General features: G+C 42.7%; 1 protein-coding gene and 1 non-coding gene across 2 annotated transcripts; one reads left to right on the top strand and one right to left on the bottom strand.

The window, feature by feature from the left end:
* Window positions 1–2,959: 2,959 nt before the first annotated feature.
* tpi1b (triosephosphate isomerase 1b) lies at window positions 2,960–33,078 on the bottom strand. Its single transcript, XM_060921620.1, has 7 exons — window positions 32,825–33,078; window positions 11,361–11,484; window positions 11,174–11,258; window positions 10,937–11,069; window positions 3,859–3,944; window positions 3,694–3,781; window positions 2,960–3,597 (listed from the first exon to the last, which is right to left on the bottom strand). The coding sequence occupies exons 1-7, from the start codon at window positions 32,934–32,936 to the stop codon at window positions 3,479–3,481; spliced, it is 747 nt and encodes a 248-aa protein (XP_060777603.1). The 5' UTR covers window positions 32,937–33,078; the 3' UTR covers window positions 2,960–3,478.
* Window positions 33,079–48,925: 15,847 nt separating this feature from the next.
* LOC132887267 (U7 small nuclear RNA) lies at window positions 48,926–48,981 on the top strand. The gene has a single exon (XR_009654803.1). It is a non-coding gene; the product is annotated as a U7 small nuclear RNA (small nuclear RNA).
* Window positions 48,982–60,948: the final 11,967 nt, after the last annotated feature.

Genomic DNA, 60,948 nt, shown 5'->3' with positions numbered 1-60,948 from the left:
TCAAGAGAAGGTGGGTCATGCAACAAGACAACAACCCTAAGCACACAAGTCGTTCTCCCAAAGAATGGTTAAAGAAGAATAAAGTTAATGTTTTGGAATGGCCAAGTCAAAGTCCTGACCTTAATCCAATCGAAATGTTGTGGAAGGACCTGAAGCGAGCAGTTCATGTGAGGTAACCCACCAACATCCCAGAGTTGAAGCTGTTCTGTATGGAGGAATGGGCTAAAATTCCTCCAAGCCGGTGTGCAGGACTGATCAACAGTTACCGGAAACGTTTAGTTGCAGTTATTGCTGCATAAGGGGGTCACACCAGATACTGAAAGCAAGGTTCACATACTTTTGCCACTCACAGATGTCATTTTGGATCATTTTCCTCAAATAAATAAATGACCAAGTATAATATTTTTGTCTCATTTGTTTAACTGGGTTCTCTTTATCTACTTTTAGGACTTGTGTGAAAATCTGATGTTTTAGGTCATATTTATACAGAAATATAGAAAATTCTAAAGGGTTCACAAACTTTCAAGCACCACTGTACATGACTAGATTTCATGCAGGTGTAAGCCTGAACGAAGTAGCTTTGGGTCACTTAACATTACTGAGTTGTACCATTTTAGGAGAGGTGGACAATAATGAAGTGCATTTACTTGAGTACTGTACTTTATTTTTTTGGAAACTTATGACTAACTTCACTACATTTGAAAGACAAATATTGTACTTTCCACGATATTTCTTTCAAAGTCCTTGTTACTATGAAGCATCTCATTATCTCTAGCCGCTTTATCCTGTCCTACAGGGTCGCAGGCAAGCTGGAGCCTATCCCAGCTGACTACGGGCGAAAGGCGGGGTACACCCTGGACAAGTCGCCAGGTCATCACAGGGCTGACACATAGACACAGACAACCATTCACACCTACGGTCAATTTAGAGCAGGGGTGTTCAAACTGATCCATAAAGGGCCGTGTGGCTGCAGGTTTTCATTCCAGCCATGCAGCAGCACACCTGACTTGGCTCATTCAATCAACTGAACTGTCTTCACACAGTCAAATACTTGCAGCCACACCCACCCTTGATTAAAGGGTGGGTGTGTCAGTTGATTGAATAAGCCAAATCAGGGTGCTGCTGCATGGCTGGAATGAAAACCTGCAGCCACACGGCCCTTTATGGATCAATTTGAACACCCCTGATTTAGAGTCACCAGTTAACCTAACCTGCATGTCTTTGGACTGTGGGGGAAACCGGAGCACCCGGAGGAAACCCACGCGGACACGGGGAGAACATGCAAACTCCGCACAGAAAGGCCCTCGCCAGCCCCGGGGCTCGAACCCGGACCTTCTTGCTGTGAGGCGACAGCGCTAACCACTACACTTGAAAGTGGATGTCTCGCTTTTTTTTTTTCTAAAACATGATTTGGTTTTATCGCAGTCGACACAGACAGCCTTTCGGTAATCACTAGGATCACTTCATATCTATAAGACTGTATAAAATCAAGTTCAATGATTTCTCAGCAGCATTATTTAAACACGATCAGTTGATGGCAGAATGGAAGGAGGCGGTTCTTCTGGGGAACGCTCTGGGGAAAGGATTAAAAGATTCGTTTTAAACGTTTGCTTGGTTTCCCTAAAACGAACCACATCATGGTCTCCAAAAACTCGCCAGCCAACCTGCAGAAGCATATTGAGGGATGTAAATGTTTTATCCCAAGAGAAAGCTTGCAATGAAGTTGTCCATGCTGTTAGAGCTTTTTTTTTTTTTTTTTTAAACTTTATTCATCACACACTTGTGAAATTCCTCTCTGCATTTAACCCATCTGAAGCACTGAACACACATGAGCAATGAGCACCCAGAGCAGCGGGCAGCCATGCGAACAGCGCCTGGGGAGCAGTTGGGAGTCAGGTGCCTCGCTCAAGGCCGTCCCATATTAACCTAACCGCATGTCTTTGGACTGTGAGGGAAACCGGAGCACCCGGAGGAAACCCACGCAGACACGGGGAGAACATGCAAACTCCACACAGAAAGGCCCTCGCCGGCCACTGGGTTCGAACCCAGAACCTTCTTGCTGTGAGGCGACAGTGCCGCCAAGCTTGCGATAACGTTGCAATAACTATGCAGTCTGGTTAGTCAAATGACTTTCAATGGATTTGCCCGCCAAGTTGTTCACGGCTAACGTTTACACATAGCTAGTTAACTTGGACACTGTTAGTTAGCATGTAAAAACGGAGTTACGCGAACATGAATAACGTTAACTTATCTGAAGTGCTTTCAGAAATACGTTTTAGCATAATCTTGCCAAATAAACAGAACGTAGAAATGTTTATTTTCTAGTCGCGTTAGCTGCCCAATAGGATTTCGAGTTTGAAAAGCGTTTGCTAGCATGTCAGGTGGCGCCTCACTGACTAGCTAGCTTAACGTTAAACCACCATGATGGCACAGCATGCGTTCGTTTTCTGAATTCACATTTCTGTCTTTGGTAACATTAACATTACAGCTTTTGTGACCTTGCGTAATTACTATAGCTACTACGTTTTTTTTTTTTTAAACCAGTAGCGAAAAAGAAAAACTAGTGAGCATCTTCTTGATGATTCTGCTTGGTTGTAAGTTGTGTTTAATCTTGTAACATTCTACCAGGAGTTTATTCTACAGGTTCTACAAGTTAGTCAGTAAATCCAGGCGGTTGCTTCAGAGGCATTAGGTTTTGTAAGCGTTGTGGCAATAATACAATGATGCATTGACAGAAAACGTACTTAAGTGTTTTTAAAAGCAAGAACTTCAGTACTTCAAGTAAAAATTTGACTGGACAACTTTCACTTGTATTGAAGTAACATTTGACCAGTGCGATCTGCACTTTGACTTAAGTTATGAAGTTGGGTACTTTGCCCACCTCTGGATTTTAGTGATTCGATGATGCACCCCAAAAAAATAAATAAATAAAATTTTAAAAAAATACAAGGTGACAGGGTTTGTTCTACTCAAACATTTATTACAAGGCTCTTACTTGCTTTAACCTTTTAGTGCCTGGTTATGGCACATCGTGAACAGCCTCTAGATACAGTGACCAGAGAACAGTTGATGCATTATTGACTGAAGTCACAGAACGTACAGTAAGGGGAAATCCTATTGCCTCCTAAATCGCCGTTATTAGCTCTTTGCCGTAAACTTGACGGTGTATGCGCGCGCACACAAAAAAAAAGCTGGTAAACATGGTTATGTAAAGGCATGGCGTAAAAGCCCAGTGCCAATTCCTCTAATCCAGGTAGTTTTATCTTTAGTGTGGAAAGTCAACATCAAGCCTAAATCATCTCCCAGGACAACAGAGAAATGCACAAATTAAAAGGAAATTACAGCAGCACAAATACTCAGAGGAGGGGAATAAAGATTTACTTCGAATGGGGCAGAAGTGCTTTACGTTAAGACTAGGATGGTGGTGAAATGGGCCAGGTTGGTGCTGGTTGTTCCTCAGCTACTGTTCAGGTTTCTTCTATGCTTTGGCATTGATTATGTCAACAAACTCTGGCTTCAGTGAAGCCCCACCCACCAAGAAGCCATCCACATCTTTCTGGGCTGCCAGCTCCTTGCAGGTTGCCCCAGTAACCGAGCCTGAAAGCGAAGGAAAAGGGCTTCAATGGTCCTTGCCTGAACCCAACATCAGTAAATCAATGAAGTTTCTATGGAAGTCATGAAGTGGCTCCTTACCTCCGTAGATGATCCGAACAGACTTGGCGACAGCCTCAGAAATGTTGGTGCTCATCCACTGCCTGAGTTTATCGTGCACTTCCTGAGCCTACACAAAAAAGGTGAAAGTGAGCACACTGAACCACACTTGTAGGAGTCTGCTTATCTAATGACTCACTGCTGTACCTGTTGTGGCGATGCGGTTTTGCCAGTGCCGATGGCCCAGACAGGCTCATAAGCAAGCACCACCTTACTCCAGTCCTTAACGTTATCTATAACACAACAGGGAGCTTTCAGAACCTGGAATTACACTTAAGGTGTCCACAGACAGTATTATACAGTATAGCCACGAGTGTTTTACTGGGAAATACACCACTTATTTTTTCCGCGGTCCAAATCCTGCGCTCTGACTGGCTGGCGAGCGGGTCCGTATCCTACGGTACAGACCCCGGTTACGGACCTCTGGCGACTCGCTCGTTCACAACAACATAGTAGAATTTTGTGTCAACATTTATCTTTTTTTAATAAGACTATCAAAAATCTTAAATTTTTACCAGCATTTCTCAGGAGAATAGCATTAATTTTACAGCATGGATGGCGATAACGACAGGGTTCACAGCGAAAGCGAGTTTTACTACCCTGAGGAAGAAGAAATAGAAGAAAACATTTCAGGAGAAAGCTAAAAACCTCTAACTTGCTAACACTGAGCAAAAACATGGCTGAATCCTGAATGACTCCTATTTGTATAAATAGGGGACTACATAGGTGGCAAAATGTATTTTTTTCCTGCCATGGAAGTGCACTTGTACACCGAGGAGGAAGCAATTTGCATTACAGCCATGAATGAGGATTCAAAATGGTGGCTTGCTTCGGCTTAGTTTTCCCTTTCGGGCGCTCTCGTTTTCCGTTAGAATATAGTTATTTAACAGCTTAAGGTCGGTCCGTATGGTGAAATACCGTGACCCTGGCCTTGAATACTGACCTCAGCCCAGAGGACCTCGCTCAGTACTTTCAAGACCTCGGTCATGGTATTTCACGATACGGACCTCCCAGCTGGTAAATAACATTTATATTTTCCCTATGAACAGCACCCAGGACATGGAGAACCAAAACCGTGACATTTCTCAGGTCACTCAGGAGTAAATCGATGAATTTTGATAAATTTGGGTACTTTGTGAATGTGTCTATATAGTTTATTTAAAAAAAAAAAAAAAAACGCCCACAACACCCACCCACACATACATCACAGCTCTGAGGGACATTTAAATAATATTGGCTGGTGCTGAGTGGTAGATATATTCCATTCAGCTAGCACGATACTGAACGAGCCGAAGACGAGCTCAATATCACGCTAGCTGAAGAATATATCCGATACCACGCAAAAAATAAAAGCCGATATTATTCATACACATTTCATGGAACAGTTAGAGTTTACAGGGGCGTCGTGGCTCCGTTGGATAGGGTGCCATGCCATAGATCCGGGGACCCAGGTTCGGTTCCGACCCGAGGCCATTTCCCGATCCCTCCCCGTCTCTCTCTCTCACTCATTTTCTGTCTCTACACTGTCCTATCCAATAAAAAAGGTGAAAAAAAGCCCCAAAAAATATCTTTTTAAAAAAAAAAAAAGTTTACAAACTGTCAATCACTCGCTAGCACAGACATTTTACATCTAACACGCAACTTATGGTATTTTCCATTCACTGTGACCGTTTGCTGCGGGTACTGACGGAAAACGAAGAAATGGTTTCCTGCTGCTCACATGCAGAACTCTCATCGGATATTCGCATCAGCTCGGATGCGTGAGGTCACGTCTTGACAACTATGCAATATCCTAAACCATATTCAACACTTATTCTCCGTTGGGTAGAGTGACGTAATACACGTAGGATAAGCGATACGCTAACAATATCGCATGCTGTCAAACCAAATGAATGAAACCCGCTAGAAGGGAATAGAACACGTTTTTGTTCCATCGAGAGCGTTTCCTGCATGTAGAATAATTCCTGATATTTCACTCCGATGACGTCGCTTTCCCACTGATTAGAGGTGCATTGTGAAAATGGTGAACTGGCTCAAAATTAAAAATTTGATTGACTTGCGGATTTTTTGTGCGGATGTGTCCATATAATATAAAGAACATTACACTGTGGTGCGAAGATATGAAGTTTATCTTCTCGTACTGAAAAATACTCGTTCACAGTTGTGGTCAGAAGTTTACATACAGTAACGTGTGTCATGGCAATATTTGGGCTTTCAGTAATTTTTTTTTGAACTGTTCTTTTTCTGTGGCAGAATGTACAGCATACAGCTTTAATTTAAAATAAATTTAAAAAAAAGCCATTAGAATTTGGTGCACAAGTTTATTTTCTTTGGGTTTTCTGAAATCAACACTAGGTCAAAAATATACATACAGCACACCTAATATTTGGGTAAAATGTCTCTTTGCAAGATTCACTTTGGCCAAACATTTTTGTTGACCATGAACAATGAACAAGCTTCTGGCAGAATTCTGGTTGGATATTTCACGACTCTTCATGGTAGAATTCAATTACATTTTTTATTTCTTGGCATGGACTCCACTTATAAAGCACGGTCCATATATTTTCAATAGGGCTGAAGTCAGGGCTTGTTTTAAGGACCATAAGGACCCAGTGTTACATGGGTGTAACATGACATTTGATGGTCTAGAATTTTCCATGTAAACGGCTATCTGTAATTTTTTTTCATTAAGTCCCAGTGTGGCACCTGTATAACGTCCTGGGTGGTCATGTGTCTAGTCATGTGACTTATTTGGTGAAAAAAAACATTCCAATAATGGCTGACAGTAAGGGGAGACATGCTGGTCAGAGCAGCTCATGCTAAAAAGTATTTTTTTTCATTTTTAAGGTAAGTTTAGAGTCATTTAACAGTTGTAATGAAAATATAAGACATGCTCTTGTAAATATTTGGTGTCAATTATGTTTACTGTGTGTTTTCATATAGAACAGGTAATAAAAATATCGTTGTGACATATGTAACATAGGGACTTCAGCCTCAAAACCGCTGTGAAAAAAAACAAAACGATGTGACGTATGTGTCACATTTAGGCAAATATAGTATTTTCAGTTAATATGTTAAAGTAAACTATTTTGTCTTAACATATTTAAACAAAAATATTACAATCATGTTTTACTCAAGAAGAATTAGCATGTAATGCTAACACAAATACCAATAAAATGCACGAGGAATACTTTTCAACCATCAGCACATACAATTAACAATACAATAGTAATAGATCAATATCAATTAATTAATAACCATCAATAACAATACTGTTTTCTTCAGTACCACTGGTACCTGAGCTTCTTCAACGACAGATCTTCTACACAGGTACACTTCGCAACAATCGGTTGGCTGGTTGGGAGCTTGAGGATGAGAAAAGTCTTGCCAAGAGAGGCAGAGGGTCCTTTGACATGATGGTGGAGAGAGAAGACCGGGTGGCCATTGTCAGGTGGCATGACAACAAGTCTGTCACTATGATTTCATCTTGCTGCGGAGCTCTACCTGAAGACACAGCTCGCCGGTGGAGTAAAACAGCAAAAGCATTTGTTGAAGTCCCCAGACCTTGCATAATCAAAGAGTACAACACATTCATGGGGGTATAGACCTTCTTGATGCATGTGTTGCAAGGTACAAGTACAACATGCGGTCACGGAGGTGGTACTTGTATCTCTTCTGGCAAACCCTAATGCTTGGCCTTGTTAATGCATGGTTGATTCATCGCCGTGATTGCAAACTACTGGGGGTAGAAAAGCCACTCAAACAAAAGTTTTCAGGCAGAAGTTGCAACCAGCCTTATGGACCGTTTTCACGTGACGTCATGACAAACGCGGCCGCCATTTTGGACGTGTACTACCAGTAGTTTACCACAGCCAACATTGAGGAACGGCAGCAAAGAAAGTTTTTATTTTCAGCAAGACTTCCATCATGCCACTATATTGTTGTGCACCTGGATGTAGTAACCATCAACAAACAAGGCAAGGGTTATTTTATCGGATCCCAACGGAGAAGATGGATAGCGGCCAGTAACAGATTGGCAGCCCTCAGCATACCAACACTTGTGTAGTGACCACTTTGTTGGAGGTAAGACAAATAAAATTAGCCAGAAAAGGCATTACATTGCTGTTAACATTCTGTGGCGGCGAGTGTGTAACCAAATAGGCTAAAATAACCCATTGTAACCTCTTTGTTCTTCTGTAGTAGCTATTAGCTAACGACATTAGCTAGCGTTGTGTTCCTTTGTTGTTGGTAGACTGTAGGACAGATCAGAGGCAGTGTCCTACAAACAGCGCTTAATTTGAGGGGGAGCAAGCCGGAGCGCGCTCCGGAACCTCGGGCGTTGGCTCCGGCAGCTATTTACACTGGATCCGGTGATCCGACACCTCTTTTGACTATGTAACAAAAAATAATAATAATAATTAAAAAATGCAAGTTTATTTAGTGTTAATGTCTGATTTTGATATCTGTCTTGTTGGTGATTTCTCTCATGAAACGACATCCACAAAATATCTGCAGATGAACTTAATTTGCAGTGTTATTACAAAACATGCCCAGAAGCGCAGCGCCGCACCCCCCTCCCCTCTCCTCTTTTTTTCCGCACCGGAGCCGCTCATCCTCTGCGCTCCGGGACCTCCCACTTTACAAATTAAGCACTGCCTACAAATAAGTGTTCAAAACGAGAGGAACATGTATTTGTCTCTTAAATCCAGGCCATCCCTGTAATCTGTAACAACGGTTGGAGAAAGCAATGGCAAATAGCGAGTGCACAAACCATAGAAGGGAAACTGTACACAGCGCCAGGGCAGTGTGATGGTATGTCTACTTTTAGATTGTGTTAGCTTATCAATGAACACACTCGTCACTCGACGAGTTTCACGTCTTTACGACGGATACTTAAATGTGTGTTAGGTATTATTGTTGCAGTCTAAGCAGTCATTGTAGCAGCTAGATGAGCGAGAACCGAAAGGGTCTGTGCCATAAACCATTATTTCTGTACGGCGTTGCTAATGTGTCGTTACTGTTATTTCTCCCTCTGCTCGCCCTGTAAATGCCCTACGTCGCTGGATAGCGAAGGTGTTTTCTGCATCTCGCTCCTTTTTCTTTTATGTTCTCCGTTTGTCGCCTTCCTCGCATTCAAACCAATTCGAGCCGAAGTCCGCTACATGTCCAAAATGGTGGTCGCGTTTACGAAGGTCACGTGACTGAAAAGGGTCTATACTTGTGCAAACACAAAAGGGGCCGCCCATCAAGCTCATCTCCACCACCACCAAACCCCTACAGAATCCATCCTGGGCTTCCATGTGATGTTCGCCTAGACCAGGTTGGTCACTGGCCAGTGAAATGTAAGAAGCGTGGCCGTTGCAAAATCTGCAAGAAGAATGTGACCTCCACCTTGTGTGAGAAATGTGATGTGCGTCTGTGCTTCACTGAAGGCAGAAATTGTTTCAGACAGTATCACATGCCGTAGTCTAAAAGAGCAATGATATGGGTTAAACGTAGTGCTCCGTTATAACAAGCGTTTTGCACTTTTTGTTAAGCAACTGTGTTTTGGATTTGAAAACTGGATTCTGTTCATTAGTATTCCAGAGTTACACTCAGTTTTTTCAAAAGACCTCTAACATGAGGTACCGTTTGTGTTCAGTTTACATTTTTGTGCAATTATACAAGAAAAATGCAAATATATGCAAGGTATACAAGTCTACATTTTTGTTTATTACTGAAGTGAAGATGTACAATTATAAATGTTATGTTGATGCAAATAAAAAGGCAGCTTATTTGGTTTCAGCTATCAGTTGCATTCATTCACATTAGTAAAATAAATGTGACATATGTCACATTTCAGATCTACATGAAGGAAGGGTGCCATTGAGAAAAAAAAAAAAAGCGCTAGAATTGTGTTCTACAGGGTCTATTTAGTCTGTGTTACGTCCCCCATAATTTTCCTTAAAGGGGTTATGGGTCTGGGTCTTTATGGGTTAATGTTAGCCTGCTTTATCCTCCACAACCAGCTCTGATTCGTATTTGGGTTCATTATCCTGTTGTAAGTCCCAAGTCGTGTTGAAGTTTCTGATGGTTTATGCTGAAGAATTCTGAGGTAGTCCTCCTCCTTCATTATTCCATCCACTTTGTGCAATGAACCAGTTCCACTGGTAGCAAAACAGCCTCAGAGCATGATGATCCTACTACCACCACCACCAGCTGGTACAGTGTCCCTCTGTACATGGTGGTCATTGTGGCCAAACAACTCAATCTTTGTCTCATCTGACCATACAGCTCTCCTCCAGAAGGCTTTTTCTTTGTCCATGTGGTCAGCTTCAAGCTTTAGTTCAGCTTGAAGGTGTCAATTTCTTGGATAGCAGCCTCATAGTCCATGGTGATCTGAACTGTAGACAGTGATCCATCTGCTTCCAGTTCATGGCAGGGCTGTGCCATGGTGGTTCCCAGGTTGTTCCTGACCATCCAAACCAATTTCCTTTCAGCTGAGGGTGACAGTTTGGGTTTTCTTGAAGCAAAGTGGCTACACCTCACAATAACTTGCATACAATTGTTTGAACTTATCTTGGAATTTGCAGCTGTTTAGAAATGGCTCCAAGAGACATTTCGGAGTTGTGTATATCTGAGACCCTCTTTCTCAGATCTGCACTGAGCTCCTTGGACTTTCCCCATTTTACTGGGTGTTGGCTAATCCAATGAATGCTGTAAATAAACCCTTTTTATGAAGGCACAGAGAAGCTACCAGCTGTAGTCAATCATGACCACTAACAGGAAGTTAAGAGGCCTCGGCAAGATAAGAGACATTTTGGAAGTTTCAGCAGCTCTGAATTAATAAGCTAAATGAGCGTATGTAAATTTTGACCCTGTGCTGATTTCAGAAAACCCAAAGAAAATTAAAACTTGTGCACCAAATTCTAGTGTTTTTTTTTTTTTATTAAAAACGTATGCTGTACAATCATTCTACCACAGAAAAAGAACAGTTCAAAGAAATGACCGAAAGCCCAAATATTGCCATGACATTCATATCCAAGATGACATTCATGCCACTGGATGTAAACTTCTGACCACAACTGTACATTCACCACTCGAAGATAAACTCCATATCTACACGCCACCATGCAATATCCTCTCTGGATCAACTAGAACAGAATAGTTAAGCCTATTCTTTTGAAACGTTGAAACTTAACAGAATATACACTTTACAATTTTAAATAAATCCATATTTATTTACCTGCGATGGCTTTGGTCTGGGCGAAGACGACCTTCTCAGTGATGCCAGCCTCTCTCTCGTCCAACTTCTCCCCGATACAAGCGATCACACCGAGGCCACTCTCGAGAGCATGAGCTACCTTCTGGCCAATCAGCTGCAAGGGTCAGTGCCACAACACACATTAGGTATTGAACTGAACAGTCCTCACTGCAGCCACATCAAGCCTAAAACCTCCTAGCACAATTTCATACGTTTTACCTCATCACTCTCTCCAAACACATGACGCCGCTCAGAGTGTCCCAGAATCACCCACTCCACGCCACAGTCCTTAATCATCGCAGGGCTTGGGGACGGAGAAAAGGGGAGCGTGAACGAAAATGCACAGAGTGTACGTTTAGCAACATGTTAAACCTAAAACCTGAATCCTTCATGTGTGGCCTTGTACCTGATCTCTCCAGTGAAGGCACCCTTGGCAACCTTGTAGCAGTTCTGTGCAGCCACACCAATTTTAGCGTCGAGCTTGGACCTGGCAAAGTCGAGGTAAATGGACGGCGCACCACACACCACATCTGCAGGAACAGTTTAAGGAACACTGTTCAAAAGTTGTACGAGTCAGATTTACATTGTCAAAACAGGTGAAATGGCCAAGGCATAAGAAAACCATACTGGTACGATACTTAACCCACAGTACTTACACCATCTAACTAGCATTAACTGCTTTCTTTGTACAACGGTTCAGATTTTTAGCACTTCTAGCTTTCTAAATATTCAGATGCTCTCAAAATCGCTGCGTTTTCATAAACAAGTGTTGCCAGGCAAAACAAACCTCGCCCGGCAGTCTGGCCTAATCCGTGACCTTCAGTTTGACATTTCAAGGTCAACATTCATGGTGCTAAATGAAAGCCCATATGGGACTACCTACAAGTTGATAATGATAATATTTCTCAATCATCAGCTGTCAGGTTATCATCTGATGAAAATCCATTAAGGCTGAACGATACATCATTATCGTATCCATATCTAGATATGAACATTCAAGATATTAATATCGAAAAGCAACGATATAGATTTCCCCTCCCCGCGCTCGCCCTGCATGTACAGCTCTGGCAGTCACAACAAACATCATTTTTACGATTGCCCTCGAATGCACCGCTAAGGCCAGCCAACCACAAACCTTATTTCATGCTTGCTGTGGATCGACAGCTGAAGCCAACCAATGACAAAACATATGAGGGCGATGGAGACCGACGCACACGCGCGCACACTACAGACACAGCAAAGAAAGAAAGAAAGAAAAAGAAAGAAAGAAAGAAAAGAGAGAGGAGAAAGAAAGAAAGGAAAGAAAGAAAGGAGAAAAGGAGAGAAAAAGAAAGAAAGGAAAGAAAGAAAGGAGAAAAGGAGAGAAAAGAAAGGAGAGAAAGAAAGAAAAAAGGAAGGAAAGAAAGAAGGAAAGAAAGAAAGAAGGAAAGAAAAAAGAGAAAAAAGAGAAAGAAAGAGGAGAGAAAGAAAAAAGAAAGGAGAGAGAGAAAAGGAGAGAAAAGAAAGGAGAGAAAGAAAAAGAAAGGAGAGAAAGAAAGAAAGAAAGAAAGAAAGAAAGAAAGAAAAGGAGAGAAAAGAAAGGAGAGAAAAGAAAGAAAGAAAAAAGGAAGGAAAGAAAGAAGGAAAGAAAAGAGAAAAAGAGAGGAAAGAAAGAAAAAGAGAAGGAAAGAAAAGAGAAAAAGAAAGAGGAGAGAAAGAAAAAAGAGAAAAGAAAGAAAGAAAGAAAGAAAGAAGAGAAAAGGAGAGAGAGAAAGAAAGGAGAGAGAAAGAAAGGAAGAAGTGTGGAAGATTATGCGGCCGGTAGCAGTGCAGAATCTGACTTGGTGCCAAAACATAAATCATCCTCCATTATTTGGAGATATTTTGGATTCGAAAAGGACGTTGTTAACCAGAGTGAGGTGTTGTGCAGGTCGTGCTTAGCAAAAATTGCGATGAAGCAGGGTAGCACAACAAACATGTTTCACCACCTGAAACACCATCGCGTGCTGCAGGAAGAGTGTATGACAATGAGAGAAACACCGGGGACTTCTCAGTCAGCCCAAAATAAGCCAAAGCAAAGTTTGATTGCTGATGTGTTCAGTAGCGTTACACTGTACGAGTCGACGTCCACCAGACAGACAGAAATTACAGACGCTATAACATACCACATTGCAAAAGACATGGTACCTGTGTACACAGTCTCAAAAGAGGGCTTTAAAAAAATGGTTCAGACGCTGGACAAGCGTTATAAAATACCATCCCAAACACATTTTAATCAAGTGGCCATTCCGAAACTCTATAATGAGTGTAAAATGAATGTTGAATCCGAGCTCCGTGAAATCCATCATTTCACCACAACCACGGACCTGTGGTCGAGCCGGACAACCGAACCTTACATCAGTTTAACGGCCCGTTTTATTACAACAAACTTTGAATTCAAGACCCGCTGTCTGCAGGCGCCCGTCTTCCCCAGGGAGCATACAGTACAATAAATAACATACAGATGCGTTTGTTATTTATTGTTAAAGCAGAGCTGCAGTAAAATGTTTGATTTGTAATTTATTTATTCGTAAATTTATGTTGATGACTGGCACTGAGTTCTTAAAAATAAAACTGCACTTTCCACATTTTTTTTGTATTATGATGTTTTTATTTTTCTGAAAAATGCTTGGTTTTCACCGAACCCGTAGTCATATCGTATCGATATCGAGATATCTGGCATGAATATGGAGATATGAAATTTTGTCCATATCGTTCAGCCCTGAAATCCATGACCTTGAGTTTGACATTTCAAAAGTAATCAAAGGTCATGGTGGCAACTGAAAGCCCATATGGGACTTCTGATATATTGATAATGATAAACATCTGTCTATCATTAACCATTTAAAAAAAAAAAAAAAAAAAAAAAAAAATTATGAACCTCTGAAAACCTATGAACTTGAGTTTGACCTTTCAAGGTGCCAAATGAAAGCCCATATATGATTTCCTATATGTCAATAATATTTTTTTTCACGGTCCAAATCCCGCGCTCTGATTGCTGGCGAGCGGGTCCGTTTCCTACGGTACGGTAGGGCTTTGACTTCGAACTTCGATATTCGAATACAATTCGAATGTTGTGAAAAAAAGTGATGTTCGAACGAATATTAGGCAGCTCTAAATATTCGAACCTGTATATGGTATAATTAGGCATAATTCTTTTATTTTTGTGAATGTGGTTGTAAACGTTTTCAGTTCAGGTCGCAGGGTTTTTTTTTTTTAACGTCTGTGGAATTTATGTGAATCGCGAAGGTCATTGTCTTTTGTCTTATCTGGGCACCTGTAGACGTTAGCGTCAAGCTGGCACGCATTGAACAATGGAGTCAGATGCTAGCATGTTGGAGATTTGCACTCCGGAGAATTTAAAAAGTGATGCGTGGTGCTATTTTGGATTCGAAAAAAAAAAAAAGATGGAGAATGCGATAAAAAAAAAAAAAAAAAAGGTTACCTGTAAAATATGTGGAAACAAATTGGCCGATCAATCAACAACTTCAAACTTGAGGGCCCACTTGAAGACATTGCACGCGGGAGCGCTAGAAGGTGAGGGGGGCTGCGAGAGGGGTCTGTGATACGCCGGCAGGTGAAGATAGACGCTCTAATTCCTAATATTAACTCTAATATTTTTCATTTCCTCATCAGAAGTCAGTCATTTTTGCGAGATTGGACAGAGTCTGACTTTATTAAGTACAACATAGGCCTACAATAAATGAAGTGTAATGTAACTGCTGATGTGATTAAATGCAATATAAAATGTGACTTTTTCTTCTGAAAATATCGGTGTTTGTTTTTTTTTCTGCAGATATTTGGTTGGTTTTTGTACACCTGATGTTATAACATAAGAAATGAAATTACTAACGTAGACTATGCGACACTGCGCAGTAGAGCTGTGCAATATATCGTATTTTTATCACGATATCGATATTGGTGTCAAACGATATCAAAATTCATAATATCGATATGAAACGATTTTTTGTCATTTGTAAGGTAAAACGAACCCTTCTGTCCCCTAAGGCACACCGTAGCCTTGTATACGTCATCCATTCTACTCCCGCGATATCTCCGCAACAGTAAAAAATCAGTTCTTCTGTTTTCATACGTGTCGGGTGATTTGATATATTGATTTGTTAATATGTTGTTTGATTTGCTTGCTAATAGTTATAATAATACAATTAACATTTACGTCATATTTTTGGATGTGGGACTGGGTAATGTAAAAATGGCATCTACGGAAGAAAACAAGCACAACAATATTAGCACATATCCAGCTTGCTAGCTGTGTTAGATGTGTTAAACCGTGTGGATTTAAGTGGAATAATTGCGAGTCGTCCTGTGGTCAAGGCAGCGTTTTAAGGTAAGGCAATTTGGTTATTAATGTTGCCCGCCGCGGCATGTTTACTTGGGTTCATTTGATTTTGACTTGTGCATCTGCAGCTAGCATCATGCTTTGAAGTAGGTTCTGCTAAGGACGGGTTTATTGCGCGATGTAGACGGACTCAGATGTAATTACATTGTTTTTAAAATTCCGTGCGCTTAAAACGGTATCCCCCTGCTAATCATGTAGCCCTAATCATGTGTTGCTTTTACTTTTCGAGTGAAATATCTCTGCAAATGGTATTTCAATGCTGACATGCCAAAAAGATAGCGGAGTCCACATTTGGAAGATGAAGGAAGAGAAGCCTGATGCTTGAAAATAGATCGCTTAATCCACAACGCATATCTGTATTTGAGACATAACCTGCAACTAGTGGGGATGTTTTGGAATGACTGTGCATGGGGTGTTTTTGGCCACAGAACACTAACCCACAGTAGTAGGAGGACTACTGGGTTCGTGGATTTTGTCTGTTGACTGAGCGACGCATGGTGTTTGCCTTGTGCCATTTCACGTAGCATCTAGCCGCAGTGCCACCTACACTTTCAGGGAATGTTTACATGCCGCTGAACTATTTTCATGTATAATTCTTAAGGACTTGTCTCTATATTGTGCGTGTTCACACATGGACTGGCCATCGGGAGTAGCGGGAGTTTTCCCGGTGGGCTGGTGGTTCAGTGTGGGCCGGCGGAGAAAAAAAAGAAAACAGTTGCGTGCTGGCCTTTAATATGATAAGCAATGTTAACAGTTTCTTAAAGAAACAGTTAACATTGTTTATTACAGTTGCGCGCTGACCTTTAATATAAGCAATGTTAACAGTTTCTTTAAGAAACTGTTAACATTGCTTATCATATTAAAGGCCAGCGCGCAACTGTTTTTTTTTTTTTTTTTTCTCCGCCGGCCCACGCTGAACCACCGGCCCACCGGGAAAACTCCCGCTACTCCCGATGGCCAGTCCGTGTGTGTGCGTGCGTGCGTGTTTAATGTTGGTGTCTTAACAACACACAAGCTTACGTTGTAGTGTGTGTGTGTGTGTGTGTGTGTGTGTGTGTGTGTGTGTGTGTGTGTGTGAGAGAGAGAGATTTTATCCTTGGCTGGCTACGAGCCAGTGTGGACGTTACGCAGTAATCACTGGTAATACCAGCGCTGGCTCCATCCTCTGTGATCGGAAATGTTGAGTGAGGAGAGCGTGAGCCTTGTGCAGGCTATAGGACCTATGCAAAGTACGCGCTTGCACAGTAAATAGTTTAAGTAAAAGGCGTTTCAGGGTACAACGGGAAGGGTTGACAGGTAGCCTATGAGGCCTGTACTATAAAAATGTGGCCCGGTGCCTCAGGTGTTGATGATCAGGGCTTTAAAAAAAAAAAAAAAAAAAAAGGTGTATAAATATCGTTTTAAAAATCGCGATATCAATATTTACTGGAAAAATCGTGATATTGATTTTTTCCAATATCGAGCAGCCCTACTGCGCAGTAATGCTTTCATGTGCTGTTATTTTTGTCAACTTTGGATAGTTGCTAAAAAAAAAAAAGAAATTATTAGCTTACTTGCGCAAGTAGCCTATAGGCCTAAATTAATTTAGCCTACACATGGTGGAATTTACATACCATGAAGTTCACAAGTTAACGAAGTGAGCACGTAAAACTAATGTGTGATCTTATAACATATCGTGTCCATGTTTGTTTGAATTGTGAATCAGAGACGCGAGCAGGAAGCAGTGACATGACAGCTGACACCGGTCTCATTCAAAACAAACATTCTCAAAAGCCAACACGAATGGGCTCGGAACGGCAGTGTTATAAACTCACAGATTAGGTTTTTGCCTAGCAGTACCTGCTCATTTTGTAAACGTTCCCCTTTGATCGTCAGTGAGGCTACAGTTTAAAGGCTTTCATCAGTACAAGCAACCAGGAAACCGAAGGAACAGCGTTTCACACAAAAAAGGCAACGGACAAACGACGAAGTTTGTGGATTATGTAATGTTAAGTGTCAGCCAGTATAATGCCAATTACTACGACACTGCACGTTTCATTAGTAGTGGTTGTAAAAACACGCCTGAATATTTCATATTTCCTGCACGTAATCTTATTGACATTGACTGAACACTGCCCCCTGGTGGACTGAATATCATTTAATTTTGATGCCGAGGTGTTAGTGAGGCATTTAAGAATAATATAATTAATAAAAGTTCGAATACTATTCGAATGTCTAGATTAATTTCCAAACGAACTTCGAATATGATTTTTGGGCCAAGGTCAAAGCCCTATGGTACGGACCCCGGTTATGGACTGATGACAACTCGCTCATTCACAACAACAAACATAGTAGCATTTTTTTGTCAACATTTATAAGATTATCAAAAATCTTAAACAGGGATGAGAATGGGACATTTTAAAAAAAAAAAAAAAAAAAAAAAAAAATCACACCTCTGAAAATGTCTGCCAAGGGCAGACATAACACACGCAAAGCATGTATGGGGGGGTTCAAAGGGGGGTGCGCCTTATATATATATATATATATATATATATATATATATATATATATATATATATATATATATATATATATATATATATATATATATATATATATAAAAAAAAATGTTTTCAAATTCAATGATGGTTTAAAACGTTTATAAACCAAGATAAATATATTGTGAGCGATAATGGAGGTAACCGTAACGATATTAGATTCCTCCTGACTCTATCTTTGACAATTTAAGTAAAATGTACCTTTGTGCTTTTTTGTTTTGATGTGCTCCTGGATGTTTCTAGCTCCTCTGTTTCCATAATTGATGATATCTGAGCACAGAATACACAGAACCTTTCATAAGGTTCTGTAAAGGCTTTGTAAATAATATTAATGTAGAACTTTTTTCTAGATCTATTTTTTTCCATTGTCCCGGGATTGTCCCAGATATGATAATTTTGTGTCCCGATGACATTTTTTATGGTCCCCGGGACGTCGGGACACCGTTAGTTTCGAGCGCTGCTCCAATGTACGGGCATCAGGGAGCCACTATCAATATGCGGGAGACTCCCGGAACTTCCGGGAGACTCAGGATGTCTGCGTTATAAGGTGACCACAGATCGTTAACCATACACACACCCTGAAATTTTCTCAACAGATTTACACGTTTCACAAAAATGACATTTTCAGCAGGAAAAACTCGAATTCCGCGGAAAATTCTCATCCCTGTATAAGTTTTTTACCAGCATTTCTCAGTAGAATAGCATTAATTTTACAGCATGGATAGCGATAACGACAGTGTTCACAGCGAAAGCGAGTTTTACTACCCTGAGGAAGAAATAGAAGAAAACATTTCAGGAGAAAGCTAAAAACCTCTAACTTGCTAACAGTTTGATTTCATCAGTTAATGAGGCCCATTTTGGACCATGTTATCCTCATACATATTACGTTAGGTAAAAACATTAAACCAGTACAATCTCTTCTTCAAAAGTTTCACCAAATGGCTTTATTTCTCATCTCATTATCTCTAGCCGCTTTATCCTGTTCTACAGGGTCGCAGGCAAGCTGGAGCCTATCCCAGCTGACTACGGGCGAAAGGCGGGGTACACCCTGGACAAGTCGCCAGGTCATCACAGGGCTGACACATAGACACAGACAACCATTCACACTCACATTCACACCTACGCTCAATTTAGAGTCACCAGTTAACCTAACCTGCATGTCTTTGGACTGTGGGGGAAACCGGAGCACCCAGAGGAAACCCACGCGGACACGGGGAGAACATGCAAACTCCGCACAGAAAGGCCCTCGCCGGCCACGGGGCTCGAACCCAGACCTTCCTGCTGTGAGGCGGCAGCGCTAACCACTACACCACTGTGCCGCCCCACACACTCTCTCTGAGAGTTGGCATTCGAGCTGAGCCAGCCAGCCCAAAGCGCGTGACGTCAAAGCGGTAACCGGTTTTAAGGCCAAGGCCTTTTACAGCTACAGACCAAAGTCATATAAATAAAGATTTACGGTGAAAGTAAGAAATACTGTTACCGACTTGCTCAACTAAGACTGATTTGACCTAATTGATTGTGGGTTGACGCTCATTAAAACAGGATAATAGGTGTTATAACTTGCACAACATACAGTACATGCATGCGTTTTCACTGATAAAACGTAAAAGGCTAATTAAATAATCAGATGAACTGAGACCATCACATTCTGAAGCAGATTAAATCTTATACCAGTAACTTAAACACACAATACAAGTTACATGTATTAATCTAAATGCAGGTAAACAAGTAGTGTTGTTTTGGATCCAAAGGAGAGTCGGAGCTTACCCGTCTGCGTTCTCACTTCTTGAAGGTCGATCTTGTGGCCGATTGTTTCAAAAACAAACAATATGACTTTCAGTTGTTCATTCAGTTCCCAGTTCATTCGCTTCTTCCACACAAGGGCGAGATGGCAGCGATATCCAGTGGAGAAATCAGGCGGCTGCTCCACTTAGTCTCCATTTTCTGGTGCAACTGAACTCATTTTCCTTTTCTTGTAGTTTTCTTTAATTGTTGGTACTGCACCCTCTTTCAATACGGGCTTATCGCCAACGCTCCTCAACAGATCAGAGGTCTCGTACGAGTCTTCAGTAAAATGTGCAGAGCAGAGGAGAGACCACTTCGTAGGCGCCCAACGTGCCCGTGAACTTCTCACGAAACGCGTCCAAATCTTTGCAGTTTGAACATTCTTGGGCCATGAATGCAACGTAAATCCACCTTCTGTCATGTTGCTGGCTCATCTACGTGGCACGGCAATAAGTTAGCTCAAAATGGAGGATCAGAGTTGCAGTCAGCTCTGTGTTTTAGGCCCTGTCCACACGGCAACGGATTCAGGTGAATCTGATAAAATTGTTTATCGTTTCGGCCTGGCGTCCACACAGCACCGGCGTTCTGGGTGCCCCAAAATGAAATCTTTTGAGAACAGGTTCCAGAGTGAAAAAAATCTGGCAACGGCGCCGTTGCGAAGTCGTCTGGATGAGTAGAACGGATTTGTTTACGATGACGTCACAACCACATGACTGTCAGTGCTTCACACCGGGTAGAAGCGTAACGAACTCGATGCGAGTTGTCAACAAATCCTATAACTTGGTTCATGAAACGCGCTTACAAAATATTTTCACTGTGAATATTTATTGTCTAATGGTGCAAAGTGAGAGAGAGAGAGAGAGAGAGAGAGAGAGAGAGAGAGAGAGAGAGAGAGAGAGAAAGAAAAAAAGAGAATAGCCCTTAGGGCAGAGTCTTTAGTCCAAACACTGCGGAAGCAGTACCAAACTGCGCACTGCCCGTGCGCTTTCCAAAAACAATCCCACCAGCAAACATAGGGGGGGGAAAAAAAAAAAAAGCGATCTCACCTCTTCAGATGTTGGTTTAAGTCCTACAATACATTCCTCAAAAAGGGTGTAGAAGAACAAAGTAATCCATCAACGTGTAGCATTCAATTTATTCCGGACCATTAAAGAATTCTGGAGGATATCAGAATGTTGGCGTACGGGCTTCCATCTACCCCCATTCATTCCTCTTTCCGCGTCTTTCGTTTTACGCTACTGATTAATAATCAAAACTTTATGTGGCTGATGCTACAGAAGAAGGGGTTTATGCGCATGCGTCTACTTCTATTGTTCTGGTGTCTCCGATGGGACCGTCTTACAGCGCATGTAGAGGTGTGGCATGTGTATTGCATCGTTTTCAGCAAGCGTTGCATTGCCATATGAACCTGAAATTTTACTGATCCGTTGCCCATATGGACACGATATTTAAAAAAAAAAAAAAAAAAAAAAAAAAAAAAAAAAACACCCTCGTTACCGTTGTCGTGTGGATGTAGCCTCAGTATAGCGGAAATGGCGAGGAGACCGATAGACTTCCTCCTGTGACGTTACAGACATCAAGGTCATTCACTCAGACCGCTACCTATACAAATCAGTTTAATCGTAAAAATGACTATATTAGATTTATTGTTAGCGCTTAAAACTGTTCCTGTGCCATTCTTGAGGTCTCAAGGCGTTTATAAACGAAAGTGAGGCCATGGCTCTGCGTATCTGCTTTAAGAAGGCAAGAAATTGCACCAATTATCTTCTGACGAGGCACAGCTGTTAATCTCAGGTGACTACCTCATGAAGCTGGTTAAGATAATGTAAAGTGTATCAAGTGTCAAGGTAAACGCTGGCTACTTTGAAAGTGTATGTAATGCCTTATTGCAATGCTTTAAAATGAATATCATTAGTAACGACCAAAATAAATTAAAGTGTGGTGGTGGTGGTGGTGGTGGTGGGGGGGGGGGGGGGGGGGGGGGGGTGTCAATAAATTGCGGCGTCCGGATCCTGGAAAAAGGCAGCTCGCATGGCGTCACATGTGGAACCCCGGTTATCTGGGTCATTTCCATTCATCTGACTCTGTGCTTGTTTACTTGCTGAAATTGGATATTGTTGTTGAAATATTATAAAAATAACGATGTGAAAGCGCTGCGCTGTGTTTGGATGTTCAAATCCATATACAGGGCGGCACGGTGGTGTAGTGGTTAGCGCTGTTGCCTCACAGCAAGAAGGTCCTGGGTTCGAGCCCCGTGGCCGGCGAGGGCCTTTCTGTGTGGAGTTTGCATGTTCTCCCCGTGTCCGCGTGGGTTTCCTCCGGGTGCTCCGGTTTCCCCCACAGTCCAAAGACATGCAGGTTAGGTTAACTGGTGACTCTAAATTGACCGTAGGTGTGAATGTGAGTGTGAATGGTTGTCTGTGTCTATGTGTCAGCCCTGTGATGACCTGGCGACTTGTCCAGGGTGTACCCCGCCTTTCGCCCGTAGTCAGCTGGGATAGGCTCCAGCTTGCCTGCGACCCTGTAGAAGGATAAAGCGGCTAGAGATAATGAGATGAGAGATGAGATGAAATCCATATACAACAGGACATTCAGTTCACCAATTTCCAAGAAACGACACTAATCTAAAGCAACAGTGGGAAAGGTTTGTGCAAACGAAGCGGGCAGATTTCGTGTCCCCTACTAATAATAAATCTGATTCATCAAGTGTTCACCACCACCAGAACGACCACATGGGAATTACTGGAGCAAAAAGAAACCCATTTATTTAATGACAGTTCATCGATTCCCTGATTCTCTCTCTTTCTCTCTCACACGATTACGAGCAACATTTACACACTCGCAACATCCGATCTCATCATATCTGATGTACTTTAACAGGAAGAAAAATGCGCGCGCACAATCATTAACTGAAACATGTTACATGCTTTCAGATTGCAAGACTCGATTTCTTCAGGAAAACATGATGAAAGGTAATCGCCATGTTCTGCACACATCTATCTCTCCATCTCGTACGCGCTACAGAGGAAGACTGTTGTGAACTGGTAGTTTCTCGTCTTGGGGGCTCGAAAAGAACCATTTACTCCAGAACATCCTTTATAAATCATCTGCCCCTTCATCCGATATACAAGAATCCCAGTCACTATCAGAATTCTCTCCAAAATGTGTGATTCCATATCGAGACTGCTCTAACCACTGCTACGCACGGGAATGAAATTGATACCCGAATTGATACACCTGTGACGTCACGCACCCCTTCGGGATCTTCCAGTTCAGTCTCGGCGGATTCAGTGAAAATCGGCTGATCTTATTGATTTTCCATCAATTTATGGCCTTTTTGGATCAGCTATGGTTCGGAAACACATGGTCCATCAACATAATGAATGTTTTGTGCAAGGAAAAAAAAAAAAAAAAAAAAAAAAGTGTGGTTTACAGTTACTTGAATCTAAAATATGAAACATTATGGGCTTTTTAACACCAGCTTACCACAATTCCATGCATTTCATAGTTTTGGTGTCTTTACTATTGTTCCACAATGTAGAAAATGGTCAAAATACAGAAGAAAAAAAAAAAAAAAAATGAGTAGGGGTCAGGTTTTACTGGTACTGTACCTACACACCATTGCATGTAATCCAAATTTAATCAAATCAGTGTCAGTTCCAGGTTGCAACATTACAAATTGTGGAAAAGTTCAATGAGGGTGAACCCTTATGTAAGGCACTGTACCGAGCAAACAAGCTTGGTCAAGAGAAGGGTTCAGCTTAGGGCTGTGCAATTAATCGAATTTTGATCACGAGTTCGATTTTTGTGTCAAACGATCTCAAAGTTCATATAATCGAGTTGAAACGATTATTTTGCCATTTGTCGGGGACGCGCACACGCAATACGTTTCCTTCCCGCGGGCCCATATGCAGACTTGCCGACAACACTCACGCGGCGGAAGCAGTGTGTGTTTCTATGGCTCTCCACTCACGCAGCTGAAAGGAGGAGAGATTGTGAATTGTTTGGCGCGAGGCAGGCTCGCAAGAGGACAGAAGCAGGGCAGAATCGGTTGGTCGACAAAAAGGGACGAAAAATGTCTGTAATTTCGAAGAATCCAACGTGGAACAGAAGCGCATCGTGTGTAAGATTTGCAATAAGGTCGTATCTGCGCCTCTTGGCAACACTACAAACCTCTTCAACCACCTGAAACTGAGCCATAAAGTTATTCACGACGAAACAAACAAACAAAAAGATAAAGCCGATGCCGCCACAACCAGCAAGACAATGCAGCCATCCATTTCAGCCACTCTCTACAATGCCACTCCGTCTGCCACGAGTTCGGAGAGGCACAACGCACTCACAGCATCCATCGGATATTATTTAGCCAAAGACATGCAGCCTATCAATGCAGTAGAGGGTGGGGGTTTTAAGAAAATGATAAACGAGTTTGACAAACGTTATGCACTGCCCTCTCGAGATTGTGGACAACTGGATAGAATGTACATGTTTTTCTCGGTCTTCTGTCAAAAGAATATTATTTTGTTTTATACATTGCAAACTTCAGTTTTTCTAGACTATATTTTCAGTTTGAAAGAAAGGTGAACGTAAATGATCAATAACAAAAGAGGTTGGTTTTTAAAGAGAAATGCTGAATAAATGCATCGTTTCAAAAAATCGTTTGAATAGTCGTGATTTCAATATTGACTGAAATAATTGTGATTATTTTTTCCATAATCGAGCAGCCCTAGTTCAGTTTTACATTTGGCACCATATTGGTGGTATTAATGAGCGGGATTCACCAACCGTTGTGACCAGAATGTAATGTAGGCCATGACTCAATGCGTGTTGGCCTGGGGAAACCAGAGACATGATGCAACTTTGTAAGTTTTACACAGTTCTGAAAACTACAGACCTGAACTGAAATCTCTCTTTTGCATGCATCTTAACTACAAGACAAGTTCTAACGTTCTGAAGTCTGCTTACCTCAGAAGTGAAAAGGGAGGAATTCCAACTGCACTACTGAAGCATCACGGACATTTTGGAAGCTAGAATCTGATTACAAATTGATTGGACATGTGCCTGTTTCGCCAAATCTGTACAACATGATCACTGAGGAAAATCACACTTGAGTAGACGGACTTGACTGTTTGTTAGGCCATCCTTAAAAAAAAAAAAAAAATCAGTTTCCTGTCCACCGGGTGAGCAAAAAAATTCAGTCGGGATGGAGGGATTTTTTTTTTTTTAATGGATGGATAAGAAATCGCAATGCTGTGTTTGCTTTTTCTTTCAGTACTTTATTACAAAAGCAGACACATTTAATAAAATATGACGGTTTAATCAACTGAAACTTGTACAAAAACTTTAAGTTAGCATTTTAAATACTGACTGCAACATTTGCAAAACTTTTACAAAGGTACTTAAAATGTCTGACACACAGACTTTTTGTAGTTCTAAATCGAGCGTTAGGCCTAGTTCGGATGAAATTACACTATTAAAATGATCACTGAATGATTTGTTTTTCTGAATCTTTACTATTTTGTTGTCGCTAGAATACCATTTTGCGATTTCACACTTAAGCAAATGTTTGAAAACTCCGGATCTGCTTCCTTCATGGTGGCTGCCATTTTTTTGTGCCGCACGGCGCATGCGCAGAGCTGATTCGGTTCAGAGTGCGCGCGCACTCGGAGGAGGTAGTAGTGTGTCGGAGGGAACAGAAGCAGAGATGACGCTTATTTTGTCTCCGGTAAACCAGTCTTCTCTCGTTCAATTACGTGCTGGCATCAAAAGACACCGTTGGTTGTAAATGAAACCAAACTGAGTGGTTGGAGTGTATTTTCATACACAAATGGAGAAATGTTGGCTGAGTGTGTAATTGTGTCGCCCCACTGCAGACCGTTGTCGTTGTTACTTCATAGCATGCTCAGTTGCGTGAATGTGTCATGGACCGAAAATAAGAGATTTACAAGCCAGGAACGCCTCATGATGCAATACGCAAGAAAAGAAAGAAGATTTACTGCCATTTTACTTTGTATTTGAGTAAAGTGAATAAATAAATGGTCTGTGGAAAATGCATTTAATCCTGGGAACTGCGTGCACAGGAGTTTCTTTTGTGTTTCCTCCCCCCCGGCTGGCTACTTATTTGTCATGGCTGGCTAGTATGAGCCTTAGTGGAAAGCCCTGGGAATGCGGAAATGTCAAGTTCGATTTTAGATTTACGAACCCGAAAAAAAAAAATGTCGAAAAACCGGCGTTAAAAAAAATAAATAAATATTCAACCACACAAACGGCAAACACCCGGCCAGCGGACCAGAAACGGAACATTTTTTAATAATGGCCTTAGGACAGTCTCCTTCTCCAACATAATTAAACAAACAAGTGCTCGGAGGGTGGCACGGTGGTGTAGTGGTTAGCGCTGTCGCCTCACAGCAAGAAGGTCCTGGGTTCGAGCCCCGGGGCCGGCGAGGGCCTTTCTGTGTGGAGTTTGCATGTTCTCCCCATGTCCGCATGGGTTTCCTCCGGGTGCTCCGGTTTCCCCCACAGTCCAAAGACATGCAGGTTAGGTTAACTGGTGACTCTAAATTGACCGTAGGTGTGAATGTGAGTGTGAATGGTTGTCTGTGTCTATGTGTCAGCCCTGTGATGACCTGGCGACTTGTCCAGGGTGTACCCCGCCTTTCGCCCGTAGTCAGCTGGGATAGGCTCCAGCTTGCCTGCGACCCTGTAGAACAGGATAAAGCAGCTACAGATAATGAGAATGAGAAGTGCTCGGAGAGCACAATATCCCCCACTGGCAACTAGATCTATGCTAACGTCATGATGTCACACCATCCATGCATCCCACCAGAGCTCTTGAAAGAAGACCATGCTAGTTCAAGTTATGGATACAGTAAGCAAAAAAACCCCAAGATATCCTCCTGTTTCATGCTTAATCAGAAGGCCATCTGCAGTGTATGGTGGCACGGTGGTGTAGTGGTTAGCACTGTCGCCTCACAGCAAGAAGGTCCGGGTTCGAGCCCCGTGGCCGGCGAGGGCCTTTCTGTGTGGAGTTTGCATGTTCTCCCCGTGTCCGCGTGGGTTTCCTCCGGGTGCTCCGGTTTCCCCCACAGTCCAAAGACATGCAGGTTAGGCTAATCGGTGGCTCCAAATTGACCGTAGGTGTGAATGAGAGTGTGAATGGTTGTCTGTGTCTATGCGTCAGCCCTGCGACGACCTGGTGACTTGTCCAGGGTGTACCCCGCCTTTCGCCCGTAGTCAGCTGGGATGGGCTCCAGCTTGCCTGCGACCCTGTAGGACAGGATAAGCGGTTACAGATAATGGCTGGATGGATCTGCAGCGCATTTGTGCCTTTATGCCACCACAAGAGATGAAACAAACCATCATGATCTTCAAATGTGCGCTTGCATCAGTGCAACATCACAATTTCCCAGTTCAGCTGTTATAAAGCAGACGACTGGTGTTTTGGAAGGAGGGGAAGGATGTGCATACATCTTTGGCATTACAGACTTGACCCAGATTTCTATTCAGGATACTTCAAGTGGTTTGTCACCTCCCTTAGAACATTCCTGGTGAAAATGATGTTCGGTTCAGCTAGTTGGGAATGGTTAGTTACGCATCTAAAAAAAAAAAAAAAAAAAAAAAAAAAAGGTACACTGCCTTTCAAAAGGCTGGTATACCAATTAAAGATGTCAAGAACAGAACCAGCAGCAAAGTTTATTAATAGAAAGTGAATTTTTTTTTCCCCCCCACAAACAAGCATAACCATAATCAACTTGTCCTCAATGCACAGTACAGTTTGGAGACAGGGATCAGCAGGTGGTATTCACACGACTATCTTGGGTAAAGTCAAATCTAAATTAAACCCCAGCAGTGACTGACTTAAAGGTCAGACATCCCAATCTCCCCCGCCAAAAGGTCAGAGGTCATCAGCCAAAAGGTTGCTTAGCATTTTACAAGGATCAGGGGTCAAAGAGAAACTGGAAGATAAAGGTCAGGCAGGTCATAGGATTAAAATAAATATACATTATTTACCAGCTGGGAGGCCCATATCGTGAAATACCGTGACCAAGGTCTTGAAAATACTGACCTCAGCCCAGAGGCCTCAGTCAGTATTTTCAAGACCTCGGTCACGGTATTTCACAATACGGACCGACCTTAAGCTGGTAAATTATACATTTATTTTTTTCTTTCCCAAATTCAAACATAAAATGAGAGTGCCTGAAAGGGAAACCATATTTAGGACAAACCTGCTACAAGCTCATTTCCGGCTTTCTCCTGAAATGTTCTTTCATTTCGCCTTCATCAGGGTAGTAAAACTCGCTTTCGCTGTGAACTGTCGTTATCGCCATCCATGCTGTAAAATTAATGCTATTATACTGAGAAATGCGAAAATAAATGTTGCCAAAAAAAAAAAAATTGCTACCATGTTTGTTGTTGCGAACAAGCGAGTCGCCAAAGGTCTGTAACCAGGGTCTGGATCGTAGGATTCCGGACCGCTCGCAAGCCAATCAGAGCGCACGATTTGATGGAAATCGGACAGCGAACTTTTTTTTTTTTTAAACCCTACAGGGAAGATGAAATCTCAAGCCATATTTGACTTCATAGCTGTTGAGCTTCAGTGATGTAAGAGAGCAGAGTGTGAGGGAAATGAAGACATGTTGAACTTCGGCTAGTTGAAGTCCACAGCTGTGTGTGGGGTACAGAATCAGAATCACTTTTATTGCCAGGTATGTGGACACACATGAGGAATTTGACTCCGGTTTCACTTATGCCGCTTTTCCACTACAAACGCGGCTGAGTCGGGCTGAGCCGTGCCGTGCTGAGTCGAGCTGAGCGGGGCTATTGAAGTTGCATTTCGACTACAACCGCGCTGAACCGTGCTGGCTGGAAGTGGGTGGACACATTGGGTGGAGTTAGCGAAAGTGGGTGGACGTCAGGTGATGTCGTTAAGCAGCGCAAACAGTGACATCAGTGAGCTTTTAAGCGGTAGTCTCACGACCCGAATAGTAAACAATAAACATGGAGTCGTTAGTGTGGCTGGTCTTGGTGCTGTGGCTTGTTGTCACCGACAACAGATACTGGCAAGAGCGTATAGATGAGGCGAGGCGCATAAGGCTTCAGAAATTCTCGTAATTCGTAATTCTTCTCCTTCCGGGTTTGCGGTGTTTACAGATCCCAGCGTGCTCGCGGGGCGTGTGTGGGCATGTGAGGACACTCCTCCTCACCAATCAGTGCACAGGGGAGTGTCTGCTCACGCCCCCAGCCTCACTCGGCTCGGTTTGGCTCGCTTCAGCCCCACTCCAAAACGGTGCGAGTTTTAGGGGCTAAGCAGGGCTGAAGCGAGCCGAGTCGTGCTGTTCTTTGGTAGTCGAAACGCGAGCCGTGTCGGGCTGAAGTGAGCTGAAGTGAGCTGAAAAAGGGTAGTGGAAAAGGGCCACTAGACTACGTTCAGACTGCACCCTGAAACGACCCATATCCGATTTTTTTGCCCATATGCGACCTGTATCCGATTTGTTATTGACAATCTGAACAACACAGATCCGATTTTTTCACATGCGACCCAGGCCGCTTGGATATGTGGTCCTAATTCCGATGCATATCCGTTATTTTCATATGCGACTGCAGTCTGACCGGACAGGTCGCATTCATGCGACCTACACGTCATCAACAAGAGACAAACGTCACTATTCTGCGTTGGCTAATCCCGCCTCTTTGGTGGAAAACAACAACATTTGTACAGTTTTCAGAATTTAAATAGACTTTTATAGAATTGATCAAGCTAATGGTGGATTTGGTAGGGACCTGGATGTTAAATCATCCTGTATTACAAGATAAGATTGTTCTGGAAATTTCCAGTAATTTGACACCGTCGGTCTCATTAGTCTGCTGCCCACATTAATCAGATTATTGTGTGAGTTCCGCCGCCGCCACAAAAACCACATCGCCAGGTCTCGCCTCATCTCCATGCTTTACTTGCAAACTTGAAGAGTGCGCTTTTTTTTGTTTACGTATTACGTAGATGTGCTTATTACGTGTCAATTTGCGCATGCGGGACACTTTTGGGTCGTTTTCCGTTCATATTGGAGATCGCATACAAGTCTCATATAATTGGTAATGTGAACAGCCTAACAAAAAAAATGGATTTCACAACAAATCGGATATGGGTCGTTTCAGGTTGCAGTCTGAACGTAGTGTTAGCTCTCATAGTACAAGACAGATAAAAAGCGTATACACAAAAACAAACAAAAAAAAAATGGTGCAATAGGTGCATAGTGCAAAGTAACCCAAGTAAGTCATCCAAAGTAATCCAAGTGAAATAGATAAAGTATAGTGTGCACAGAATGATGGTACGAGTGTGCACATATTTTACAAGTGATATTACTGATACATGCATTTGGATTTTAGCTGTTCATCACAAAGGTTTTTCCCTTTTGGTGCAATATGTTGCATAGTGCAAAGATGAAATAGTAAATAAGTATAAATATAAGTAACCGTGAACACAGAATGACAGTACGAGTGTGCAGATATTTTACAAGTGATATTATTGATATATGGGATATTCCACCGAATGGGTGCCATTTGCTTGTTGTACCACTCCCAAATTAAACTTAATTTGTTATATCTTTTCAACACTGATTTATAATAACACATTTAACTATCCAAAATGTGTATTGGTCAACCTCAGGCTACGTTATTTTATTTTATTTTTTTTTTTACAAGGTTTGGAAGTCAAAGATGGCTGCATACTCTTTATATATGATTAACAGGACTGAGTTTTTAGCCTAGGATTAGCTAATACATGGAATTAAGCCACATGGCGGCATCGCTAATAGCATGACCACACTTGGCACATTCTAGTGATTTACCAAAAATCTGTATTTTTAAAATAAACAAATATCTAAGAAATAATTTAAGTAACAGGACAGTATGTTGACATTGGCCTTATCAGTCAAAGTTGGAAAAAAAAATCAAATATACAGAAAAGTAAATGAGAGAACTAACTTTTGGTCTTCCCATGGCCTTCAGAAGACACAGCTGATGCAACTTCCTGTTGAGCATGTGATTTATGGAATGTTCCAAATTTGTCAGATGGGGTAATATGTTTGGGTAACAGGACTGAGTGAAAACCCAGGGACATGACTAAAATGTGTATTTTAACTAAGATCTTGTGGATTTCTTATGGAAAAAAAAAATTATAAACAAACCACGGATAGGATATGGAGTCACACAACAGTGCAAAAGAAATACTGTTTCTGAAGGATTTTAATCATAATATTTCATAGTTAAGTATAGTTAGAGTGCGGGGACAGGTAACATGCTATTTTTCACTGTTTTAGGTAGTTTTTATTAATCCTTACAATTATATATCTTAAATTTGAAGTCAGATCAATGTGCAGAACATTCTGCGTAATAAGGAAATGTATTTTAAAGTACCTCTTTATGTGCATTTATACATATAATTTTCTGGGGACGGAAATGGCACCAATTTGGTGGAATGGCTCTCTCTCTCTCAAATAAATTTTTTTTTTAATATATATAGGCAGCACGGTGGTGTAGTGGTTAGCGCTGTCGCCTCACAGCAAGAAGGTCCGGGTTTGAGCCCCGTGGCCAGCGAGGGCCTTTCTGTGCAGAGTTTGCATGTTCTCCCCGTGTCCGCATGGGTTTCCTCCGGGTGCTCCGGTTTCCCCCACAGTCCAAAGACATGCAGGTTAGGTTAACTGGTGACTCTAAATTGACCGTAGGTGTGAATGTGAGTGTGAATGGTTGTCTGTGTCTATGTGTCAGCCCTGTGATGACCTGGTGACTTGTCCAGGGTGTACCCCGCCTTTCGCCCGTAGTCAGCTGGGATAGGCTCCAGCTTGCCTGCGACCCTGTAGAACAGGATAAAGCGGCTACAGATAATGAGATGATGAGATATATAGGCAGCACGGTGGTGTAGTGGTTAGCGCTGTCGCCTCACAGCAAGAAGGTCCGGGTTCGAGCCCCGTGGCCGGCGAGGGCCTTTCTGTGTGGAGTTTGCATGTTCTCCCCGTGTCCGCGTGGGTTTCCTCCGGGTGCTCCGGTTTCCCCCACAGTCCAAAGACATGCAGGTTAGGTTAACTGGTGACTCTAAATTGACCGTAGGTGTGAATGTGAGTGTGAATGGTTGTCTGTGTCTATGTGTCAGCCCTGTGATGACCTGGCGACTTGTCCAGGGTGTACCCCGCCTTTCGCCCGTAGTCAGCTGGGATAGAACAGGATAAAGCGGCTACAGATAATGAGATTATATATATATGGTACAGTAAATAAGTTTTGACTTTACACTGATTTAAAGAAAAAAAAAGAGCTCACTGAAAGAAAGCTGTGATCTATATTATATTACAAGTGTGATCTGATGTCAGAGATCTAATATGGATAGATACTGAAGTACTGCTTAAACTGAACTTTACTGAGAAGGTAAAGTTCTTCACCTAGAAATAAAACTACTTCTCAGTATATTTAGACCAAAAAAAGCCACAAGAGGACCAGGGTTACTGCCTTGTCGTGGTTAGAAACCAGAAAACCCGTTTAATTCATGCATTCGAGTCATTAAAAGAGTAAAAATCCGCCAGCTCTTCTTGGCTTCCTGCCGCTCACTCAACAGGCTACGTGCTGCCCAACACGCACGCGCATGCGCACGCACGCTCCTCCACACACCCACTGCCCCACTCAGCCGTGTCCCGCAGCATCAATACTTCACAACAGCACTACTGCGGCTACTATTATCACTACAGCAAGTCTCGTGTTTACACCAAAATCCGCCATTTTCCCCCTTTAAACACACACAGAGCTGATATTCGTGCACACGACCTTGAGTTAGCTCTTCCTGACTAGCCAGTCAGCCACAGTGTTAGCATTAGCATGTAGCCATCCAGTCTGCCTTTGCATGCACTGTTTATTATACAAATTAGCAACGAGTTTGGACAGACGCTTAAATATATTTTTGTTTAGATGAAAACTAGCACGAATAAAGTGTTTTATTTAAATTAGCAAAGCTGACTGGATGCTACTGCAGTGTTTGGTGGTGTTAGCAAGTGGACTGAGCGTTTCCTGTTTTATACATGTTAACTAGCTTTCTAGCGGTTTATGCACCCGGAAATAACCGAATGAAAGACGGTAGAGAGAGAGAGAGAGGCTCAGGACACATGTGGCCTTGTTACTTGACCCCCTCACCGGTATCAGCGTGGAGCTTGGCGCTGTTCAGGGTGTTGATGAGCTCCCCGAGGCTCTTCTTATCACCGTTCATCTTCCAGTTTCCACCGACGAAAAATTTCCTGCCAGTCATGATTGCAGAAAGCTGAAGCACCAAAACAGCCTGCTGGGTGACTAGTGAAGCTCTAAGGTGACCCCAGAAGGAGAGAGACACAGCAGTGAGCAGGCGGTGCTCTGGGTTTATATAGAGGAACGCACAGCTCCCCCTACACACACACACTGGTGTGTGTTCCAATTCACACCATAACTCTAGTGTGCACTGCCCCTTTACCACTTGCCAAGAACCAAGTCAAATCCATCCATCCATCCATTATCTCTAGCCGCTTTATCCTGTTCCATCCCAGCTGACTACGGGCGAAAGGCGGGGTACACCCTGGACAAGTCGCCAGGTCATCACAGGGCTGACACATAGACACAGACAACCATTCACACTCACATTCACACCTACGGTCAATTTAGAGTCACCAGTTAAAGGCCCGGTCACACAGCGCTTTACGGCTTTATCACGGCCAAAGCCCGTCAAAAAGTGCTCTCCCGTGAAGCAGACGATATTGTTCGTGTTGATGTCGAAGTTAAGACGTGTTACAGTCGATATACAGACGTGACAGGACGCAGGGGAAAATCGGAACGGCGTCGGACGCGGCAAAAAGTTTTGGACTGCTCAAAACTTTAGACCGCGGACAACCACGGCCGGCACACGTGGTAAAGACGTGCAACACAGGTGAAAAACACGTGATAATCAGTGTCCCGGCCGTTATTAAAACTTGGGGAGACGTGGTAAGACGCGAAAGTTTGGCGGTCTATCACGGGCAGAGCACGGTCATCGGACGGGTGTTACGCGTTGGTATCACGGGATATAGCGTGTGTTTAGCGGCTTATCACTGAGAAATGGATTTTTCCGCGTACATAGCACTGTCTAAGCTCGTTAAACGACATCTCAAACAAGTTCTAAATTCGATTGATCACTGTCTAATCACTTCTGCATCACTTCTGATTTGCGGCATGTAAATACCGTAATTTTCTGAGACCTCGGCACTTGCAGTCTAGATGTCAAGGGGTGAACATGAACCCTCAACGCTGTGATATCCTCATCTTAATGCTCCAGCACCAACAGAACCAACTGATACAGGCTCAACATATCCTACCGCTTTTATATGCGCAGCAAGCCGCTCTTCCAACGACGCTGAGCCGCGGTTACCCGTGATTTGGCAGTGCTATGGCAGTGAAACAGCCGCCGACGGCCATACCCCGTACAAAGCACGGCAAAGCCAAAATTGACCAAAAATTACCACTTACGACCACGTCCACCTGATTTTTGTATCTTTTTGTACGTGATATAGACGCGGAGTGCTGTGTGACCGGGCCTTAACCTAACCTGCATGTCTTTGGACTGTGGAGGAAACCGGAGCACCCGGAGGAAACCCACGCGGACACGGGGAGAACATGCAAACTCCACACAGAAAGGCCCTCGCCGGCCACGGGGCTCAAACCCAGAACCTTCTTGCTGTGAGGCGACAGCGCTAACCACTACACCACCGTGCCGCCCTGACTTAGACATGTATGCACATAATTTAGGAGAGGATAACTCAACTGTTATAGAGGATGTGCAGTCACGTGACCCGTCCGTGTTTACTCCGCCATATTGGACGGCTTCAGGATTGTTTACCTTGCGCGAGTGTAATGGATCCAGGGAGTAATCCCCAAGAAAATTCAGAAAATACCCCATCTACATCGCGCGATTACTTGTCTAAGTTTGTTCAGCATCTTGAAGGTGACGTGAGCCAGCGTTACGTGGAAAAGTGTTCCAGGTTGGGGATTGCAGGTCCGTACAACTTGCCGCAATCCTTGTTCAGGGAAATTCGGAGCTGCGGTGCTGGCGATTTGCCCGATCTGGCCTACCACGACATTTACAATTTTCTTGTTAATCGTGAATCGTGTTACACTGCCAAAGCCCTCAAAGCTTACAGGAGCCTGGAAGCTTATAAATATTTTGTTGCGGGATGGGTATCCCAACTATACCTCTGGAAGGTTCCGAAGAAGAATGTCTACTTGATAACCTCACAGGTAACTGGCATTAAGACGTTTATCATAAAGAGACTATGCAGGACGTTTTATCGTAAGAATGTTCGAAATCTAAACTCAGTTCCAGATAATGACAGGGTTGTAAATATGTATGTTTTTGTCTGAAAAAAAAATCACAAATCACCGCTATCTTTATCTGTGCAGAATTATTATTCAATATCAGATATAAATGTATTAGAAGATTACACCTACCTGATATGAAGTGTTCACTACAAATTCGGCTGGTAGAACTGGGGTACCAGTTTTCTCTTCGCGCAGCGGACACCCGTTTTGCGCGTCTCTCCTCGTCTGCGGGGAATCTATAAAATGACAGGCCCTCCTTTTGGCCCTGTCTATTGGTACAACCAAATGCTGAACAAGATATAACCATTCTCGAAAGATCTACTCCCACACACTTGATAATTAGAACGGGTTCGTCTAAGTTCTATGCGTGGCCATGCCGTCCAAGATGGCAGATAAACAAATATCACGTGACCTCATGACGTCACATGCACGCTCTCTATAGGTTAATTTGACCCGAGGAATAACTTGGGATGTGTGCCAAAATTGCCATCCAGGGTGAACAGCCTGAAAAATTACCAATCCAAGATGGCCGCCGGTATTACAGTATTGTGTTACTCTTCATGTTCCTGACCCTGGTTTATGTGACACATAAACAGTAATAATGTTTATGTCACATAAAAAAAGTTGTATTGCTGGCTGTTAAACATTTAGGTTCTCAAGATATTGCTGCCTACTAATGTAACAAGTTTTGTTTTGTATTTTTCACTTTAAGTTAACATCCCATTGATCTCATCTCATCTCATTATCTCTAGCCGCTTTATCCTGTTCTACAGGGTCGCAGGCAAGCTGGAGCCTATCCCAGCTGACTACGGGCGAAAGGCGGGGTACACCCTGGACAAGTCGCCAGGTCATCACAGGGCTGACACATAGACACAGACAACCATTCACACTCACATTCACACCTACGGTCAATTTAGAGTCACCAGTTAACCTAATCTGCATGTCTTTGGACTGTGGGGGAAACCGGAGCACCCGGAGGAAACCCACGCGGACACGGGGAGAACATGCAAACTCCACACAGAAAGGCCCTCGCCAGCCACGGGGCTCGAACCCGGACCTTCTTGCTGTGAGACGACAGTGCTAACCACTACACCACCGTGCCGCCTAATAGTCATCTCATCTCATCTCATTATCTCTAGCCGCTTTATCCTTCTACAGGGTCGCAGGCAAGCTGGAGCCTATCCCAGCTGACTACGGGCGAAAGGCGGGGTACACCCTGGACAAGTCGCCAGGTCATCACAGGGCTGACACATAGACACAGACAACCATTCACACTCACATTCACACCTACGGTCAATTTAGAGTCACCAGTTAACCTAACCTGCATGTCTTTGGACTGTGGGGGAAACCGGAGCACCCGGAGGAAACCCACGCGGACACGGGGAGAACATGCAAACTCCGCACAGAAAGGCCCTCGCCGGCCCCAGGGCTCGAACCCAGGACCTTCTTGCTGTGAGGCGACAGCGCTAACCACTACACCACCGTGCCGCCCGCCGCCTAATAGTATAATTGAAAATACAATTTCTTTATATTAATCAAATGCTTGCTTGCTTATACTCTCCTAAATTATGTGCATAGGTCTCCCAATTCCATGATTTCGTGTTTGAGGTAGGGTTATTCTGGTTTTCTCATGTTTTCTGTGAAACTGTAATTTTGGCCAATTTTTTTGTGCGTTTTTTTTTAACCTTGCCCTTAACCATAGCTTGTTTCCTTTTCCTTCAATCATGAAAAAGATGTCACTAATGGATTCCCCATACCCAAAAACCCATAAAATGAGGTATTGCACATACTTCTGTGGTGAGTGGTTCAAAAATTGATATTTTCAATATGGCTACCGGCAGCCATCTTGGATTGGTAATTTTCGACCTGTTCGCCCCGGAAAGCGATTTTGGCACACATCCCAAGTTGTTCCTTGGGTTCAAATTAGCCTATAACAGTTGAGTTATCCTCTCCTAAATTATGTGCATGCATATCGAACCCAGGTCCTCTACTAGTAAGGGCACCACTGATGACATTTTAACAATCCATCATTGGTGTGTCCAGCCCATCCCTTTCCAAGCTTGATTAATGGAAAATTTAGAGTAGCCAATTAACCTGCCTACATATCTTTAGACTGTGGGGGAAACTAGAGCACCCAGAGGAAACCCATGCAGACTCATCAGCTATGAGGTTCAAACCTCAAACTTTCTTGCTGTGAGGCAACAGCGTTAACCACTGCACCACCCTCCCAAGATACACATGTGGGTAAAATTCTTTTGTAAAGTGTATCATTTAACTCATGGGTTACTCACAGTGAGTTACAGAAACAAAAGGGATAGACCTGATTAGGGCATGAAAGGGGCCGGGTCACCCTTTAAGTAGCGACTCGCCATTTTTTACATCCATCGATATTCCATTGTTTGAAAAACAATCCTCAACTATCCAGCGGCATCCTAAGCCACAGCTCATGAAGTGTAATGTGAAGTTGAAAATATTTGGTCAAAGTAGTTATATTTTAAATTCTTTCAATTGACCCATTCCGTTTTTGTATGGTTATTCCATTGTAATGGCCTCGGCCGTTCCGCGGCTGGCCACAAAGGAAAGAAAATACTGTATCAGGCATATTCTATCCAAAACGTCCTCGTGTAACACCCATATGAAGAGAAAACTCGAAGGGATCGCTATCAGTGAATTCGAGTAGCGGTCACACGATTTCAAAAGTCAAATCAGTTTATTTGTATAGCGCTTTTAACAACAGACATTGTGGCAAAGAAGCTTTACAAAAAATTAAAGACTTTAAACATATGAACTAATTTTATCCCTAATAAATCTATTTATCACTGATGAGCAAGCCTTCTTCTTTTACGTCAGCCATAGTTGACTATTTACTGCAGATTTGTTAGCTAGCTCAGGAGACCTACCCAGGGTGGATGTAGAGCAGTTCCCACCCAACCATTCACACCTATGGGCAATTTAGGTGGGGTTTATATTAGACCGTATCAGCGGATCATCAGATTAACATTTTTAAAATGATTAGCGTGCACACAGCAACACCAATACACGATTCGCGTGCACATAGCAACGCCAATACACGGATACGCTCAGCTCCGCAGGCATCCTGCGCTCCAAATCACTCCGCCCTGAACAGTGAGTGCCCTCTGGAGGGTGCGCACTCCGGCCCTGCGCAGCTCACAGAGCGCGCGAGTGGAGCGCACGAGCAGTGATTCGGGACTGAGCCGCTGTGTGTGTGATCTCAGTGCATGTTGGGCATGCGCGTCACTTACCACTTGCAAGTGGAAGGATGGCAAGCCTAAAGACAATCATAACTACACAATGGGCAGTATTTGCATCAGTATTTGCAGTATTTTCATACTTTTATACTCTTTAATGAAAGGTGATACAAGGCGGAAGTCCGCGCCGTTTTTCAGCAGTTGCGTCACATGACCAACGCCAGCAAATCAGGAAGGTGGATGTCACAGTGACGTTGTCCAATGACGACGCCAGCTAGAGCTCAGCACAGCGTATCCGCGTATTCTCAATGTTTACACAGCACCGGACCAGACACGATCTGGATTGAATACGTGGACGCTGGCGGATTCCCGTTTCCCGGCGTTTCCAGGCGTTTTAATGTAAACGGACAGTGCATCCGCGAAGAAAACGAGACAGATACGGTCTAATGTAAACTTGGCCTTAGAGTAGCCACTTAACCTAACCACACATCTTTGGACAGTGGAGGAAACCCACAGGGAGAACATGCAAACTCTACACAGAAAGGCCCCCATTGGGTGTGAGGTTCAAACCCAGAACCTTCTTGTTGTGAGGCAACAGTGCTAACCACTGCACCACCGTGCTGCCTAATGAGCAAGCCTGAGGCGACGGTGGCAAGGAAAAACTCCCTCAGGTGACATGAGGAAGAAACCTTAAGAGGAACCAGACCTAAAAGGGAACCCATTCTCATTTGGATGAGTTAGCCCAAACAAAACAAGAACAACGAACTGGATTCTGGGAAGAGTGAGTCAGCCACTTAAAGAGTGACTAGATTTACTTAAGTAAACATCGTAAGGTGACAGAGGGTGGTTCCCAAAACTGTAAATGATGTCCCCTTGATTCCTCAAGCTTATCTCTTTAAGTATGTGGCCCAGAAATTGATCAGCTAATTTTAAGCGCATAAAGTTATGCGCTTAAAATTAGCTAATAAAGCAATTCACTTATGCACATAAAGCAATTCACTTATCAGCCATTGCTTTGTAGCCGACAGTTGGTCACTTGTGGACATTACAGGCTCTGATTGCCTCGATATCCTTCATTTATATTTATTGGTCAGTCAACAGTATCCTTCACTCCCAGTGGTAGTTGTCTCAGTTGTGTAGCTTCAAAGTTGAGATTAGTTTAACTCGATACCCGCCCACTTCACATCGCCAATGGTTATTTTACATGTCTTTGCTACAAGCTGAGGGCGGCACGGTGGTGTAGTGGTTAGCGCTGCCGCCTCACGGCAAGAAGGTCCGGGTTCGAGCCCCGTGGCCGGCGAGGGCCTTTCTGTGCAGAGTTTGCATGTTCTCCCCGTGTCCGCGTGGGTTTCCTCCGGGTGCTCCGGTTTCCCCCACAGTCCAAAGACATGCAGGTTAGGTTAACTGGTGACTCTAAATTGACCGTGAGTGTGAATGGTTGTCTGCATGCCCGGATCACCGCACAGGCTTCACATGGCTTCAGCCTAGGGGCCCCCACGCCTTGCAGGGGGGCCCCCAATTGGTCAAAAGAAAAAAAACCTTCATATTCATTGGCTCAAAATGAATATTTAAATAAACGGATGCTGATTGGGTGAGGCAAATCCGCCTTCCATATATAAACGTTAGACGTCACGCACGACTTCACTCCACAGTTGAACAGTGAACATGTTTGACAGAAAATACGAGAGCGGTGCTCAAAAGCGCAAGGCGCAATGGCAAAAAGCCCAACGTGACAAAGCTCTATTGAGCAATATACCAAAACTAACAGGGTTTTTTAAACCTAATGAAACCCAACTGGCAAGTGCAAGTCATCATGACAAAGTTTAATAATGAAAAAAAAAACTTTAAAATGTAGAAAATAGACAGTTCTTTACAGGTAGATGGGATAAGATGGTGGTGGCCGGGGGGGCTACAGCAACTTGTAGCCTAGGGGCCCCTGGCCATGTTAATCCGGCCCTGGTTGTCTGTGTCTATGTGTCAGCCCTGTGATGACCTGGTGACTTGTCCAGGGTGACTTGTCCTTTCGCCCGTAGTCAGCTGGGATAGGCTCCAGCTTGCCTGCGACCCTGTAGAACAGGATAAAGCGGCTAGAGATAATGAGATGAGATGCTACAAGCTGCCGAATTTCATTGACATTCCATGGTCTCTGGTCACCACGTTGCTGCTCATCTCTTCCTGTGTGCATGCCCTTTAAGAGAGCAGATTTTTGGGGTCAGGTATTTTTGGCGCTGTTCACACCTGGCATTACTGCACGTCCTGGGTGATCAGGTCATAAGTGGACAGCGTGGAGGACAGATATGGACAGAGTCCAATGCATTTTGAAGACACATTGTGATCCGATGACTCAAACCACATTCGGAGGTAGTCTGGGACATATATGACCACATCACATTTGTAGTATGAACATGGAAGTGTCTCTCGCTGAAAAATACATAATCATTGCGAGACTGTTTGGAATGGCAGACCTTTCTGTGGCTAGGTTAATGAATAAAGGTGAAGCTATAACAGCAGACACGTAAGCAGCTGCTATTCATAGCTTCTTTCATCATCTCATCTCTCATTCATTTATCATTTTTGTGAGCTGATCACACAATTAAAACATTTGAAACAGACATTACAGGTATACGAGATGTGATTCACAGGACATTTTGGTCTGAAAGTAAATGCACTGGAAGACAAGCATAATAAAACGTGTATGAAACCCTATCTCCTGTGGAAACAATGTGTGAAATCTGATCACACGTGGTCAGGTGTAAGCAGCTATGCATTTCAGCATTTCCATTTGTGTGTTGATCACTCAAGACAGATGTTAGTACCAGGTGTGAACGGGGCCATTGGCAGAGTAGTGGCAGCTCATCCAAAGAATCAGATGCCCTGAGGTATATATCAGCCTTCATAAAGTCCACATTCACATCTCTATATATTTTAAATTCAGTTGAAGTAATACTTATCTCTTTTGATGGACTGCTTTAAAAATGTTGCTCTTTGACAGATATAAGCAGATGTTCTATTATCAGGGGTTCTCAACCTTTTCTGCTTCGAGGCCCACCTATTCATACTTGTAACGAGTCGGGGCCCATTAAATAAGATCCCCAATTATTTTGGCTCATCTATTCTATTAGAATCTAATAATCTATTGTAAAGTGTATTAATGGAACACAACATCACTCCCTGTTACAGATGGGAGCCCAGGAATGAAATAAATGCAATAAAACAAACTGGTTTTAATTGTAGGTATTGTATTTAAAACTGTATGGATGTGCCAGAAGCCAAACCATGCATGCAGGGCATTCTCAGTCAAAAGGGATTAATGATCCAAAAGTGGAGTCTGGTCCATTAACACAAGAACTTATTGCCATGTTTGTGTTCTGCAAACAAGCAAGATATTAAAACCAAGAAGTACACTCAGAAGAAGTGGATATAGAAACCACTCAATAGGATTAGATCCTTACACGCTAACAAAGAAGGATTTCTCCTGTGAGTTGGAAAATTATCCACCCGTTGAGTTCCCCGACATCTCAAACTACCTGGTGCTGCAGACATCGTTCTACACGGACACACAAAGAAAAACCTGGAAGAGCATGGAGGCGTATGACTTTTTATATTTGGCTGAGTTAAAGATCTGGGAATCAGGACACTACAAGACAGATGGCGACAGACAAATTGAAGTGCAGGAAGAGTGTGTATTAGCAGGCGTGATATTTATAAAAATAAAACACAAACGAAAGCAAAGCAGAATCATAAAGCAGAGTACTTAAACAGCATTACAAACATGGCTAGAAACAAACACAACAGTGATAATGATGATACTTCACAAAGCCTCTGTGAAAACAGTGTCCATATTTGTGCGTGCTGATTGCGTTCAAATTACTATTGTAGGTGCATTTGGGTAATTGAGTGATCAGTCTCATTAAATCTGAAGGTTAATAATTAAAATTGAATCAGTCTCATTTGAATCATACCATTGAATCGTTTTCATTGAATCAGTCTCATATTATCATTAAATCACTCATGGAATCAGTCTCATTAATCAGTCTCATTAATTAATGCCATTAATTTTGGTGCTTAATAATAAATTACCAAACAGCTAAATTATGGTATATTCCAAATTATTATGATCACTTACCATATTACATAAATCATATGCACCTTTTAGAATTCTTTGGAGATTGGGGACTTCAAAGATATTGGAACACAAATAAACACACAGTTTCAGTAATAAATGAATTTATTATAACAAAGATAAAAATGGATAATGGCAGTTGAAATATATACAAACAGTGAGATGTGTGTGTGTGTGAGTGAAAGGCCCTATGGCCTGAGCAGAAGGCTAGCGTGGGATGCTAGCTAGGTATGTTCGTGTGTGTCCACGTGGTGTAGGGATCACCACGTGGGATTTGAGGAGAACAAAGGAATTAGCCTTGTGTGGCTAAGCTAAGACAAAGGGAAGCTAGCTAAGGTGGGTTTGTGAGACATGTGGCCACGTGTGGAGGCCTAGATTAGCCTTGTGTTTAGCTAAGACAAAGGAATGCTAGCTAAGGTGTGTTTGTGTGTGGGGAGAGAGAGAGGCCTTGTGTGTGGCCTACAAAAAGGATTAGCTCTGGTAGCTAACTCCACGTGTGTTTGTGGGGGAGGAGTTGACCACGTGGTAAGGCCTATGGCCTAGCAAAAGAAAGAAGCTAGCGTGGGATGCTAACTGAGGTGTATTTGTGAGGCCAGGTGAGGCCTGTGACCACGTGTTTGTGTGTCAGGCCTGGTGACCACGTGCTCGTGTAGGCCTAGATTAACCTCGTGTGGCTAAGCTAAGACAAAGGGATGCTAGCTAAGGTGTGTTTGTGAGTGGGGGAGGACCGCCACGTGTTTCTAAGACAATACACTTAGCTTTGGATGCTAATGGGACAAAAGAGATTAGCCGTAGGCTGATTTCACTAGCTTATAACAGTACTGAATCCACTGAAACCTTGATAAGGTCAAAATGTGTGATAAGGAAATTAAAGTGTTAGTCAGGAATAAAGAGAAGCATGCACAGCCTATCTATTAAAACAACTGAGAGATTAAAACAAAACAATAAATCAATTCAACATGCTGCGTGTTTACAGTGTAACAAACCGTTCCTGAGGTAAATTCACACTACTTCAATAAAAGCTAATTCCTAAGACTAGGTTTTTGATTATGCCCCAAAATGCCAGTCTTACGTGAGATTATGAGAAGATGTCCCGAGACTTTTGGAGTTTTCACTGTTGTGGAGATTTCCGTGAAGCACAGGGGATTTCTGGGAGGAGGTTGAGTTCACAGGAGCCCGTAGAGACTTCTGTAGAAAAACAAAGAATCCTTGGTCCGACGCTTCGTAGCTTGTGGGAAGAAAATCTTTGTAGAACAATGTGCACAGAGCTTCAGTTAAAAAAGGGTCCAGCCACTCTCTTAACTTTGAATTAAACTGCTTTTGGGCGGCAGTTGTGACGTCACTTCTAATACGAATAAAACCGGTTGTAACTCAAGCTGAGTTTAAAAATTGCGCGACTCTGGAGTCTACCTTGGCCAAGGGTAAGAAAGAAATCGCGCTAAATCGTGGATCTTGCAAGAAAGAGGTCTTTTTGGGTTTGCTCGGGTAGAGCGAGCCTCTTTGTGTCCGTAGACCGCTGGTCCCGGGACGGAAAGAGGAGGAGCTAGGAGTTCCCGGGTTTCTTATGCTTTCATGGAGGATGTGACGTTGGTGATCCTGCCCACACGTGACGTAGGTCAACGCGGAAGTTGGCTGATGGGAAATATAGTTTCTTAAAAGGGACTGTACCTACACTATCAAGTGTTTCCCATAATGACCGGGTCCCAAGCACGTGCACAACACGCTCTGTGAGTGCATGCACGGCCACTCAAGTTGCACCAGACTCAAGCGTGCAAAGGTTTGACAGTCAAATGTTCACTTGCTGTGTGACCACAACTTTTAGCTCACGTGTATATCACCAAGCGTCACCACCAAAAATGCCTCATTTTCGTCAATAACCTATCGCAAAGCATCACGAACTGTAGTGTGACTGTAGCTTAATAAAGCCTAGGTCACAACCGGATGTACGATTTTTTGGCCGTGCGATTTTTGGCGTTTCCCAAATCGCTGCGGTTTTTTTGTTCGTGGAGAAAGACGCACGTTGGCCGTAAGTTTGTCTTGCAACCTGAAAAAAACGTAAGCGCCCGTAGAGTTTGTTTGACATGACAAAGAACCTCTGCGGCCGGTCTGCGGCCAGTCTACGGCTCAAAAATCAGCACGTCACATGCGCACCCTCCGTGCGTTTCACGCGCACCCTCTGTGCGTTTCTTGCATTTTTTGCATGTAGACCGGCCGTAGGAGCATGTACAGACGGTTGTGACCGAGGCTTAAGGTGGATGTGACGTCAAATGCAACCCAGCAATTGTACCCTACTGCAAGTAAAAAAATTAGCTTTATCTTGAAAAAAATTTGCGACCCACTAGATGGCACTCTGCAGCCCACTAATGGGCCGCGGCCCAGTGGTTGAGCAACACTGCTGTTGATCTGTTTGTCTTTGGGCGCTTGTGGGGCCGTATGTTCACTGCCCAGTTTGCTCTCCAGAGTTATTATTGCAACTAGTGGCCAAAATGGGAACTACAACAGGTAATAATAGAGGCCATTCTCATTCTCTCTAGCCGCTTTATCCTTCTACAGGGTCGCAGGCAAGCTGGAGCCTATCCCAGCTGACTACAGGCGAAAGGCGGGGTACACCCTGGACAAGTCGCCAGGTCATCACAGGGCTGACACATAGACACAGACAACCATTCACACTCACGGTCAATTTAGAGTCACCAGTTAACCTAACCTGCATGTCTTTGGACTGTGGGGGAAACCGGAGCACCCGGAGGAAACCCACGCGGACACGGGGAGAACATGCAAACTCCACACAGAAAGGCCCTCGCCGGCCCCGGGGCTCGAACCCAGGACCTTCTTGCTGTGAGGCGACAGCGCTAACCACTACACCGCTCTAATAGAGGCCAGTTAATTGTAAATAACTGAAATGAACTCGAGTAAATTTCCACAAGCAAAGGCAATGTGTAAGTGTAGACAGTTTGGCCATGAAGTATTAAGTATTCATTCTATTGTAGTATATATTGCAAAGCCTAGGAAAGGGAAAGAGGGATTATGGAGTGGGGATTTTCTTTATATCAGAAATGTGTGTACACTACAGTGACCTTGTTTCCCACACAAAGGCTGAGGAAAAAGATTAAAAATCTATCTCCCTTTTCAAATTCCAAAATTTGATCAAATTCCAGGAGATGTACTAGTGCATCGCAAACAATTAGAATATCATGAAAAAGTTCAATTTTTTCCATCAGTTTTTTAAGAAAGTGAAAATTTTATATATTTAGACTCATTACACATAAAACATCTCAAAATACGAGAGTATTTCATTTTGAGTTTGAGTAAAACAGTGTAACTACAGTGTATCTCTCAGTCTAGTTCAGTACATGCAACCACAATCATGGGGAAGACTGCTGACTTGACTGTTGTCCAGAAGATGATCACTGATGCCCTCCACAAGTAGGGTAAGCCACAAAAGGTCATTGCTGAAAAGGCTGGCTGGAAAAGGTGCACAAGCAACAGGGATGGCTGCAGTCTTGAGAGGATTGTCAAGAAAAGTTGATTCAAGAACTTGGGAGAGCTTCACAAGGAGTGGACTGAGGCTGGTGTCAGTGTATCAAGACCCATCACGAACAGACATCTTCAGGAAAGGGGCTACAACTGTTGCATTCCTTATCAAGCCACTCCTGAACCAAAGACAACATCAGAAACATCTTACCTGGGCTAAGGAGAGAAAGAACTAGACTGTTGCTCAGTGGTCCAAAGTCCTCTTTTCAGATGAAAGTAAATTTTGCATTTCATTTGGAAATCAAGGTCCTAGAGTCTGGAGGAAGAGTGGAGAGGCACAGAATCCAAGGTGTTTGAAGTCCAGTGTGAAGTTTCCGCAGTCTGTGATGATTTGGTGATGTTTGTGATGTCATCTGCTGGTCAACTGTGTTTTATCAAGTCCAAAGTCAACGCGGCAGTCTACTATGAGATTTTAGAGCACTTCATGCTTCCATCTGCTGACAAGCTTTATGGAGATGCTGATTTCCTTTTCCAGCAGGACTTAGCATCTGTTGCCAAACAGTGCCAAAACTATTAACAAATGGTTTGCTGACCATGATATGACTATGCTTGATTGACCAGCCAACTCACCTCACCTGAACCCCATAGAGAATCTCTGGGGTTTTGTCAAGAGGAAGATGAGAAACATCTGACCCAAAAATACAGACGACCTGAAGGCTGCTATCGAAGGAACCTGGGCTTCAATAACACCTCAGCAGTGCCACAGGCTGATCGCCTCCATGCCACGCCGTACTGATACAGTAATTTGTGGTAAAGGAGCCCCAACCAAGTATTGAGTGTATAAATGAACAGACTTTTCAGAAGTTAGACATTTCTGTATTATAAATCCTTTTTTCATTGATCTTAGGAAATGTTCTAATCATTTGAGATACTGGATTTCTGATTTTCATGAGCTGTAAGCCATAATCATCAAAATTAAAACAAAAAAGGCTTGAAATAGTTCACTTTACTTGTAATGAATATAAAATATATGCAACGTCATCTTTTTGACGTTACTGATATGTCTTATTTGTTTGATTGTTTTGACTGTGCATGGAATAAAAGCACCACCTCTGTCAAAATACATATACAAATGACAATAAATAATATGATAATAAAAACAAAAAAAATACAAAATTAATCATCTTAAACAATACGTACAAACAAATTTCTTGCTTGAAGCCAATTAATATACTGTACCTTGCTTTAAAAACAGAAGTCAGGAGAGGAGTAGAATTAAAACCTTCATATTATTATTATTATTATTATTATTGTTGTTGTTGTTGTAGTAATTAAAATTTAAATAGACTTTATGAGACAGCTTAAAGCTCCTCTTATACTGGATCCTCTTGCATTGTAGGGGAATCCATGGCCTAATGGTTAGAGAAGCATCTTAGGGACCAAAAGGCTGCTGGTTCGAGTCCCTGGACCAACAGGAATGGCTGATGTGCCCTTGAGCAAGGCCCCTAACCCCAGGCTGCTCTGGATATGTTGTATGTTGCTCTGGATAAAAGTATCTGCATAAGGTAGCCTTTTATTATCCCACAAGGGGAAATTTACATTGTTACAGCAGCAAAAAAGCAGCAAAATATAGAAAGAAAAAAAAAGATAAGGCAGTGAAGGAGTAGTGCAAAAAGTACTAAGTATACAAAAAAGGGTATTTATAAAAAGAAATAAACTACAAATTTAAAGATAAAAATTAACAAATTTGCATAAATTAACAGGTTTGCAGATATACAGTTTACATAAGTGTATTACACAGGAGGTATTGCACGTTTAAGTATTGCCTGTAATGTAATCTTACACTGACAACATTTTTAAAAATAATATTTTGTGTGGCACAATCATGGTTTCGAGCTAGACATACAAAACAATAATAATAAAATATCATATTCTTGCTATACATCACTGGACTAAATACAGCTTTAAGGGCCCCTGATGGCGGCACGGTGGTGTAGTGGTTAGCGCTGTCGCCTCACAGCAAGAAGGTCCTGGGTTCGAGCCCCGTGGCCGGCGAGGGCCTTTCTGTGTGGAGTTTGCATGTTCTCCCCGTGTCCGCGTGGGTTTCCTCCGGGTGCTCCGGTTTCCCCCACAGTCCAAAGACATGCAGGTTAGGTTAACTGGTGACTCTAAATTGACCGTAGGTGTGAATGTGAGTGTGAATGGTTGTCTGTGTCTATGTGTCAGCCCTGTGATGACCTGGCGACTTGTCCAGGGTGTACCCCGCCTTTCACCCGTAGTCAGCTGGGATAGGCTCCAGCTTGCCTGCGACCCTGTAGAACAGGATAAAGCGGCTACAGATAATGAGATGAGATGAGATGAGATAATGGATGGATGGATCCCTGATGTACAGTAACCTGTGATGTCGGATGAATTGTGGGATTTCTACCACTAGAGGGCAGCACGAGGTTATTTACTAAACTGGGACAAGCAGAAACACTAAAAAAAAAAAACCTGGAATTTTGTTGTAATCCAATCTACATTTTAAAATATGCAAATGTGTGCAAATACTACTACTAAAAAAATTATTGGCATATGCAAATTAAATAACATTTTTGTTTACTGAAAACGGTCAGGTTTATTTTATAGGTGAATTAAAGATAAGCTTATTCTCGTGCTTTCTGGCCTTTAATTAATGTTATTAAATTAAAATTAAGGTAATATTGCGTTTATGAATGCGTAATTTATGACATAATAAATAGCTTTTTAACACGTTTAGCTGTTTTTCGAGTGAGGCCGTAAGAAGAATTTGACCGACGTAAGTCCCGCCCATTAGCTTTGACTTCCTGGTCTAGTCGTTGCTATAGTAACGGCTCCGATTATACAGAGTGACGTCTATGCGCTTACCCATAAGGCCTTGCGTGCATTACTTTCGCAAGAATCTTTTACAAGTTTGTTGATGTAGAATTACTTTATGTAATTCCAATACTTGAAACTATCTATAATTAAATATTAAATTCATAATGTGTCAATGTTTAAACATTATTATTTACTGTTCTACGTGCAGTCAATCTACCGTCACTGAGTAATCTATCCGGTTTACTAAGGAATGACACACAGGAGAGCAAAAAGTTGGAAAATTTGCTCTTTTAGTATTTGTCTAGAAGGTTTCTTGTAAAAAAGAAGCCCATATAGTGGTTAATATCAGAAAAATTAGTGTGTTACTATAATAGCATGTTTGTGTGTGTATGAAAGAAGCATAAATAGTAAGTAAAATCAGGATACAATAGTTTACAAATCTCAAAAACTGATATTGTATTCACAATGGAACATAGACAACATATCAAATGTCAAAAGTGAAACATTTTGAAATTTCATGACAGCAACACATCTCAAAAAAGTTGGGACGGGGCAATAAGAGGCTGGAAAAGTTAAAGGTACAAAAAAGGAACAGCTGGAGGACCAAATTGCAACTCATTAGGTCAGTTGGCAATAGGTCATTAACATGACTGGGTATAAAAAGAGCATCTTGGAGTGGCAGCGGCTCTCAGAAGTAAAGATGGGAAGAGGATCACCAATCCCCCTAATTCTGCACTGACAAATAGTGGAGCAATATCAGAAAGGAGTTCGACAGTGTAAAATTGCAAAGAGTTTGAACATATCATCATCTACAGTGCATAATATCATCAAAAGATTCAGAGAATCTGGAAGAATCTCTGTGCGTAAGGGTCAAGGCCGGAAAACCATACTGGGTGCCCGTGATCTTCGGGCCCTTAGACGGCACTGCATCACATACAGGCATGCTTCTGTATTGGAAATCACAAAATGGGCTCAGGAATATTTCCAGAGAACATTATCTGTGAACACAATTCACCGTGCCATCCGCCGTTGCCAGCTAAAACTCTATAGTTCAAAGAAGAAGCCGTATCTAAACATGATCCAGAAGCGCAGACGTCTTCTCTGGGCCAAGGCTCATTTAAAATGGACTGTGGCAAAGTGGAAAACTGTTCTGTGGTCAGACGAATCAAAATGTGAAGTTCTTTATGGAAATCAGGGACGCCGTGTCATTCGGACTAAAGAGGAGAAGGACGACCCAAGTTGTTATCAGCGCTCAGTTCAGAAGCCTGCATCTCTGATGGTATGGGGTTGCATTAGTGCGTGTGGCATGGGCAGCTTACACATCTGGAAAGACACCATCAATGCTGAAAGGTATATCCAGGTTCTAGAGCAACATATGCTCCCATCCAGACGACGGCTCTTTCAGGGAAGACCTTGCATTTTCCAACATGGCAATGCCAAACCACATACTGCATCAATTACAGTATCATGGCTGCGTAGAAGAAGGGTCCGGGTACTGAACTGGCCAGCCTGCAGTCCAGATCTTTCACCCATAGAAAACATTTGGCGCATCATAAAACGGAAGATACGACAAAAAAGACCTAAGACAGTTGAGCAACTAGAATCCTACATTAGACAAGAATTTACGTTAGGTAAAAACTTTAAACCAGTAAAATCTCTTCTTCAAAGTTTCACCAAATGGCTTTATTTATGCAATATAAAAGTCATAATACTGTATAACTTTGGTTGAGCTGCAAAATGTAGTTTTTTTCCTGCCATGGAAGTGCACTTGTATACTGAGGAGGAAGCCATTTGCATTACAGCCATGAATGAGGATTCAAAATGGCAGCTCGGCTCGGTTTTCCCTTTCGGGCGCTCTCGTTTTCTGTTAGAATTTGGTAAAGAAAAAAATAAATATATTATTTACCAGCTTAAGGTCGGTCCGTATGGTGAAATACCGTGACCTTGGCCTTGAATACTGACCGAGTACTTTCAAGACCTCGGTCACGGTATTTCACGATACGAATCTCCCAGCTGGTAAATAACATGCATGTCTTGATGTGTCATTTGCGACTGAATCGGCTCTTTGCGGTGAACACTGAGAGTCGACTCCTGTGTGAAAGTCTTTTTAATTCTTTTGCTACACATCTGCGCGAAACTTTCATGAAAGTAGCTGGAATGTTGAAACTATCTTAAGAATTATTTCACTAAATACAACCAAATTTTCAGCAAACGCAACAGGCACAATAATATTACCGAATGAGTAATTGTGAAAGCGCACACAACTCGTTGCTGCTTAAAAAAAAGTCGATAAAACAATGTGAAATCATGGCATTTTCTTAATTAAAAGGAAGAATGTGATTAGTAGGCAGGTATGAACAAACATTGGTCATTCCGGTGGGAACCACAACCAAGCATTTTCAAAGTTACGGCTCCAGCACAATCAGGTGCACCAGTTACTGTTAGTATCGAGTATCTGTATCCTACATCATATGAGTTTGCTTGTCTATCATGAAGAGTAATGGAAAGTATGTAACTATGTTGGATCTAAAATCATGGAGAAAGAGTGTGCTAGTCCCAATATACAAGAATAAGGGAGATGTACAGAGCTGCAGTAATTACAGAGGGATAAAATTGACGAGCCACACCATGAAGTTATGGGAAAGGGTATTGGAGATGAGATTGAGAAGAGAGGTAGCAATCTATGAACAGCAGTACGGGTTTATGCCAAGGAAGAGCATGGCGGATGCAATTTTTGGTTTAAGAATGTTAATGGAGAAGTACAGGGAAGGCCAGAGAATGCTACATTGTGTGTTTGTAGACCTGGAGAAGGCATACGATAGAGTGCTGAGAGATGAGTTATGGTATTGTATGAGAAAGTGTGGAGTGAATGAGAAGTATATCAGAGTGGTGCAAGACATGTATGAGACCAGTGAAACAGCAGTGAGGTGTGCAGTTGAATGGTTCAAGCTGAAGGTAGGACTTCATCAAGGATCTGCTTTGAGTCCTTTCTTGTTTTCCATAGTGATGGATAGCTTGATGGACGAAGTGAGGCAAGAGTCACCATGGAACATGATGTTTGCGGATGATATTGTGATATGTGGTGAAAGTAGAAAGGAGGTTGAGTTGGGTTTGGAGAGATGGAGGTATGCATTGGAACGAAGAGGAATGAAGGTGAGCAGGAGCAAAACAGAATACATGTGCAACAATGAGGTTGTAGTGAACAGAGCATTTTTTAAGGATTTTCCACTAGGAGACCAACTGGTCTGGGCAATACAATCACAGGCCCCAGAGTCCATGCGGCTGCACCGCTGCGGCATATTCTGTGATGCAAATTGCCGCATTACGAATCCTCGTTTCAGCCAGCATAATATCAACATAGTTAATGCAGTGCCAAGTTTTCCTTGTTAAATGTATACTTACATGGTACTTGGTTAATTAATTGCAACTGATTGAACCAAATGATAAGACATAACTTGGTTTAAAATTTGGTCTCCAAGTGGTGCTGGTTTGGCATTGACTAGGAGACCAAATCTGGCCACTGGGAGACCATTTGGTCTCCCAGTAACTATGTTGAAGATGCAAGGAGTAGACGTAAAGAAAGTTGGTGAATTTAAGTACCTGGGGTCAACTGTGCAGGAAAACAGGGACTGTGATAGTGAGGTGAGAAAGAGAGTGCAGGCAGGGTGGAGCAGTTGGAGAAGGATTTCGGGAGTCATTTGGGATAGGAAAGTCCCAGCAAAAGTGAAAGGTAAGATGTATAAGAGAGTAGTGAGACCAGCTGTAATGTATGGATTGGAGACCGTACCCTTAACGAAGAGACAGGAGGCAAAGTTGGAGGTGGCGGAGTTGAGGATGTTAAGGTTGGACAGGATAAGGAACGAGCACATCAGAGGGACAGCACATGTGGAGAGCTTGGGAATTAAGCTAAGAGAGATGAGACTGAGATGGTATGGGCACATCCTGAGAAGAGATGCAGAGCATGTTGGAAGGAGAAATGTTGAGGATGGAGCTGCCAGGCAAATGAAAACGAGGAAGGCCAAAGAGGAGATACATGGATGTGGTGAGAGGAGATGAAAGTGGCAGGTGTGGTAGAGAAGGATGCAGAAGACAGGGAGCAATGGAGACAAAAGATCCGCTGTGGCGACCCCTAATCGGGAGCAGCCAAAAGAAGATGATGATGTTGAATCTAAAATCCCTGAAAAAATTGTGGAAATCGATCAATCGAGTCCAAAGTTGTGACTAATTATGTGATCCAAATGTATCATAAATTTGATATAATGATGTTGCACTTGCTATTTATTGATATTTTAAATGTAAAAAAAAAGTTTAAGTGAATTGCAAACATTAGTAAAATTCATGTTGTTTTTTTCTTTTATCACTTATTACCTCCGCCAAGGAGGTTATGTTTTTGGTAGCGTTGGTTTGTTTGTTGGTTTGTCTGTTAGCAACATTACGGAAAAAGTTATGAACGGATTGCTCTGAAATTTTTTCCAGAGGTGTGACTGGGCACAAGTAACAATCCATTAAATTTTGGTGGTGATCCGGATCACTGTCTGGATCCCGGAATTTTTTAAAGGATTCTTGGCGGAGGTCTGCGCTCTCCGAGTGTTTTTCTAGTTTTTTTTTCATGTTCATTGAGTAAATGTGTCACACAGTCTCATCTCATTATCTCTAGCCGCTTTATCCTGTTCTACAGGGTCGCAGGCAAGCTGGAGCCTATCCCAGCTGACTACGGGCGAAAGGCGGGGTACACCCTGGACAAGTCGCCAGGTCATGTCACACAGTATTATATTAAAAAAAAAACTTAAAAATGAAATCATGTGTCAAGCGTCATTTTGCATGATTATATATTTTCTGACAAAAACTACTCTTTCTAAAAGACTAAAATGTAAGATACAGTTAGGTCCATATAAATTTGGACACTGACACACATTTTGTTTTTTTACCTGTTTACTGAAACATATTCAGGTTATAGTTATATAATGGACATGGACATAAAGTCCAGACTTTCAGCTTTCATTTGAGGGTATCCACATTAAAATTGGATGAACGGTTTAGGAGTTTCAGCTCCTTAACATGTGCCACCCTGTTTTTAAAGGGACCAAAAGTAATTGGACAATTGACTCAAAGGCTATTTCATGGGCAGGTGTGGGCAATTCCTTCGTTATGTCATTCTCAATTAAGCAGATAAAAGGCCTGGAGTTGATTTGAGGTGTGGTGCTTGCATTTGGAAGATTTTGCTGTGAAGAAAACATGCGGTCAAAGGAGCTCTCCATGCAGGTGAAACAAGCCATCCTTCAGCTGCGAAAACAGAAAAAACCCATCCAAGAAATTGCTACAATATTAAGAGTGGCAAAATCTACAGTTTGGTACATCCTGAGAAAGAAAGAAAGCACTAGTGAACTCCTCAATGCAAAAAGACCTGGACGCCCACAGAAGACAACAGGATGATCGCAGAATAATTTCCATGGTGAAGAGAAACCCCTTCACAACAGCCAACCAAGTGAACAACACTCTCCAGGAGGTAGGCGTATCAATATCCAAATCTACCATAAAGAGAAGACTGCATGAAAGTAAATACAGAGGGTTCACTGCACGGTGCAAGCCACTCATAAGCCTCAAGAATAAAAAGGCTAGATTGGACTTTGCTAAAAACATCTAAAAAAGCCAGCACAGTTCTGGAAGAACATTCTTTGGACAGATGAAACCAAGATCAACCTCTACCAGAATGATGGAAAGAAAAAAGTATGGTGAAGGCATGGTACAGCTCATGATCCAAAGCATACCACATCATCTGTAAAACACGACGGAGGCAGTGTGATGGCTTGGGCATGCATGGCTGCCAGTGGCACTGGGTCACTAGTGTTTATTGATGATGTGACACAGGACAGAAGCAGCCGGATGAATTCTGAGGTATTCAGAGACATACTGTGTGCTCAAATCCAGCCAAATCCAGCCAAACTGATTGGTCGGCGTTTCATAATACAGATGGATAATGATCCAAAACATAAAGCCAAAGCAACCCAGGAGTTTATTAAAGCAAAGAAGTGGAATATTCTTGAATGGCCAAGTCAGTCACATGATCTCAACCCAACTGAGCATGCATTTCACTTGTTAAAGACTAATCTTCAGACAGAAAGGCCCACAAACAAACAGCAACTGAAAACGGCTGCAGTAAAGGCCTGGCAGAGCATTAAAAAGGAGGAAACACAGCGTCTGGTGATGTCCATGAGTTCAAGACTTCAGGCAGTCATTGCCAACAAAGGGTTTTCAACCAAGTATTAGAAATGAACATTTTATTTACAATTCTTTAATTTGTCCAATTACTTTTCAGCCCCTGAAATGAAGGGATTGTGTTTAAAAAATGCTTTAGTTCCTCACATTTTTATGCAATCATTTTGTTCAACCCACTGAATTAAAGCTGAAAGTCTGAACTTCAACTGCATCTGAATTGTTTTGTTCACAATTCATTGTGGTAATGTACAGAACCAAAATTAGAAAAATGTTGCCTCTGTCCAAATATTTATGAACCTAACTGAAGATCATCAAAATGTAATTTATAAGTAAGCGTATGATGTCTCTGTTGTGTGTGAATCAGTAGTTATCCGATTGTTTAGGCCTGGTACTAAATCATAGAATGGATGCCATGTTTGATAATTATTGGTATGTTGCTATTTGTTGTTGGATACTTTTATCAAACATAAGCATTCAACATGGGCGGCACGGTGGTGTAGTGGTTAGCGCTGTCGCCTCACAGCAAGAAGGTCCGGGTTCGAGCCCCGTGGCCAGCGAGGGCCTTTCTGTGTGGAGTTTGCATGTTCTCCCCGTGTCCGCGTGGGTTTCCTCCGGGTGCTCCGGTTTCCCCCACAGTCCAAAGACATGCAGGTTAGGTTAACTGGTGACTCTAAATTGACCGTAGGTGTGAATGTGAGTGTGAATGGTTGTCTGTGTCTATGTGTCAGCCCTGTGATGACCTGGCGACTTGTCCAGGGTGTACCCTGCCTTTCGCCCGTAGTCAGCTGGGATAGGCTCCAGCTTGCCTGCGACCCTGTAGAACAGGATAAAGCGGCTAGAGATAATGAGATGAGATGAAGCATTCAACATAAATTGGATTAATTCATACAGTGATAAAACTTGAATACTTGTTTGTAGTGTCCGTACGCCCCAAGCATTCTTGTTCCTATTATTCAGTGATTTACCCATATTTCTCCCATAAAATTCACCAATTTTGTTACAAATAAAGTAAAACAATTTTATATATGAGCAAATGATTATCCAGTGAAAGGACAGTACTGGTATGAGTGTCAATTTAATGAAAATTATTTAACATGAGAGGAAACAAAGAAGAACTTTTAGCATTTTGAGTCATATGATTAGCACTGTAGTGCTGCCTGTTTTTAGTCTAGTTGTCAAATCTCACATCAATTTATATAAATAAGTTTTTTTTTGGTTATAAAATTAGTCAAAATAACATAATTCTTTTTTGTAGTGTCCGTAGGCCCAAAGCATTCTTGTTCCTATTTTGCAGTGATTTACCCATATTTCTCCCATTAAATTTACAAATTTTGTTAAAAATAAGCAAACAAATTTTATATATGTGCAAATACAACAAAGGAACAGTACTGGTATGAGTGTCAAATTAATGAAAATTATTTAACATGAGAGCAAACAAAGAATAAATTTTAACATTTTGAGTCATATGATTAGCACTGTAGTGCTGCCTGGTTTTAGTCAACAATGCTAGTTGTCAAATCTCACATCAGTCAATATAAATCATTTTTCTTTTGTTATAAAATCAGTAAAAATAACACAGGCTACTTGTAGTGTCCGTAGGTCCAAAGCTTCACTGATCTTGTTCCCATTATTTAACATCAGTAGTAAACATACATTCTGTATTTACAATGGCAGTTGCCTTATCTCACATCCACCTACATAAAGATATGTAAATAAGTTATTTTTTTAATCACTAAATAATTCCTGTATGAATTATGTATTTTGTGCACATATGGGTATTATGTACAGAACTACAGCACTTCCTACAAGTCATGCCTTTACCTTTCAGCTTGATCCAGAAAGGTGTAATTTAAAAAATGAATTTTAATTTAAATACTGAGTAATTTACTGAATACTAAATCATAGGCTGGGATCAGGCAAAAACACATTTTAAAATAATATTAATAAGGGAAGTAGGGAAATCAGCAAGCAAAACAATATATTCATCATAATACGGGTAGATTACAAAATAATTCTACGTTTATGTAATGAATAGGAATTTTTCACTTTTATTCAGGACTTCAGAAGAGCGCACACCCAGCATGCTCCACTAACTATCGACGGTGCTGCAGTGGAGAGGGTGAGCAGCACCAAGTTTCTGGGTGTGCACATCTCTGAAGACCAGTCCTGGAGCAACAACACCGCATCACTGGCCAAAAAAGCCCAACAGCATCTGTACTTCCTCTGCAAACTGAGGAGAGCAAGAGTCCCGGCCCCCATCATGCACACATTCTACAGAGGCACCATCGAGAACATCCTGACCAGCTGCATCACCGTGTGGTACGGCGCCTGTACCGTGTCCTGCTGCAAGACTCTGCAGTGCATCGTGAGAGCAACTGAGAGGATAATTGGTGTCTCTCTCCCTTCTCTTATGGATATCTATAACTCCCACCTCACCCGAAAAGCCATCAGGATTGCAGGTGACCCCACCCACCCATCTCACAGCCTCTTCAGCCTGCTGCTGTCGGGGAGGAGACTGCGGAGTCTCCGGGCCAGAACCAGCAGGCTCAAGGACAGTTTCTTACACCAGGCGGTCAGGAGGCTCAACTCCCTCCCTGTTCTGCCCCTCCTACCCCCTCTGCCCCCTGCCACAGATTCTGCCCGTACACCCCCCTGCCCCCCCTTCAGCATCTGACATCATGTCACCCTCACAGTTTCCCCCCCAACACACACACACACACACACACACACACACACACACACATACCCTCAACATTCATTCGCACACTGAACTCAGGGACTGCATATTTCACTTTACCTCGCTCATTTGCACTATTCTGCACTACCTCACCTTAACAGCTATTAGTTTATTGTTTATATTGCTTATTTCATGTTTATCTGCTATACCTCAAGTGCCCTTGACTGTTTATTTTATGTCCTTTTGCTTCAATTTATGTGTGTGTGTGTGTATATATATATATATATATATATATATATATATATATATATATATATATATATATATATACACATATATAGTGAGGCAAAAAAGTATTTAGTCAGCCACCAATTGTGCAAGTTCTCCCACATAAAAAGATGAGAGAGGCCTGTAATTTTCATCATAGGTACACTTCAACTATGAGAGACAGAATGGGGGGAAAGAATCCAGGAAATCACATTGTAGGATTTTTAATGAATTAATTGGTAAATTCCTCAGTAAAATAAGTATTTGGTCACCTACAAACAAGCAAGATTTCTGGCTCTCACAGACCTGTAACTTCTTCTTTAAGAGGCTCCTCTGTCCTCCACTCGTTACCTGGATTAATGGCACCTGTTTGAACTCGTTATCAGTATAAAAGACACCTGTCCACAACCTCAAACAGTCACACTCCAAACTCCACTATGGCCAAGACCAAAGAGCTGTCAAAGGACACCAGAAACAAAATTGTAGACCTGCACCAGGCTGGGAAGACTGAATCTGCAATAAGTAAGCAGCTTGGTGTGAAGAAATCAACTGTGGGAGCAATTATTAGAAAATGGAAGACATACAAGACCACTGATAATCTCCCTCGATCTGGGGCTCCACGCAAGATCTCACCCCGTGGGGACAAAATGATCACAAGAACGGTGAGCAAAAATCCCAGAACCACACGGGGGGACCTAGTGAATGACCTGCAGAGAGCTGGGACCAAAGTAACAAAGGCTACCATCAGTAACACACTACGCCACCAGGGACTCAAATCCTGCAGTGCCAGACGTGTCCCCCTGCTTAAGCCAGTACATGTCCAGGCCTGTCTGAAGTTTGCTAGAGAGCATTTGGATGATCCAGAAGAGGATTGGGAGAATGTCATATGGTCAGATGAAACCAAAATAGAACTTTTTGGTAAAAACTCAACTTGTCGTGTTTGGAGGAGAAAGAATGCTGAGTTGCATCCAAAGAACACCATACCTACTGTGAAGCATGGGGGTGGAAACATCATGCTTTGGGGCTGTTTTTCTGCAAAGGGACCAGGACGACTGATCCGTGTAAAGGAAAGAATGAATGGGGCCATGTATCGTGAGATTTTGAGTGAAAACCTCCTTCCATCAGCAAGGGCATTGAAGATGAAACGTGGCTGGGTCTTTCAGCATGACAATGATCCCAAACACACCGCCCGGGCAATGAAGGAGTGGCTTCGTAAGAAGCATTTCAAGGTCCTGGAGTGGCCTAGCCAGTCTCCAGCTTTCAACCCCATAGAAAATCTTTGGAGGGAGTTGAAAGTCCGTGTTGCCCAGCGACAGCCCCAAAACATCACTGCTCTAGAGGAGATCTGCATGGAGGAATGGGCCAAAATACCAGCAACAGTGTGTGAAAACCTTGTGAAGACTTACAGAAAACGTTTGACCGCTGTCATTGCCAACAAAGGGTATATAACAAAGTATTGAGATGAACTTTTGTTATTGACCAAATACTTATTTTCCACCATAATTTGCAAATAAATTCTTTAAAAATCAGACAATGTGATTTTCTGGATTTTTTTTTCTCATTCTATCTCTCATAGTTGAAGTGTACCTATGATGAAAATTACAGGCCTCTCTCGTCTTTTTAAGTGGGAGAACTTGCACAATTGGTGGCTGACTAAATACTTTTTTGCCCCACTGTGTATATCTAGAGTGTTTATACTGTTTGTTTATTTCAGTTATTCTATTTTTATTTATTGCATTGCCTGTTTGCACCGTGGGTCAGAGAGGACTGAAATTTCATCTGTGTTGTATGTCGAGCATGTATAGCATATTTGACAATAAAGTTGACTTGACTTATTAGCTTTGGTCAGCAAAGGGTCATGTGCTGGTAAATAAAGGGTTAAAAATGTAACATTTATGTTACATAGTTACATAGTCATCTGTCTGTCTGGCTAGACTCAGGCTACATCCACACGACAACGGCAACGAGATTTTTTTTTTTAGCGGGTAAAAAAAATATCGCGTCCACATGGGCAACGGATCAGTAAAATATCAGGTACATATGGCAACTCAACACTTGCTGAAAACGATGCAATACACATGCCACACCTCTACGTGCACTGTAAGACGGTCCCATCGGAGACACCAGAACAATAGAAGAAGTAGGACCCATGCGCATAAACCCCTTCTTCTACCCGGCGTGATGACTTGTTCTAATCATGTGGTTGTGACGTCATCGTAAACAAATCCGTTCTACTCATCCAGACGACTTCGCAACGGCGCCGTTGCCAGATTTTTCCACTCTGGAAACCGTTCTCAAAAAATATCGTTTTGGGGCACCCAAAACGCCGGTGCCGTGTAGACGCCAGGCCGAAACGGAAAATTTTTTTATCGGGTTCACCTGAATCCGTTGCCGTGTGGACAGGGCCTCAGGAGAGGACAAAATCAGTTTTACTCATTGTAAGAGACCCTATGTGTGGGTGGAGCACAGAGGACGGCAGGACAGAGATCAGGTTTTATCAATTGGCTTTATTGCCACACTTTTCAGTCTAACAATAATGTTCACAGACACACACAACCGGCGTCTGGTTCAGGGTTGAGCTCCTTCTGCTCTCGCTCTCCCTCCTGATATAGGGCGCAGTCACTGGGAAGACACACAAACAGGTTAATTGCTCTCAGGTGATGTGATTCTGCCACTTACCTTCCCTGACTCCGCCCTCCTGTCACAGACCGGCACTTGACCACGCCCCCGCTGCCACATACCCCCACCGCCCGACTCAGGCCGGGTGGCCGTCCGGCCTGCAGCCGACTCCCCCCCCCCTTGACGGGAGAGGAAGTCCGCCACGACCATCTGCGCCCCCGGCCTGTGGACCACCTTGAAATTAAAGGGTTGGAGCGCCAGATACCAACGGGTGATCCACGCGTTGGCATCTTTCATGCGGTGGAGCCACTGGAGGGGCGCGTGGTCCGAACAGAGGGTGAAAGGGCGCCCCAGCAGGTAGTACCGGAGGGCAAGAACCGCCCACTTGATGGCCAGACACTCTTTCTCTATGGTGCTGTAGCGCCCCTCACGCACCGACAGCTTCCTGCTGATATACAGGACAGGGCGGTCCTCCCCCTCCACCTCCTGGGACAAAACCGCCCCCAGCCCTCTGTCCGAC

Source organism: Neoarius graeffei, chromosome 5, assembly GCF_027579695.1.
Source record: "Neoarius graeffei isolate fNeoGra1 chromosome 5, fNeoGra1.pri, whole genome shotgun sequence".
Classification (NCBI taxonomy): Eukaryota; Metazoa; Chordata; class Actinopteri; order Siluriformes; family Ariidae; genus Neoarius; species Neoarius graeffei.
The sequence above is the reverse complement of the archived record's forward strand: the minus strand, read 5'-3'. Positions and strand labels throughout refer to the sequence as shown.

Bases quoted from the DNA above. Each gene is read 5' to 3' on its own strand.
- tpi1b (XM_060921620.1), bottom strand. From the start codon at position 32,936: ATGACTGGCAGGAAATTTTTCGTCGGTGGAAACTGGAAGATGAACGGT. The intron at 11,485-32,824 runs GTGAGGGGGTCA...CTGTTCCTGCAG, and splicing joins CAAGCTCCACGCTGATACCG to ATGTGGTGTGTGGTGCGCCG. The intron at 3,945-10,936 runs GTAAATAAATAT...GTTGTGTTATAG, and splicing joins CCAGACCAAAGCCATCGCAG to ATAACGTTAAGGACTGGAGT.